Source organism: Polyodon spathula, chromosome 2, assembly GCF_017654505.1.
Source record: "Polyodon spathula isolate WHYD16114869_AA chromosome 2, ASM1765450v1, whole genome shotgun sequence".
Taxonomy (NCBI): Eukaryota; Metazoa; Chordata; class Actinopteri; order Acipenseriformes; family Polyodontidae; genus Polyodon; species Polyodon spathula.
In genome coordinates this window covers 16,551,549-16,612,496 of record NC_054535.1, presented here as the reverse complement: position 1 = coordinate 16,612,496, position 60,948 = coordinate 16,551,549, and the positions used below count along the sequence as shown (strand labels likewise).

Here is a 60,948-nt window from a genome sequence, read left to right as displayed (position 1 = left end):
TGTACAGTAGGCCTATACAGTATACAGTACAGTAGTAAAATCAAATGAATACCTAGCGCACTTTCCTTTTACTTTAGCCTTCTGGTAACACAAAATAGTTCATTCTGCTGCATTGTACACATTGGTGTACAATGTGAAAAAAAAAGATTATTGTAAATAGAAACTAAATGATTTTAGATAAATAACACACAATAGATCATGGTCCTATGCAGATGCTCAGAATGAGCTGGAGGGGTTAGTGGCACATGTGTGCAGTCTATTGCTCCCAACACGCTGCGTTAGAAAGCCCACCTCGTTGTAATAAGTTGTTGTAACTTGTTTGCTTCGTTAGTAATCTCACATAAGTGACGTCACCGGAGCTGCCGTGGTTCGAGCCGGTGACGCGAGGTTTAGTTTCAGTTTACGTCTGTCGTGGTTGATATTAAGACAGCGTTTTTTTCTCTACCCTTTTGTTTATTGCTGTGTGTAAATGCTCAAAGACCACAGCCTAAAATAAATCTTTGTAACTGGGGAAGTCTGTTTCCGTGTTCTTTAATCGGAATACACATCTGTACCTTGAGCCAACTCAGAGCACCAGATTCCCAGGAGACCCCATCTCCTTCATACGCTGGGAAAACCAGAAATGTAGTAGAAATTTCTTTTCAAGGCTTGTAAGTACACCCTGACTTTAGTGAAAATTAGGCACTTGGGTGTTTGCCTCAAAAATGCATTGAGCACAACTGGCAACACCCAAGAAAAAGCGGACTGGGAAATGCAAGCAACAATTGCAACAGTTTAAAACATGCTTTCAAAAGTTCTTAAACAGTTGATGCAATTGTAAGTGTCGCAATTGCCCTTCAGCTTCAGTACAGCTCGTTACTATATTTTTGATCTCTCACTTGCACTGAGTCTCCACCCTGTTTTTGCGAATTTCTGCAGAAATACCCAGATTTACATATTCATTTAAGGCTAAAGCGCAAATAAGAACTGCAGCTTCAAAGCATTCATTAAGATGATGCTAACAGCGTTTCATTTGTTTATTACATTTCACTCTACACTTCCGACTGATTTGTATGTGGTTTGCAACGATTGCGACAGATGCAACATTTTAGTACATCTACCCCATAGTCTCATTTTTTGTAATAAAACCAAAACTTTATCCTGTACATCCATCTCCCAGACCATGTCAAGACTCACTCATTTGGACAGAAACTCACTTGTTTTAGGAACTTTTTGGCATCAATGTTTGTAGTCTCACTCCTAAAAGAAAGGCAGTTACAATACATTTTAACAGAGTTACCTACATGACACTTCTAACTTTAATAAAGGCTAAACAAAGAAAAGCAAACATGCTGATGCCTGACAGATGTATTCTGGGTATCCTGAAGTAATATTCTGTTTAATTTAATATATATTTCACAAGAGTATTAAACCCCTTGATATCCAAACACTGAAACAAAGACACTATAAAACCCAATCAAATAATGACAATTAAAACATGCCACTTCATGCTTACAAACGGGCTTGTAACCAGATGGTCCCAGGTTCAAATCCCACTTCAGCCACTGACTCATTGTGTGACCCTGAGCAAGTAACTTAACCTACTTGTGCTCCGTCTTTCGGGTGAGACGTTGTTGTAAGTGACTCTGCAACTGATGCATAGTACACACACCCTAGTCTTGCATCTTGTAAAGCGCTTTGTGATGGTGGTCTGCTATATAAAAATAAAGATTATTATTATTAATCAAATAGCCACAGTTTTATGTAGAAAACTGAACAAGGAAGACAAAACAGACAACATAACAAAGTCATTTTTTTAGTCGCTTTAGGTTCTGAAAGGGTAAGTAGCTTGAATATCATTTAATACATTTTTTCACCTCAGAATCCACCTGGCATTACCCGTCACTGCAGAATCTATACTGCCAGCTCATTTTAGTACTTCCTGATTCCTAAGAAGTCACATGATGGTGACCATTCAACCTTTTGGCCCTATAATAATAGTATGAAGAAGACTGGGCCAACAGAGTTGAATGGGCACAGCTTGTGATTTCTTTGACAAAAGGAAGTATTCAAAAGAAACTAGAAAAACGTGGATTCCTGTAAACATAAAACTTAAAAGAAAAGGTAAAAAATACAATTGAGCTAAAATGATAATTTTAAGCTACATTAGCAACGGTAATTAAAGAAAACATAGTGACTGGGTGGCTTAGCAGATAGCAATAGACATTGACGGGGACAGTGGGTGGATTCTGCTTGTGCTGTACCTGCCCTATGCACAAATAATGTACCTCAGTTTCCAGTGTGCTAATCTGCCCTTGCTGGTGCAGATGATGGGGTGCTGATCGCGGAGGCGATGCTCGATGAAAACCAACGAGGCCTGGTCATGTCCTAGCTCTAAACATGCTGGTCCAGACCGAGGATGTAGGGATGGGACTGTGGATGCCTGGAGAGCTGCCTCAGAATCTATTAGATCTGTTCTGAACCTGACTCCAGCTATCACTGACTGAACTAGGCTTTGAAGTCCTTTGAGGGAAGGGGTGGGAGGGGGTTGTAGCCACTGGTGGGTGGTTGGGAGGGAGGGGAGAACTAAGACCAAAAAAACTGTTTTATATTGTATGTGTCATTTAAAAAAAAAAAAAAAAAAAGTAGATTTGCAAGTGTGTCGGACGGGGACATGTTATGACTGCATTCTTGGGATAAAATAAGCAGCACCACCAAAAATTAACACAGAACTGTTCAATATCTCTGTTAAATTCAAACTATTCACATATGTTTTTCCTTTACTGTATATGCATCCTTAGCTATTTCTGTGGCCTTTGTTAAAAAAAATTCAGTTTAATATTAAACCTGGTGTCTTACAGAGCATGTTATCAAAACCTTAGCATGATGTTTACATGTTTACAAGGTGCCCAGTATCCTTTATATGCGTATTATCCATGTATACAATGATACCGCACTGCCAAATATCCTGACACATTCAAACATTAACAACTCGGGCTACTCAATCACTTATATACCTGTTGTGTTTTAATTAAATGTATTGTTATTTGATGGATGCTTACACTGAAGTGTACACTGAAGTACATATCTGGAGCTCTGCATTGAAGCATATCCCTGAACACCTGACATTCTGTTAAAACGGTCTTTTGGTGCTGTGTGGTGGTGTACCTAATATCAATGAAAAGCTTTTACACTAGTTAAGAATTTGTACACAATTGGAAAAGGAATTCATTAATGTTTACATTATTTTGAGAGGTGTTTTAAAATAGAAACGTTTACCACAGCTAGTGTGATATTCATGTTTTAATACAACTAAAGTGTATCTTTTGTTTAAAATAACTTTTAGCTCTTTGTTCCAATTTCAAATAAATGGATTTAACCCTTTCCGGAAAGGTTGTGAACATCAATTCTGTGTGCAATTTATTCAACTTGAGTACTGTATACAGATCCCGATTAGCACTAATCTAACTAATGTTATTTTAGGTAAAGTATTCCCAGATTAGTGGTATGTGAAACCAGGAGACAGCCTTAATGGCTGAAACTCTTTCAACTGGCTACAAACTAGTCTGTAATTTCCAGTGACCTCCGCAAGACCACATCCCCACAAGAAAGACCCCAGCTACACCATGTAACCGGCAGAGCAAAAAAGAAAAATCACATATAATTGACATACAATGAAATAATTTTTGGAAGTTACCAAGGATTACCAGGAATGTCTGAAAGAAAGCTACATAAACCAAGGAGCAAGTAGGGCGTAGTGATTTCCAAGCAAGGACAATGGCCACTTCCAAAAGAAGTGGCCACACTCTGCAGTGTTTCACTTGTATTTTAAATAGATCAGTGCATCATGCGTTTTGATTTATTTATTTATTTTAAATCAAGATTTTGTTATGTTTTTATTTTCTCTTAATCACAGTCTTTGTGCGAATGATTAATAAATTAATTGATGAAGCATTTTTTTTATAAACGTGTGTAGCAGGGCGGTAGGAAAGCCCTGCTTACGTGTATTGTTTGTTTATTTTAGAACAGGGTTTCCCACTCCACCTGTCTTATTTCGTGGTTGGTTTACCCTGATTTATGTTTGTGTTTGTATATATGATGCTGTGGGCGTGGCGTTTGGTTTTGTTATTGTAGCGTGGATGGGAAGCCCCGTCCACATTAAAAACCTTGTGTTAATGTGTGGCTGTCGGCTAGTGCATTGTTAAACTAGCTGGCAGTCGCACAAATTAATGAACTTGTGCAGATTGTGGCCGATGGGTAATAGAATAATTACAAACTAGTTAAACCCCTCGGCCACGGTATTTAAGCCTGCAGCTCGCCCTGCTTTAGGGGGGTGTCCAGATGAGGAGAGGAGAGGAGAGGAGAAGAGAAGAGAAGAGAAGAGAAGAGAAGAGAAGAGAAGAGAAGAGAATAAGAATAGAATAAGAATAAGAAAGAAAGAAGAACAGTGAAGGCGATTGCCCAGCCTGACCTATACTTGTATTTTTGTGTTAGTGATTTATTTTTGTTGACCTGTTTTATTTTGCTCTGTGAGCAGTGTTTATTTTTGTTTAAATATTTTATTTATTTTTGTGTTCTTTAATAAACGGCATCTTTTTGAACTGCAGTACCTACCTCTGTGTTTTTGTTCCAACTTCTGGCCTGACGTCACCGCAATGCCATTTCCTGCCACAATGTGAAACAGAATTGTAATAGAAATTGCCTGGAGGTCTTCTAGGACATGGACCTGGAGTGGTAGGAGCCTGAACATCCTGTGCCTGAGTTGGAGGAGCCCAAGTGTCCACACCCCAAGAAGGGGGAGCCGGTGCATCCACAGCCCAGGTACCCACCAGCAGAGGGAGAATGCCTGATGGTTCCACCTCCACTGCCATTGGAGGACCTCTTGTCCCTCCCACCTCTCCCAGCAGAGGGAGAATACCTGCTGGTTCCAGTAGGAGACCAGTTCCCCCTGCTACAGTTCGGCTGAGAGAAAGAGTGAGCTACCAGCCAGGAAGACGTGAGAGGAGGGGGGGAGGCCCTCCCACCATGGCCACCCCCATGGATTATTCCAGATTGAGGGAGGTGGCCGCTGGGTCCATGTGTGCTTTGCACAAAGGGGGGGGGAGGAAAGCCCTGCTTACATGTATTGTTTGTTTTATTTTAGAAGGGGGTTTCCCCCTCCGCCCTTGTCTTACTTTGTGGTTTGTTTATTATGATTTATGTTTGTATTTGTATATATGATGGCATGGCCGTGCGGTTCGGTTTTCTTATTGTTTTGTAGTGTGGCTGGGAAGCCCCATCCACATTAAAAACCTTGTGTTAATGTGTGGCTGTCGGCTAGTGTGTTGTTGAACTAGCCGACAGTCACACAAATTAATGAACTCAGGCAGATTGTGGCCGAGGGGTAATGGAATAATTACAAACTAGTTAAACCCCTTGGCCACGGTATTTTTAAGCCTGCAGCTCTCCCTGCTCTGGGTGGGTGTTCAAAAGTGGTAGAGCTTGAGAGGAGAGATTAATTTAAAAGAAAGATATAGGAACAGTGAAGGTGATCGCCCAGCCTGACCTATACTTGTATTTTTGTGTTTGTGATTTATTTTTGTTAACCTGTTTTATTTTGCTCTGTGAGCAGTGTTTATTTTTGTTTAAATATTTATTTTTGTGTTCTTTAATAAAGGGCGCACGCAGCGTCTCTTTTTGAACTGCAGTACCTACCTCTGTGTTTTTGTTCCAACTTCTGGCCTGACGTCACCGCAACGCCATTTCCTGCCACAATGTGAAACAGAATTGTAATAGAAATTGTAATAATGCCGAAAGCATTCTGAAAAAATAACCTTTAAATTACAATTGGGCTCAAAGACAGGTGTTTCACTAAATGCAGTCATACATTTTAAACCCATATAAGGTCTTTTATAAAAGTGTATTGTATTGATTATATTAAATTCATTTTTATTTAATTTGGTTTTGTGCAAATAATCAATTAATGTGTAATCAATTACAACTGCCTTTCATAGTTTAAACACAAAAATGACTCTGGGTCCTGTGATAGACCGTCGCACATTTTCAGCAGCACAAGTGTCTCTAAAGTGGAATTGAATGGGTGTCAGGTTTATTATGAAGCTGTGGTTTCAGCACTTACTTAGACACACTTGAGTACTGACACAGACACAGCCTGTATTAGCCACAAGCTTCAGCTGTTTTACCGCATACAAATGTAATGGTCCGTATAGGATTGTCTTTCAATTCTTAGAACAAAAGTATCTAGTGGTGTAGTGTTACATATGGCAGATGTGTTTCAGCTTGGAGAAGCTGCAGTAGTTTTAGTTTTTTGAAATTTGGGTAAGAAATTTGGGCAAGAAGCAAGGATTGCACGAACAGTAGCAATGTGAGCCTCCTCACCCTATCCCACTGCGAGCAGGCCTCAACCTAGTGAGGAGGTGAGGGAACAGTTCAGTCTCGGTGACCAGAGACTTCTTGCAGGGAATTGTATCCATTTTTTTTAACAATTCATTGGTGTGGACTACTATCTAAATGGAGCCCCCTCCCCAAACATATTTCACATGTGACCTACACCACATTTGAACCCAGGCCCCCACATTTGGAAAACTACTACAGTGAAATACAACTGTTTCTTTATGCAATTTAACTGTACTGTTTATTTTTTAAACCATCAAAATGGCCCAAATAAAATGTGCACAGTTTCCGGCTGAGGAAAATTACTCATCGCAGCCACAGAATGCTTTAGTTTTTCAAGTACTGCCTTAGTCATCTCCTCGTAAGTGGAACTGTGGTTAGTGAAAAAAGCTAAATTGACTTCACAGCAGTTGTGGCTGAAGTCCTCTTATCTACCAAGGAAGTAAAAACACTTTCCATAGATTACAGGATAGATTGTTTGCTTTTTAACTGCTGCTTCTACAACTGAAATGAAAGCAATGCTACTTTCATATGTTAGGAAGTACACACACACACACACAATTGAGGTAATTAACCCCAATTTAAAACAGACTTGTAAGAATATCGATAGAGAGAGAGAGAGAGAGAGAGAGAGAGAGAGAGAGAGAGAGAGAGAGAGAGAGAGAAAATGCAGTTAACAAAATACCAGTAGTTGTAAGAAACAAAAGAGAGGACGATTTGGTAACCAGAGCAACTGGAAGAGTTTCACTTTTGGGCATTGCCTAAGCCAAAACATAGCTCTTCAGCTGTTTCTTTCATTCTTTAAGCTGTAGTCACACACCTGACACGTTTTTTTCTTAAATGTAGAGTGGAGGAGGTTTTTCAGTCTGAGTATATGGCACTCTAGTTCAAACGCCCTCCCCCTCCTCCTCACAAGTACTCTGAACGATGAAGTTGCTCTGATAATGACAGGAGATGGGCCTGTTGCTTGGCTACACTGAACTTGGCAGGGACCCAAAGGCGTCAAGCCAAGCAATGTGTTATCTCTCCAGCACCTGCGTGTTTCATTTTCAGGAATTTACGTGTTGTTGTTGGTTCCTGTTTCAGAATGCACCTCATCTTAATTGAAGGGATGATTTGTAGGAAGATGTGATCCTGGCACCAGAAGGGTGAATTCACAGCTTCCAAATATGACACTTGACTGTCCTTCTGGGCTGTCTCATGAAAAAAAAAAAAAAAAAAAAAAAATTATAATATTTGAAACATGAAAAATATTTATTGATGTCAGCATGGAAGGGTTTGTATTACAATTTCAAATGTGATAGCAACACTAAACTTATTTAACATTCTATACCAAGACTATGTAAAAAAACCAAATCAAAACAAAAAACATACAAACTACTAATATTGGGAATACAAAACAATAATAGAAGAATATCCACCACAATTTGTTTATTTGAACCCACATGTACAGTATCTTCTAGGGCCAGGAAATGTTAAATATTGCATATTTAAAGTCTCCACAAATGGCAGACCATATTCTTTTTCTTTTAAACCATACAACTGTGCACTTTTTAATGGTACAGTATAGTGCAATACCTTACAAGTGCTTTCTATAGCATCTTTTGAACATCAAACCCAGGGGTTTGTTAGACCATGGTACCTGAGAGTATAGTTTGGCTGAGGTGACATACTGTGTACCAGTCATACTCTGTCAGTCATACTCTGGCAATGGCTGGTAAATGTTTCTCCCTGTTGGCTAACATGCTTAGCCAGTACCATGCTTTGGTCTCCCAATACCTTGCTGATGTCCAATGAAATTGGATGTGAAACATTAACAGGCTTTCTGAAAGTAGGGCAAGCAAACCCAGAAATTTATTTAAACTGATATAGTACAATATATCATGTTTTAAAACTACGAAGCGGTGTGTGATTCAATATGTAAATGTAACATTGTTCAGCAGGTTTCATTCAGCCTTGTAAAATGAGTCAATTCTATAGGGACAGGCCTTACCTTTACTGTAAATAGACTGCCTAATAACTCATAACATAATTTGTTGCTAATAACTATGCTGTAATGGTGTTGGGTTGAGAAATAGTACAAAGTAAATTATTTCAAAGGTTCAGTTAAACATGGATTGGTGACTAAACCAAGCAAACCTCTGAGCAATAGACTTTAGCCTAGGAGCCATTAAACCAGTTAGGTGGTATTGCAATTAACATCATAAATTGTAGCAGAAGATGAAATCACATTCTTCCAAAATATTTTTGTACAGACTTAACCCTGTTCTGAATGAATCAACGTAACAACATTGAACGTACGGTACATTTGCTACAATATTAGGGAAAAAGTGCTCCCTCTTGTGGCGTAGTGACACGAAAATGAGTTTAATTCGCAGTCCTTCCTCCATAACAAGTGAGAACGTCAGTCAGGCAGTGTTTGTGTACGAAGGAGAGCTACAGTCTGCTGCTGATGAACTCATAAACGTAGCACCATTTCTTAGATAGAAACTCCACCGCCACGACCAACCATTCCTGTAGGTACTGTCACATTTCTCATTTATTTTATTGGATTTAGCAGAAACGTCGTTTATACACGGATCGCTGCCTTGTATTCCCTTTGGTAAGAGTTTTGGAGTCTGGAGCTTTTTTTTTTTAATGCCGAAGGTCGCTGCCTGGTTGAAATAATATGAGACGTCATTAATATGGCGCCAAAGATTCGGTTGTGAGATATACAGCAACCTCTTGATCCTAGAGTGTAAAATGTATTCGGTCAGAAAAGTTACATGTATTTTTAAACGACAGGGTAAAAATGAAGTTTTGTTGATAGTTATTCCACAATATGATTTTTTTTACGGTTATTTGACGGTACTTTGGATTATTGTATCACTAGTCTATTGTAGTTACAATTTTAAACTGGACAAACTGTAAAATTATATATTTATCCTGAATTTGACATGAAAAGATAAAGGTGCAGCTACTTCGTTATGATGCAAGGTCACGATTTAGGCAAAAAGTTGAGAGTTTTCTGTGTAACTTGTCAGAATTTTCTGCGTGAGCAGACAGTGCAGTTTTCCAGTCTGAGATGACGCTGTTGGCGTTGCCGAATGTGTGTCAGCACATGTCTGAATAAATATCCATGTCAGGGCTGAACAAAGTGCGTGTTTTTGAGCAGACATTGTGCAGCTCAGCGACAAAGTTGTACTCGGTCCTGTACACCTACGTATTAATTACATCATCACAGTACCCCCAAACCACACTTATTACCTAACATACTGCGATGGACACGTGCACGCCTGTGTAACTAGGTGTAATGGCAGTTTGTTTCACCAAATAGCAAGGGTTGGAAAATGATGGATGATGGATAAAGCAGATGCTGCAAGTTTGCACACCGAACAGGTATGATCAAAGTAAGGAATCTGTCATTTCTAAGATTTAAATAAGTTTAAATAATAATTATCTGATCTGAATAAAACACAACAAAACAAAAACGATGACGAGATTAAGGGTTTCGTTTTAAATCTGTGGGTGTAAATGTATGTGAGCTTTTTGGGAACAACGGAAAAATATGTTGCATTTTTTGGAATGGCTAGTTTGAAATGTGAGGAAGGAGTGGCTAAACTATGCAGTAACAGCAGGTGCAGTTGTATAACTACCGGTAGTTTGTACAATCTGCTTGAAACGCTCGGTTTAATTATTCACGTATTTGCACTAAATTACTAAGGACCCGAGGGAATGGTTTTTCTAAAAGAAGGAAAATAATAGAATCAATTAACTGACAGGGGAGTCGTTTTTATAAAACAATAGACATATATTTGTGATGTTCCTCTAGGTATTTTATTTATTTTATAATGTTTGAAATTACTGCGTCTATCACTTTTCTGCATTGTATGTTTGTGATAAATTGGTAAATTGATTTTGTTATTTGGATTTCTAAAGTGTTCCACAGTACGGGCATCATATGTTTTTAACCACCAGGTGGCGTTTCATCAACGTGGAAGTGTGTAAGCGATAGAATGCCTGCAGTAGTAATGTCAGGTTTTACTGTAAAAACCCTCAATTGATAATTGCTATGCATGTATTTTATTTGACATGTGGTGATTTTATATATATATATATATATATATATATATATATATATATATATATATATATATATATATATATATATATATATATATATATATATATATATGTGTGTGTGTGTGTGTGTGTGTGTGTGTGTGTGTGTGTGTGTAAAGTGTAATTGCAAAGGGCTTTCCTGGATCCAGGAATAACTTGGTCTATCTGTTCTTAGGCTCTTTAGATTTATTTAGTGGTATTTCAAAGGTTCTGCTTCTGCACATTTGAATGTATCTGATTTGGGTTGTGACTACCCTAATTGTTTGTCTGGAAACACCACATTGACCGAGATTGATTTAAGTATCTTATTATTGTTCGACAGAACAGCTGCATGGTGTGCTCATTTTCACATAAAATCTGTGCTCATCATTGCCGGTGAACCTGGGAAGTTTGCACTGGGAGTCTGCGGTGTATGGATAGATAAAACTGTGCAAACATAATCTGTAAAGAGATTGCTGTATTTTAAAAGAACAATATAAGTCACAGGTGAGTGTTAAAATAATAGGTGCAGTACAAGAAGCCTGTTTGCAGTTTCATTTTAGGATGGAGGAAGCGTGCCTCTATTACCTTTGGCAGTAAGTTCTGCTTTGTGATAAAATCTGGTGCACAGAAAGCTGTACCGTAGCAGACACCAATTGTTATTATGGGGGTTCTTTGACACTGTAGTACTGGGGCTTTAGCAATTCATTTTCAAGACTTCAGACCCAAAGGCAATATGTAGCCGACTGCACCTCAACACAGTACAGGCTATTCATGCACTTTCCTTCACTATGACTGATCGGGCTAGCGACATATCAGCTTGTTAGATAGGGTGCTGCTTATTTTCACTATTGGTCCACAAAGCAGCGAAACTTTGCCATGTTTTGAATATAAAACACTTATTTTGCTTGAGAATAACCTTATCAGTTGGAAAAGCATGGCTATACCCTAATAACATTTTCCCACAGTAAAGGCACAGCAAAGCGTAAGCATGGTAAAGCATAGATACAGTAAACATTGTAAAGCACAGAGAGGGATGGTAAGCATGTTAAAAAGCACGGCAAACCATGGTGAAACTAGGGTGCATAGTATAATGGTGCATGGGGGAAAAACTGCAAAATTACCAAGAAAAACATTTAAAGGGGTGTTGCCGGGGGGGGGGGTTTCCTCAGCTTACCGCACACCAATGACCCCTGTGGACTGGCCAGGCGCCTGCGGGCTTGCCTGTAAGCTTCCCTGTCCTCCGACACTGTAGCACTGGATTCACTGCATGGCAGGCCTGCAGAATGAAAAGAAACAGTCGGCTGACGGCACACGTTTCAGAGGACAGCGTGTGTTCATCTTCGCCGCTCCCAAGTCAGCACAGGGGGCTGGTAGCGGTGAGCTGAGCTTAAAATACAATTGGATATTTCAGACTGGGAGAAAAACGGGGTAAAATCAATTGGTGACTGCTAAATATAAAAAAAGGTGTTTCCCCTGATTACCCAATTTTGTTTTAAGAATTGTTTTAATTTGAGGATCTATAGAAGAAATATAGACATGAACATTTGATGGTCTTCTTTAGAAATGTGGTGAATGGTGGAGGCAGTCTTTCTGTGTGCTGATTTCATTGTTTTAAATGACAATTCAATTGAATACCTTTTGACAAAGCAGTTAAAGTGAAGCATCCACAGGTTCACATTAGTGTCCCTGTTATATTGGTCATATTTAATATTTATTCTACATTACTTACTGTAATGTCATAATTGCACATTAATTTTGGGTTAGTTACACCATGTGTGTTGCCTTTAATTCCACACTACATAAATCAATACCAGAGTTATTTCATTCTGCATTCCACATATAGACATTCCTGGAGTCTTGTTAACATCCCTCTAAGCTATAACATGTCTGGCTGTTCAGAGTGAGTGAGGAAAAGCTGTGAATGAGTCTTCTTTGTCTGCTGTTGTACAGTCTTCTTACCCTCAGGGCATACTTCTGTCAAACCCTCTGCTGAGTATCCTGTCGTACTACTATTGCATGATCTTGGGGAGATCTTGAGGTGGTATCTTCTGCCCACTGCTTTCTGGAGTTTCTTTATGTGTATTCAACAGCGATCAGGAGGCATCCATTGTCAGAAAAGTTTCATGGATATAGGCTATAGCCTAACAATTACAAGCAGACCTACTGGTGCTCCCTCAGTTTGGCACAGTTTGTATAATTCACAAATGTGGTTGATTCACAGCGAAGCTATGTACGGGTATATTTCATTGTGCAAGCAAACTAGTTCACCACCCTCAATGTTAATATTGAGGCTGCAAAATAATGAGGGAGCAGTACTGCAGACAGTGAACTTGGACTGGATTTGTCATCTTTTTACTGTTTTGGACTGACAGGGTTCTGACAGCAAGCAGCTGAGGGCTAATCTAATGATCCTGTTACTCTACATTTGGTGAAGCTTAAATGATATCATGTGGTGTTCTTTCATTATTCCCTGATGTTTCATGTATTGTAGACTTGCGCTGTTAACAAAACAAAACAAAACAAAACACGTAACCACTTCTGTGTGGAATTTGTGTACTGCACAGTCTAGACCAGCATATTCACTGAATGCTTGATGGTATTTTTCAAATTCACTGCATTCATTTGTTAAGTGCTGTGCTTTCTCATCGTCTCTTTCAGTACGCATGTGCTGAACTGAGTTCATGCACTGTAAATCTATAGTGGCAAATGTGTTCAAAGAGAGAATCCTGAAGGACTGATGTATTGGCTTTCATTTACACAGTGTCACTAGCAGCGTTTATGGAGAGAAGTTGAATGGTCCTGATTTGCTGCCTTTGTACAGCAGTAGAGAGTTGTTGTAATTTATAACTTAAAATGCTCACTTGCAGTGCCGGTGGTTGCCGGTGAGCATCCACAGTTAAATGTGCAATGATTCACATTATTTCTAAGATCTGGCATTGACATTTTGTTTGTGCATGAGTGTTGTGTGCTGTGGTTCATTCTCTCTCAATGATGGAAAGATTCTGTTTGTTTCTTTTTCAGTAATACTGTAATCAACAGCATTTCAAAATAGTCTTATTCATTCTGGGTCAGCAGTGTATCAGTATTATATTGTGGCCTGTTTTCTGTTCAGTACTAAAAATGCTAGTGTTACTTGGGCTTTGAAATACCAACATGAATTAATACATTTATAAAGGAAAAGATCCACTTTTTGATGAAGTATGCTTTCAAGAAATGAGTCTCCATCGAGACAAAATTGCGTGATCCTGGCTATATTATGAATGGCTTTCTGTTTAGGAGCAATCATTCTAAAGCATTTGTTTTAAAAAATATTCTCCAATTGATGCAATATCTGATGCATGAACCTTGTTTTTCTGTGAAGTTATCCTTGTCGCCCGACGCTAGGACAAGAAGATTTGTGTGAGGGACAACAAGTTTTGCCGTTATACTTTGCCTTTTGGACAAATACTTTTTATTTATTTATTTTTCTTATGTTTGTTCTGTTTAAACTCCAGGTACATTTCCAGAGAGCCGCGCAAGTTTCAGAAAACTGAATTGCGGAAGTCTAGCACCTCCACACAATCATACATACTCTTAATACTGTATGTCATTTAAATTTACTAGCAAATGTGTTCCAAACTGCACTGAAAGGAACATTTCTTTAAAGTATATTATACATTTGTTGAAGTGAGGTGGGGTTACAAGGAACCTTTTGGGTGTCTTGAAGAATTTAGTGAACCAGTCAAGCTACTAATTGATTGATTTGTGTTCACTGTTAAATTAAACCAAAATCCTACTTCTACTTTTTTGTGTGTGTTTTGTGCGAATGGGAGGGGGCAAGTAGATTTTTCTAGCATTTTGTCCCTTGAACAAGAAGTTTTTGTTAAAAAATTGGACACCTCTGAATATGTACATTTCTATAGTGATACCGCTGTCTTTATTTTAAAGCATGCTGGTGGAATGATTCTTGTTAACAGAAAAAATAAAAAGTATTTCTGTATCTCCAAACTGAGCCCACGGTATAAATGCATTCAAACTCCTGTAGCAGACTGTTTTTGCAAAACGTATTCTTTGGCAGCGGATTCAACATTTTGTAATTTTACTAATACTGCCAGCAGAGCGATCAAATGACCTTAACACTGCCCTATTGTTAGAGCTCTCACTCTACATCCCGTCTACAGGTAGGCAATCTGTTAGCTCAGATTTGTGAATTTCTGCGTTTATTGACAGTCTGGCAATACTCCCTTGCTACACTTTATTCTTGTTACAGCTGCTGCCTGGCACCTGCTTTTCACTATTAATAGAAAAAAAAAATGCCATTGCTCCCGCGGCCCACCCGACTACAGTTTGGGAACCCCTGCTGTAATCGATGCATTGAGAACACTTTCAAAAACAAGAAGCAAAAAAAAAAAAAAAAATTGCTGAACTTCGAATACAGAACTGAAAGCATGCTTGTGCTAGCAATGTAAGATACACTGTACATGAGGTGTGAGGTTCCAAGTTAGGCATCTGAGCGATTTGTCGATCAATTAATGTTGTATTAAGGCTTGCAGAATAAAAGGCATGGCAATCGATAATCAAATAATTGTTGCATCTCAAGCGTTTTGTGTCAGTTGCTGATTTGCATGTAGTAATGTTTAAGTATATGTGTTGTGCTGGTCTACGGCATTATGTATATTGACCTTGTAACAAAAGAGCTGCATACCACAGTGCTGCTGTGATCAAATACAAGCACTGATCTCGTTGAGCCGGAACCCACCATGAAAAGAGATTGTTTCTATTTCTCAAGTAGTACTTAGCAAGCTGAAACCTGTGGTTGGGTTGGAGGGATTACATTACAGTAGGTATACAGGAGGTGAACTTTTCTGTATGGATAGACAAGGGCAGCTAGCTACACAATGGTACAGGAGCCACTGGAAGTTACCCATGTATCACAGGGGTATGAAACATTATCTGTTACACATATACATGTTAGCATCAGTGTAATTACTTTTCTGGACTCCTGTGGATTCCCTGCATTGAGTGTGCCTTATGAACAATTCATACTGAGACGTGGAACAGAAGAAAGAAGTCTTATGGAGGTCAGACAAGGTTGTGAAGGGGGTGCAGCACTCCTCATCCCTGCTCAAGCAGTGGGCAGTGTTGCATGGTGCTGTTATGGCTTCTGCTTCCAGGAGGGATGAGATCAGGTGAAAAGCTCAGCAATCGCATGTACAAACAAGCCTGTCATCGTTATTACAATACTGTCTGAGCAGGAATGTTGCAGTGATGATTTGCTTGGTAACACCTGGAGTTCCTGTTCCACCTCCCACACAGGCCCCTGGTAACATGTTGTGAGCAATGCACTTCTGCGCTCTTGTCCTTAACAGGATGCCCTGTAGCACTGCTCTTTGCATTATTGACGGTTCACTTTAGTTCTGATCTCGTTCTTCTAATCCTTTAAGTGATGCATGACAGATGCTGCTAGACTTCTCAGTTGAGATTGGCAACAGATGGTATTTCTGGACGTTCTAAGCCCATGCTAAAAGAATGCCAGCTCTGTGGGTTTTCAGGGTTCCACATGGCAGAGTGCACTTAAGACCTGAACACAGAATTACGTTGCGTTATTTTGTTCATGACTTAAAGATACTGACACAATTATTGTACTGTAGGTACGGTACATGCTTACACCTGCAGGTAAGTGCAGTAGACAGTCACGTGTCTCTAATGTCCAAGGTGGTTAATTCTGTGTATTGCTTGTTTTTCCTATTTAAAGGTCCACGCCATTTCAACAAAGCTCTAGACCACTCTGAAGATTTCTAAAAATTGGGGCCTAAACAACATTCTAGTTGTGTTCCTTTAGCCTCATGCAGTAAGTGTTAGTTGTTTCTTGTGCTACAGGTTCTTGTGCTACCTCTGCATCATACAGTATTGAAGGAGCGAGATCCAGCGGTGTGTCACTGTTGCTGCTAATGTTCACCCCCCCACCTTTCTTTTCCTGTAGATTGCCTGTTAGTAACCCAAAGACCATGAAGCGAAGCCAGCTTTCCAGTAGCAGTGAGGACTCTGACAACGGCAGTAAGTGTTTTTGTATATTTTTCTATCTGAATTGTGCTTAGATTTGTTACATTTCTGTGCTGCCGATCAGTAAAATAAAAAAGACAGCCCACCTGTTTACAGTATTCATAGACATGAAGAAAAAATGTGGTACTATTATCGATTTTTAAAAAATTGTTGTTGTTTCACTTTTTTATCATTTTTTTAATTTGTTTTTATCGCATTGATAAAGAAAACCAATGGATGATTATTTATTGTTAATTACATGTAATGCAGTGTAAGAGTGGAACAGGTGCGTTGCAATAAGAACCCCAGGGAACTGATCTATCACTGCAATGAGAACTCGAGACTGGGAGTGCTCCACTTCATGTTTTCTATATACTATAATAAGCTCAGCAGAGTGAATGAGCACACCTTTAGTAGATTCTATCATTCACACCTGTTACCTCAAGAACAGCAAATGGATCACTCGGATATGTGTGTGGTTTTGAGGTTACTTCAGAAATGTTTTCCTATGTACAGTTCTGTCACGTGAAACCTTTATGCATCAAAAAAAACCTCAAAAAACCCCAAAAAACCTTATTGGCTAGAAGTCCTAGATGAGGTTTTTGTATTTTCTTTTTTAAGAGGTTTAAATGTAATGCATGCGGTTTTTTTTGTACAGTATATGTTATTAAATGCAATACTGCAAAGCCTGTAATTCACAAAATGGAAATGACTCGCAATGGAAAAGCAATTTAATAATTTCATTGGACTGTACTAAGATGGTGCATGTGATAAAAACCACGTCGGCCATTTAAAGGATTTTCACTGTTTTGGGTGATGCTGGCAGGAGCAGATATTAAAATGGAGCTGGGTTACTCATAGGCAATGGTATGAATCACCCAGCTTTAATTCCATTGCGAGCAGCTCTGACTATTATGTTTTATAGATGGATTGAGTGTACTGTACATTTTCTACTCTGAATGTGTAATTTTTTTTAGCTTTTGTACATACTGCATCAGAGTAAAGAACTGTGTTCTATTATCATGCAGGTCATTCTACCTCCTGGTCACAGCATTCCAAATCTCAACACAGGAGGAACTCCTGGTCCCGACATGAAGATAGAAAACCGTCTGAGGTTAGTTCTGAAACAGCCTGTTCTTTTTGTATAACTTTAAAACAGATTGTATTAAAGAGCCGGTAACAGTGTAACACTACCTGTAAAATACCTTTGCTGTGCTGTTTCATGTACTCCCAGATCACCTGAAATAACTTGCAGTGCTTTTCCTGCATTATGAAATGCACTGGGCAACTCCCAAAGCTTGGTGGTATGTTTTCATTTTTGGCAATTAGCGTCTTCATTTTTTCCCACTCAGTTAGTAGCTCAGTGCTGCCCGATAAAAGCCAGTTAATTCTCCTGTTATTGTCAATCGAGAGTTCCCCCAAACTTTTAGACACTTCTCTCGTTGCTAGGATATGGCCTGCCATCACATGCAGCAGGGTCATCTAGGATGAATGAACTAGAAGGTCTATTGGTTTTATTTTTTTATTTTTAGACACTGTTAAAACATTTTTTTTTTTAATTTTCATAAAAAGTACAACACTATAAAGTTTAAACTATGAGGCTCATTGGTGGGACAAGCATTCTGGTGTTACTGAACATGGGCCATAAAAGATGTGTTGGTTAAATAAATGACATGTTCCTCTGAAAGGAACAAGCAAACTTGCATTTAAATCAAACTTCCCAACGGGCCTGCAAAATAAGCATGGGCTTCTCTTTAAGTAATGTCTGTTAGTCTTTTTCATTGTAGATGTTGTCTAGTCCCCCACTCATTAACAATCTGAGCGCTTGTGGCAAAGTGGTTGGTAAGGGGAACAGGTGTAGCAGTTATGCGATGCAGGAGTGATGAACAGACAACAGTGATTCAGTGAACAAGTGTTTATTTGTGCTGTTTCCAGGTCTGGCGACCGTCAAATAATAAATCCCCGGCCGTACACAACAATGTGTAAAGCGCGGGGATGGCGAACACAGTACAGTCTCACACACAAACAAAGGCACGGTCACCAGTCCTGGGTGATATTCAAACGTGCAGGTGCTCTGTGCAGTGGTGCTCCGGATAGTGCTTTACATGGCGACAGCTCCGGAGGTGTGCGTTAACTGTCTAGTGGTGCGAAAAAGACAGACAATTATAAACAAACAAAGACAACACACAACACGCAATACACTCTGAGAGCTCCTCTCTCAGTCCTTCTCTCCTCACGTTACCCAAACGAAGGAAAAGATCAGCATTACCCTGGCCCCTATATGTAATCCCGCATGATATCTAGGTAAACGGTTGCAGCTGCCTTATTACATGCAGCTGCCTCTCGTTTACCTTTCAAATCAATACGGTCTTACAACAGAGTCGCGCTTCTTTCCAGGCTGACCCACTTCCCTGACCCGGAAACGAACTGTCAGGCCAGCCCTTCCAGATACTTCTCCTCTCGTTCTTTAGCGCCCTCACAGGTCGGGAGGAAGATTCATCACAGAACTCATGTTTCCGTCACAGCGCTCCATAGTCGAATTAAAGTTTCCTCATGTGAAATGTTATACTTGGAAGCAATAATGTTAACATCTAAATAACAAGGGCGGGCCAAAAGTCAAGCAACAGATGGATTATTACCCCTTTCTTTTTGGAGCAAATTTTCATCCTTATTCTTGAACATGTTTTGGAGCGCATCTGAGACATGAGCACGGACGTTTTCTCACGTCACAGGTGTTCCAAAGAAAACAAAGTGACCGACATCCACATGCATGTAAAAATGTGAGTTTGACGGATGGACAAGTGACCTTAGATAGAGCCAAATATGGATTTAAGGTTGCCTTCACTACATTATATCCCCATCACCAGGGAAGTGCATCCCAAGGATGAGATGATGAAGGGCAGGCGTCTTTGGGACATGATCTTGCAGTAAAAATGTGGCACTGTTTAGCCATTTTCAGAAACTCATACATTTACATTTCTCTCCACTAGATGTAGCAGTTGGTTGCATTGGACCATGTATGCAACACACATTTATCTGTAGAATTATTTAATTTGTTGTGATTTGATACAAATGTGTAATGACAGATTTTTTTTTTTTCAAAACCAGGAAGCAACAGACTGCGATGCTCAGTGAATATACAAATGTATAATGTGTAAATGAGGGGGAGTGGCGCATCCAGTAAAGGCGCTCCGCGTGGAAAACAGGGTGCACATTATAGCCTGAAGATCGCTGGTTCGAATCCAGGCTATGTCATTGCCGATCGTGTCTGGGGGTCCCTAGGAGGCGGCGCACAATTGGCCAGCAGGGCAATCCACGGTTCACCGCTCACCAGCAACCCCTGTAGCTGATAGGATGTCTGTGGGTCTGCAGTGGAGCCATTCAGATCTGTGTTGTCCTCCGGCACTGTAGGTCTGGTGGCTTTGCTGTGGATCCGCAGTGCAGAAGATGACGGATTGACAGGAACACATTTCGCTTGTTTCAGCCTCCATTTCCCGAGTGGTGAACTGGGTTAAAATACACTGAATAAAAATATAAACGTAACATGTAATATGTTGGTCCCATGTTTCATGAGCTGAAATAAAAAATCCCAGAAATTTTCCATATGCATAAAAAGCTTATTTCTCTAATTTCTGAGCATTTCTCCTTTGCCAAGATAATCCATCCACCTGACAGGTGTGGCATATCAAGAATCTGATTAAACAGCATGATCATTAATTAATTACACAGGTGCACCTTGTGCTGGGGACAATAAAAGGCCACTCTAAAATGTGCAGTTTTGTCACACAACACAATGTCACAGATGTCTCAAGTTTTGAGGGCGCATGCAATGGCATGCTGACTGCAGGAATGTCCACCAGAGCTGTTGCCAGAGAATTGAATGTTCATTTCTCTACCATAAGCCACCTCCAACGTCATTTTAGAGAATTTGGCAGTACGTCCAACAGGCCTCACAACCGCAGACCATGTGTAACCACGGCAGCCCGGGACCTCCACATCCGGCTTCTTCACCTGCGAGATCGTTTGAGACCAGCCACCCAGACAGCTGATGAAACTGTGGGTTTGCACAACCGAAGAATTTCTGCACAGACTGTCAGAAACCGTCTCAGGGAAGCTCATCTGCGTGCTCGTTGTCCTCACCAGGGTCGAGACCTGACTGTAGTTTGGCATCATAACAGGCTTCAGTGGGCAAATGCTCACCTTTGATGGCCACTGGCACGCTGGAGAAATGTGCGCTTCATGGATGAATCCTGGTTTCAACTGTACCGGGCAGATGGCAGACTGCATGTATGGCGTCTTGTGGGTGAGCGGTTTGCTGATGTCAACGTTGTGAATAGAGTGCCCCATGGTGGTGGTGGGGTTATGGTATGGGCAGGCATAAGCTACGGACACAAACACAATTGCATTTTATCTATAGCAGTTTGAATGCACAGAGATCACCGTGACGAGATCCTGAGGCCCATTGTCGTGCCATTCATCCGCCGCCATCACCTCATGTTTCAGCATGATAATGCACGGCCCCATGTCACAAGGATCTGTACACAATTCCTGGAAGCTGAAAATGTCCAGTTCTTCCATGGCCTGCATACTCACCAGACATGTCACCCATTGAGCATGTTTGGGATGCTCTGGATCGACGTGTATGACAGCATGTTCCAGTTCCCGCCAATATCCAGCAACTGCGCACAACCATTGAAGAGGAGTGTGACAACATTCCACAGGCCACAATCAACAGCCTGATCAACTCTATACAAAGGAGATGTGTCGCGCTGCATGAGGCAAATGGTGGTCACACCAGATACTGACTGGTTTTCTGATCCACGCCTTTTTTTTTTTTTTTTTTTTAAGGTATCTGTGACCAACAGATGCATATCTGTAGTCTCAGTCATGTGAAATCCATAGATTAGGGCCTAATGAATTTATTTCAATTGACTGATTTCCTTATATGAACTGTAACTTCTTTGAAATTGTTGCATGCTGCATTTATATTTTTGTTCAGTGTAATTATTGGGCATTTCAGATTAGGGAGAAGACCAGGATAAAAACCATTGACGACGAAAAAAAAGTCTAATTGAATAAATAAGTGAAGCCGCGTATTTACCTTCTGCTGCCATGGTTACCTCTGGTTGCATGCTGTTACACCATGGTTTCTTCCTGCTGTTGAACAGTGCATATGTCAACTGTCTGTCTCTTGTTACAGGTGTTCAGAACAGACTTGATCACTGCTATGAAGGTGCATGATTCCTGCCAGCTGAACCCGGTTGAATACTACATCCTGGCAGACCCATGGAGGCAGGAGTGGGAGAAGGGAGTTCAAGTGCCAGTCAGCCATGAGTCCATACCAGTGCCCGTCCTTCGGTACGTAGCAGACTACGACCGCCAGTACGCAGAGGGAGGGAGTCGTAGTTTTCCATGATTAAAATGGTCGCAAATGCAACAAAACATTTTTTTTTTGGCAACTGTCTTTTTACGGTTTGGCGTCGTTGGCATCTGTAACCTCAAAAATGCTGCCTCTCCCTTTAAAACGTCAATAATGCGCTGTGACATCAGTGTGTAAAGTAAAAATAAATAAATAAATGCCAGCATATCACTGATATCAAAGTGAAGTGCGAGAAGAACAGCAGTAATGCGATTGAATACAAATGTCTGGAAGTCTCCAGAGGTGCAGTATTAAAACCAGCAGAAAATGAAATACGGGAACCCCCAATAGAGAAGCTTGTACGAGTTGGTCAACCTGTCATCACACCTACTACTACTGCCCTCTCCATTTCAGTGATGCGATAACTCGGCAAGCATTATATAACAACACACTTCACTTGGACCCCTGACTTAAGATGGCTGCCATTTTGAAGTAGGGACGCACCGAATCCAAGTTTTTGGGATTCGGCCGAATACCGACTCCATCTCAAAAGATTCAGCCGAATACTGAACAGAATACCGAATCTACAAAAACTGTCAAGAAACTGAAGGAAACTGTTGAATGAAAAACAGACTGGCGGCTACTAACAAAGGACGCGCACATTCTATAGTTTTGAGCCTTTTAGTTAACAGTATCTTTATTACCGAATGGAACTACTGGGTGTGCAGTCATATTCCCGGTACCACTAGTTAAAAATCTCATAAAGTGCTTTATTTTTAAATTCTCCACACAGTTGTATCAAGTCTGTAAGATCTTGCGTGCGTGCTAAAGAGAGACAGTCCGCTGCCATGTTTGTTACCTACTTTAAATTACTTTATGATTTCAGCTGCCTTTAAGTAAGATGACACTGGCTGCAACTGCATTATTGTTTTTTTAAACACAAATAAGCATCTTACACTACTTGGTTTGATTAAACGAGTAGTACACAACCAAATATTAAAGCTGATTAATTTCAACAAACAACAACTTTAGTGAAAAAAATATTGTAGCCTACTTCAATCGGAACATTAGCCTGCTATATTATATTAAACACAAACAATAAAACAAATAATAACGATCTTGTTCTCTCTTGCCTTTTTCAATGAGTATAATTTAATTAATAGAAAATAAAAACATACTAAGATAACAACTACCTAGCCTAAGTTTAATTAATCGTTTTTGTAATCTACCAGCGGCTTCTGTTGCATACACATCACTGAAATAATAGCACAGACCATGGGTCAAACCAATGTTTGTTTTGGGGTGTGTATTTTTTTTCTCTTTTCTTAATCAATGTCGTCCTTCTGGAGTCCTCTGAATGCCTTATCATTTTTTTAAACCATTTAAATGCAAAACCATAACAAAACATATACACAGGCTTTTAAAAAATATATATATATTATTTCTCTTGCAGTTGCCTTTAGTTATTTTTTCTGCATGCACTACTACTTTGTATATGATGTAGAATACGTGAATGTAAACATCTAACACTAGTACGTACAAAACTTTTTCAAATAAACGTGTTATGATTTTGAATGTGCGTTTTTTTGGGACGGTATTATTGTCATTGCTTGAGCCCCAGCACCTCTTTCTTTACAAATTAAGCACTGCTGAGTGGAGCTATATCCCTGAATAAGATTTGCATTTGATACTTACACAGTGTACCGCTAGCCCTCTCCCCTCACAACAGAAATGTCAAAATACCAAACCGTTTACCTTTAAAGAGCTGCATCTTTGCCATAATAATCCGCTATTTTCTTTAATGACGTTTCAACCTGTGACACCTGATCTGAAAGCTATTAGGAAAAACTACCATAATGAGTGACCTGAATCTCCTGCAAAATAAAACCCACGTTGATTTAAATGCACTGTGAGTGTAGCACATATCAAATAGGCTACAAAAAATTTAAAACATTATTTTAATGAAACACAGAAGTTCCCAAATGGTTCAACTTGTATTGGCATATTACAATAACGTAAAATTTTATTTAGTAAAGCATATTGTTCAACAACGTCTTGCACATCTGACAGTTATAAAGTTACACAAAATATATATTTCTGTGCACCGTTTTTTTAAAAAAAAAATTATAACACGTTGACAGACAAAGCAACAAAGCACAAAAGTCTACAACAGTTTGCTGTTACTGTATATTACAAGTTTACTGCATAACTTTACTCCATGAAAAGTGTGATGTGAATGTGCTGTTGCATAGGGGTGTGTGTTTGCATTCAGCAGCTGCGTGGCTGTTTAGTGCGTGCGCCACCAGTAATTTAGGGAGTTGAGAGCTGCAACGGTTCATCAAACATGTTCTTGTTATTAAATACAAAAGTTTCGATTGATACCGGATTCGTGTCTTATTTAAAGAAGAACTGCACACATTGGAGGGATATATTGAAATGGATGTGCATCAGGGCACATGTAGGATTCAGTATTTGTCTGAATCCGAACGCTGCTCAAAAAGTAAGTGTACGGGCCGAATCCGAAACCGAATCCTGGATTTGGAGCATCCCTATTTTGAAGTCCTAATGCTTTGAGATATTGCCTTTGTACTCGTCACATAGGTGTAATCTTTGAGTCTCTAGGTGATGTTCGAGAGTGGGTATTAGAGGAAAAATTAACCCTTTACTCACAAAGACTGCAAAGATTCTGCTGCCACAGCTTCAAAGCCTTGAATCTCAGAAGTTACAGCTGCATGGAAAGTACAGTTTGAGTTATTGCTTTTATTATTATTAGTTTATTTGTCAGATACCTTTATCCAAGGCAACTTACCAGTGTTACAGGGCAATACAAGGTTGCAGTGCAAAAGCAATATTTAAATACAGTATAGTTTACAGTAATTGTCAATTTTTGGTAAACGGGTATATCCTTTGATTTTCTTACGTAAGTTCCATCACAGAAACCCAGAGAATAAAACATATTAATTTATTTGAGTCAGTATTGTTTTTACTACTGTAGTTTATTCATAATACTTACACAGGAAATGAAACAAGCCTATATTGAGACATGATTTGAGGGCTACAATATATTGACCCAAGTAGTTTCTAAAGCTATTTAATTCTGGTTCCTGTATGAAGGAGCAATATTCTACAACAAAGATCTATATCAACTTTGCCAGATTTAGTTTGCCATGTGTAGTGATGAGTCTCTTTGTACTTATCCCATTGGGATAAAACTCGGTTTGGAAATCTCTTATGTGTGTGGTGAATGTAGGACATTGAGGTCTGTCATATTGCTAGGACTTAATTTTGCTTGGGATCTATGGTACTAACTTGCTTGTTGATTCTGTTTTGTTGTTTTTTGTTTTTTTCTAGAAGTGTGGCTGAGAAGGACAAGGCAGTCATGTTTACTAGATCGAGGAAGTTAATACGCTCATCAGGTTCTGAGCCACCGGAACTGGGGTACGTAGACATCCGTACCCTGGCCGACAGCATGTGTCGCTACGACTTGAACGAAACGGACGTAGCCTGGCTGGAGGTCATCAATGAAGAATTCAGGGAAATGGGTATGGCGCTTTATTATTATTGTTATTATTATTATTATTTTTATTATTATTATTATTATTATTATTAATTATTATAGTAGTAGTAGTAGTATATGGGTTAGTTACTGATAGTTATAACAGTGTATAGATCAGTGGACTCAGTCAGATCAGTCATATTTTCTGTTTTGTTTTCTCTTTTTTTGAGATTTGTTTGTTTTTCATTTACACTGGCTTCCCTCTTTTAAAGGAAAAAGACACCCCCCCCCATTTATATACAATGCAGCCATAAGCGGCCTGCGTTCCAGTAAAAGCATTGTACAGGAATCCACACCTCTTACAGTGTTTATGCTGTGTTAACTTGGGCACTCAGCATGAAGGGGATTGCCCACGGCTCTGGTTACTTTGATCACAGCTGGGACCGAGACTTCAGTCAGACTCTTGCATAACTTCACGTAATTGCCTGCTGGTAAAAGCTGTGAGTGAGGACCAGTGCTGTATGGAGGGAGATAATGAGTGAGGCTGTACTGAAAACTGCAGAGCCAACCAACCACTGCATTGCATAACTTTTAGTGTTCATTTCTGGGAAGTATGTGTATTTAAACAATTGCAATTTTGGGTGCCTGTTCAGGACCTGTAGCAGACTGAAGTTTAAAAAGTAAAACATACTGGGTAAAAAAATCAATACAAAAATATTCCCTGCTGAAAACTTCTGCAACTCATGCTGACCTGCTGTCAATCAGCAAGAGATGGGAATTGGAAAGCAGGTGTGCTGGTTTAACAGGTGAAATAGAAAAAAACTCTGCTTTACAGAAATTAGATAAGCGATTAAATCCATTTTCTTTTTGTGTCTCTTACATTTTATGCGCATTAGCAAAACTGGTAAGAATTTTTCTTGTATTCAAAATGTTTTGGTTGTTTTTTTTGTTTTTTTTTTTCTTTCATTTTAGGATGAGCAGGTATTTCAGAGACAACATAGAATTAAAAACAGCTGTTTCTTGTGGGTGTTCACTTCCTGTGCTAACTCGGAATTTGGGTCCAGCGTTACATCCAGTGACCTCTTCAGCATACGAATTGAGAAGACAGTACCAAGAAGCTACCATATATACGAAGCATCAAAAGAAACTTATCACTACTATAACACATTTATTTTTGAAAGGTATATAAATGATGGACATTGCCAAAATGTTTTTAGTTTCTTTTTAATCACTCGGTCATTCATCCTTGACCATGACACGCTTGAGTGACTATGACTGAAGCATATGCACTTAATCACCTAATTAGTGAGACCGCTGATTGGACACTGGATATGGAGAGATTTCAGCTGTTGAACTGCAAGCTTGAATAAAAGCAATAAAGAAAATCGCAGGAAAACAAAACAAAACAATATGCCACATCTGTCAAGAGAGCAGCTCCTTCGTGCAATCAGCATGTTGGAGGCTGGACTAGAGCAGCGTACTGTGGCTCGCTGTCTTGGGTGCTCACAGCCAGAAATTTCAAACCTGGCAAGATGGTATAACCAGACATACTCTGTCAATGACAGGCCGCGAACTGGGAGACCAAGAGTCACAACACCTGCCCAAGATCGACAGATCATTTTGCAGCATCTTCATGATGTCAGTTGTTAATCAGCACAATAAAAAGTCACTACACCTGCTCTAAAACAGAGTTTGTCATTTTTCGATCACATCTAGTGAATTTTATCCAAATATAAGTGATAAGTTTCTTTTGATGCTCAGTATATTATCTTTTGCTCTGTAGTGTTGAACTTGAAAAATCTGTATAACTGGAATTAAAAAAACAAAAACAACAAACCATAACAACCAATGAACCATCAGATTCATTTAAAAGCCTTTGAGATATGAGAAAAGACAAAGGGGTAGATTTCTATCACATGGTTTTTTGTAGACCCCGTTTGCACCAATCTTAGATTTTAGATAGTCATAGATTAGGATTCATCATGTTCTATGAAACCTGATGTCTTGAGATTAATAAATAAAAACTACTACAGATATTACATTTTAATAATAAACTAGCACTCGACTCTTGTTTTTAGAGGTGAATTCATAAACAAGACTCGAAGATAAGCACTGGTTGAGAAACATTTGGAAACCCAATTTGTGTAGTACCCCTGGTTGCTGAGTACGTGGAGTGTTACAGGAGGGTAAATGAGATCTTATTTCTGAGTGCTGTGTTCTTGTAATAATGGTGAATTGATGTGGATAGCAAATGAAACATACCCAAGGAGATTGAATTCTGTAGGTTTGCCAGAAGTGGATGAACTCACCATGGAAAGGGTCATGGAAGAATTTGAGAGGCGTTGTTATGACAACATGAACCACGCCATGGAAACTGAGGAGGGACTGGGCATTGAGTACGATGAAGATGTTGTTTGTGATGTCTGCCAGTCACCTGATGGGGAAGACGGGAATGAAATGGTCTTCTGTGACAAATGCAACATTTGTGTACACCAGGTATGCCAGCAATACAGTTAAAGTTATTCAGTACAGTAACTGGATTCTTTGTATTTGTTGTTTACAACCCATCCAATCTCTTCATTGTCGTAAAATATTTCAGTTCTGTAGCGTGTGAAATGGAACAAGTTTAAGCTGACAAAAAAAAACTACGCCAATCAAGGAGACTATGTCAGATGAGATATAATAGGCCTAATTATGCTATTAGGATAATTAAGCAGCTTTTAGCAATGACATCACAATAGCAGCTTTGCCAAGCTTGAAATTCAGAGCTCCCCACAGCAATGACAATGCTTAATCCTTAAAACAAAAACAATTAATACTAGTAATCTATCAGAAAGAGTAAATGGTAAATTTATTCATGGTTTTTCATGAGTAACATAAATTATGAATTGATTATTTTTTCCACGTAGAACCACTGTGTATTCTCTGTATTCCAAAAACTGCCAGCAGGTTCCAATTAGCCCAGCCAAACACAAACTAAATTAAATAAAATAATTGCAAAAGTGATATATTTGCATGTAAAAGGTAAGTTAGAAAAAATGTTTCTGAGATTTTTTTTTCTGTATTTGTTTTTGAGAGCAGTGTTATTTAGTAGTGTCATTTTGGTCTTTGTATTTCAGAAGTTTAACCCTTTGCGGTCCAGTGTCGGACCAGGCCCAACATTACAGTTTTCCCTTTCCATTCCGATGTCGGTCCCTTTCTGACATCATCAAAAAGACACAGGTCTCTAGTTGTTATTTTCTACTGAAAAAGCAGAGAAAACCTTTCAATTTCGATAGGAGCCGAATGAAACCGAAAAAAAATCTTGTAGCCCCATGCACTACAGAGATAACATGGACATAACAAAGGAGAGCTGCTTCCACATCCAGTGCTCAAAGAATATCACAGACATTTGCAGAGCTTTTCGAGATGTTATAGTAATAAAATAATGACTTGGATCACATTATTGAGGAGTTTGGTGATAAAACAAATGATCAGGAAAGGATTTATCAGTTTGCACGTCTATAAAGAGGTATGTGTAAAATACAGCAAACAAGGGGTGGAGCTTGGCTGGAGATGCAGTACTGAGTGTCCTTTTGCGATTCAGTGCCTTTAAACCTTTTCACTTTTTACGTTTTATGTGAAAAAAAAATAATAATTGAAACAATGCGTGTAAAATAAACAGCCCGTCTGAAAATAAATTGGACCAGACGTTCCTGACAAGCACTGAATAAATGGACTGCAAAGGGTTAAAGTCTGTTTACACATGTCGGTGCATTTGTATTTACTTATTAACAGTACTTTCCAAACAGTTTGTACCTGTTTGTTACAGTAGATTATAGGTTTCAGACTGTGTTAGCAGTGACCACTCAACCCTGCAAAAAGCACCTCTCCTACTGAGATCACAGTTACTGCCGGCAAAACCAAAGAGAAGCCATCTTCATAGTACACACACAGTTCAGAAGGCATACGCATCCCAGAATGGCTGGAGGCATATTTTTTAAATAGTGCATAACTTCTTAAAATGGTAACTGCCTCTACACTCCACCACTGACACACACACACACACACACACACACACAAGTTTCTTATTAATTTGTGAAATGTAAAGTTTACGTTTCTGATGGAAACCAATGCACCTAGCAGTGCCTCGGGAATATTCTACCACAGATATAATTATGCCAATGTCTGCTTTATTTATGATCTTCCTTCTGTACAGTCACAGTGCATTCCATGTGTTTTTCTGTTTGTGTGTTTGTCATTGCAGGCCTGCTACGGTATCCTCAAAGTGCCTGAAGGCAGCTGGTTGTGTCGCACCTGTGCCCTGGGCGTCCAGCCCAAGTGTCTACTCTGCCCTAGAAAGGGTGGGGCGATGAAACCGACACCCAGTGGAACGAAGTGGGTTCACGTCAGCTGTGCGTTGTGGATACCAGAGGTAGGGGGGCTATTGTAACGATGTACAAACAACAGAGTCTCTAAATAGTGTCACCTTTTAAATCTGTAAACTAGCTCAGCCGTGCACTTCTTTCTACTGTGTTTTTATTGTATTTACAGATGGATTCATACTTAATATTGGACTACCAGCGGCTGGTTTGACAGACCCTGACTAGCACTAATCTTGGACTACTTTAGGTAAAATAATTAGAGTAGTGCTTGTCAGGGTCTGTGAACCCTTAGGTAAGCAACTGTAGTCCAAGGTTAGCTAATCAGTGTCTGTTAAACCAGATTTTAGTACTCTGCTGTAAGTAATCCCATTTAATGTAGTTAAAGTGGTAACAGCATTTAGATTTGCTGTTTTTTTTTTTTTTTACAGCTACCGCGCAGAACCCATTTATTGCAGATTCTAATGTACTGGTTACAACCCATTTTAAAACTGGTGTGGGAGCTGGTGGTGGTAGTTCAGAAGCTGCTGGTTCCATGGTTCAAAATATACTTTTGTTTTAAAAGTCATCCAGGAGTACAGGATTTAGCTTTGTTCCATAATAAGAAACCACAATTACAGCAAGCTTGCAAATAACCAGCCACATAGTATTTGACTCATCCTGCCCCGAGGCACACAACAATAACTCTTAGTGAAACAATAGAAAAAAAAAAAAAAAAAAAAGGTTTAATGTGGACCAGCTGTTGGTTAAAGTTCTTCACTGTTAATGTCAGGGTCTCGTGTACATTTAATAGCAGCCTCATAAGAAGCGCATTCCTTATACATGTACAGTTCACAGCCTACCTCTGTAAAGCGCTTTGTGATGGTGGTCCACTGTGAAAGGCGTTATATAAAAAGATAGATATAAATATATTATAAATTCATGTCTGCACCTTTAAATGGGTGGATGTCATGCTGTTAAGAAGCCACAGCCCTGGTGGAATAAATGCGTTAAAGCAAACACAGTGCATTAATGTGTCAGCTGTAGTACCGTTAAGGAGCTTTCTGCCATAACACTGAGACCCAGATTTATAAAAGGATTGCACATGTTTTACGACCGTAAAATGGGCACTGAGGGTTCTGAATTCTTGGATGGGATTTAAAAAACACGCAATGGCATAAACTCGCAATTAATAAGTGATTTGTGGGGGCAATGACTGTGCGCTTTAGCCGTTGATGCATATGTAATTCTGTATATGAATATGTAATTCTGTATATGCATATGTAATTCTGGGATGTTTCTGAACGAAACCGCTAAAATTGGGAGAGGATTTTGCAAATGAGGTCTATTAAATATTCTGTCTAATTTATTAAAGCTGCCGGTAATTGCGGGCCTCGTATTTTTGCTTGATTATTTTAAGAACTCTGAAAAACAGGCGTTAATTTGCCACAGTCAGAGAGTAGGCTATGTACAAGGCAAGGTGATGTGGGAGACTTGTCTGCAGCAAGGAGACGTTGTTTTCAAGGACAAAGAAACATTTAATAACATTTTGCAAATAACTAATTTTTTAACCCTTCTGATCAAGTCAGTTTGTAAATTGTGGTTTATAATACCGTATTGATTTGCAAACTCCACTCAATACATGTTTCATAGCTAACATGACAAAAAAGAAAGTCTGCAAATAGAGAGTATAGATTCCATGTAAAAGAAAAGGTTCTTAGAAACACTTAAAAAGGTCTCCCCACAGTGGCAAAGCAAGGTTCTAATAAGAGCCTTTACTTCTAGAGTGTAGGCATTATTAAAAGAACAGTGGAGGAGATTAAGAATAGATGGAACGATATTTGGAGGCTCACTGAAGAATAAGTCTCATATACATGTAATACAATGAGGGCTCATCTTCCACCGTTATTTTAGTAATGCCTGCAGAATTTATGTTTTGTGATATGGCATTCTGATATGTAACAATACTGGTTCAGGCAGTTGTGTTAAATTCGAGTTTTAAAAAAAAAAAGGGCAGAGGGACAGATGACGCAAATACAGTTGGTTGTAGGCACATCTGAATAATGTAGCTGTATTGTAGACCATACACATATGGTTTAAAATAGTACGTAGAGCCAGAAATACAGACATAGATAAAAAATAGGAGAGTTGTAACTGCATAATAATTTAAGAAGTTATAAGTCATAGTTAAACTGAAGACTGTTTGTATGAAGCTGTATGGAGTTATTGTTGTTGAACATATTGCTGTACAATAAGGATTGTCCCCCCGTTTGACTGCCATGGATGTAAGTAAATAAAACTTATTGTTTCTGATGTTTGAAAAGTCTATACGCCTGGAATTATTGTACACGAAATAAGAAGCACAGTAACTGGATGATGCGTCGTAATGTATAAGCAACTTAGACCTCAAACTCGGAAGTGATACATTTGTTTATTAAGAAGCCACCACACATTCCATATTTTATTCCTTTGTCCTGGTGATGTATTTCGAGCTTGCAATACATCTTCCATGTGTTACAAGTACTGCGTGCACCAAAATCTCCAATTCATATTACATATACATACTGGTAAATTTCAGTTTTCCCTTCAGAGCATCCTCATCACCATGGGTAGTACCAGGCTGAGGTCTTTGTGTGCCATTCATTTTCTTTTCGAGTGTGTAGCCTACACACGCAGGGTTGACCCAAACCCGCTATTTATTGTGAGAGGTGCATAATTCTCCACCTCTAATTGCGGTGAGGGGTATTTAAATGGTTTGATTGCGGAATCGACTGCTTCACCTAATTAGTCTTATAAAATAGGTTGTTATTTTGACGCTGAGTGCGGCCGTACTGAACACGCACATTACGTGGCTTTTTGCGGTCAGTTTTTCCCCTTTATAAATTTGGTCCTGAGAGTGTTAAGTTACGTTACGGAGTCTTCAATCATCCTTAACCCACTTACAACTAAATTGTTTCAAAAGCAGCCATAGTGAAAATAATGAACACAGTAAAGTATTATATTGTAATGCCAACAAACAAATGAAAGACAGTTCATAGAACTTCACATCTGGGATGTTTCTGGTGGACAAACATGGGGGGGTGGGGTGGGGCTGTTTTTGAATCATTGTTGACCACTTCTTAATAAAGGCAATGTAAATATTGTGTGTTGTTTTTTAATGCAGGTGAGCATCGGAAGCCCTGAGAAGATGGAGCCCATCACAAAGGTGTCGCACATCCCTAACAGTAGATGGGCACTGGTGTGTCACCTGTGCAAGGAGAAGTCAGGAGCCTGCATACAGGTCAGGAAACTACTTTAGTACACTGAACCTCTTAAAACCTGAATGTTTTTATTTGTTTGTTATATATGCATCCTAAATACACTAATGGCAAATTTAAACAAAAAAAAAACAACATTTCTAAAATCACCACAAAGTACACAGAATAATACTCTAATTAACTTGTACTTGGGCAGAAAAGATAAAACATACAGGCTGCTTTTAAAGTGCCTTGTTAAAAATGTTTTCATTTACACAAGTAAATGGGGAGAAACACAGTGTCATGCATTTCCTTTCGGCTAGCTTAATTATAATTGCTAAGTCAAGACTCGAGAAACCATGAGAAAAAGCTGGAAGAACTTAATTTCCTGTTTAGTCAGTTTGATTGAAATAGGGAAGTTCAACTGGAACTCTGACTGCTGTAACAAATATGTAGTCTCTTATTTAATTAGAGAATTCAAAGAAAATACTTATATATATATATATATATATATATATATATATATATATATATATATATATATATATATATATATAGACACGCACACACACACACACACAGCTCTGGAAAAAATTAAGAGACCACTGCAAATTTTTCTTAAATCAGCATCTCTACATGTATGGCAGCCATTCCATTCCAATGTCTGTTGAATTCCAACACAGGCACACCTCATTCTACTGAATGAGTTACTGATTAGGGGATCACCTGAACCAAATCTTATTTAACGAGGAAAAGTATAAAAACCACTCCTGTGGTCATCACTATCCTCTTGCAATAGGACCAGCTGGATGGCAAAACAGTGCTAGTAGTACCTCAAAAGTAATTGGAATCAAAAAATAACTATTGACCATGCCCAAAGAGTTGAAAAGGAAAGTGAGGAAAAGAAGGGTTCAATTCTGGCTTTACTGGCAGAGGGATACAGTGAGCGTTGGGTTGCTTCCATCCTTAAAATTTCAAAGACGGTGGTTCATAAGAACAAGGTCAAGCAGCACACATTGGGGACAACAAAGCTACAGACCGGCAGAGGGCGAAAACGACTCTCCACTGATCGGGATGAGCGCCAACTCATTCGAATGTCACTCAGCAACCGTAGGATGACATCAAGTGACCTACAAAAAGAATGGCAAACGGCAGCTGGGGTGAAGTGCACAGCGAGGACGGTTCGAAATAGGCTCTTAGGGGCAGGGCTGAAGTCGTGCAAAGCTAGAAAAAAGCCCTTCATCAATGAGAAGCAAAGAAGAGCCAGGCTGAGGTTTGCAAAAGACCATAAGGATTGGACCGTAGAGGACTGGAGTAAGGTCATCTTCTCTGATGAGTCCAGTTTTCAGCTTTGCCCAACACCTGGTCGTCTAATGGTTAGACGGAGACCTGGAGAGGCCTACAAGCCACAGTGTGTCGCACCCACTGTGAAATGTGGTGGAGGATCGGTGATGATCTGGGGGTGCTTCAGCAAGGCTGGAATCGGGCAGATTTGTCTTTGTGAAGGACGCATGAATCAAGCCAAGTACAAGGTTGTCCTGGAAGAAAACTTGCTTCCTTCTGCTCTGACAATGTTCCCCAACTCTGAGGATTGGTTTTTCCAGCAGGACAATGCTCCATGCCACACAGCCAGGTCAATCAAGGTGTGGATGGAGGACCACCAGATCAAGACCCTGTCATGTCCAGCCCAATCTCCAGACCTGAACCCCATTTAAAACCTCTGGAATGTGACCAAAAGGAAGATGGATGGTCACAAGCCATCAAACAAAGCTGAGCTGCTTGAATTTTTGCGCCAAGAGTGGCATGAAGTAACCCAACATCAATGTGAAAGACTGGTGGAGAGCATGCCAAGACGCATGAAAGCTGTAATTGAAAATCAGGGTTATTCCACCAAATATTGATTTCTGAACTCTTCCTAAGTTATAACATTAGTATTGTGCTGTTTAAAAATGAATATGAACTTATTTTCTTTGCATTATTCGAGGTCTGACAACACTGCATCTTTTTTGTTATTTTGACCAGTTGTCATTTTCTGCAAATAAATGCTCTAAATGACAATGTTTTTATTTGGAATTTGGGAGAAATGTTGTCAGTAGTTTATAGAATAAAACAAAAATGTTCATTTTACCCAAACACATACCTATAAATAGTAAAACCAGAGAAACTGATAATTATGCAGTGGTCTCTTAATTTTTTCCAGAGCTGTGTGTGTGTGTGTGTTTGTGTGTGTGTGTGTGTGTGTGTGTGTGTGTGTGTGTGTGTGTGTGTGTATGTGTATATATATATATATATATAAACATTGTAAAACTGACATGCTTTACATTTGCATTGGACCTGAAAAACTGGATGGTGAATGGTTCGCTTTAATAGACAGTCTTACTTGATACAAGTATTTCTAGGACACTGAAAACCGAATGGGAATGTTCTGTAATAATGTTTCAGCACACAGTGTTTCAGAATGAACTTAGACGGACCAGCTGTCATAGCAACAGGTGCTCATATTCACACAAGATTGTTTCCTGGATTGTGTAATGAGCTGATAACAACATGTGTTTACTCACATGCAGTACAATAGTAAAGGATTACCCAGTTAATTTTTAACACAGATACAAAAAAAAAAAGAAAAACGAACAAAAAAAATACAACAGCAGCTGTTTGGACTGTCACCTGTTTAAAATTAACCAGGCTCATTACATAAAACGGGTGTATGTATGCACACAGATGGGCGGTGTTTCTAGTGTTTTTGTTCTACCCCTATATGTTTCTGTTTGCACATTTACAGTAGAATTTAACACCCAGAACAGTTCTAAGAAAACAATGTTAGCATTGTGTTGAAAAAGTAAACTTGAGCCAGGAATGAGATGCAGTGCTTTCATGTTATTTAGTTAGTGCGTAGAGATACATTGTACAATGGACTCTATTATGACCAAACTACATAAGAGAAAAGGTGGTTGTCAGAGTACGTTTTAAACACACTAGGGTTCAGAATTTTTTTTTTTTTAATTTTTTGGGGAACTTTAAATATTTATTTATTTATTTATTTTTTATATAAAGTATAATTTCAACAACATGCTTGCTAGTTAGTGTTTCAGATGTCTGCACTAACAAAAAACTCAGAAATGATGTTTGAATTTATTCATCTCTTTGTTTTGTTCTTTATTAATTGATTATGAAGGTAAAAATGTTTTAAAAAATGTACATTTTTCAACCTCAAGCGGCTCTCTCTGCATAATCCAATTTATTTTTTTTGTTATTTGTATGTGCTTTTTTGCAGTGCTCTGCGAAGAACTGCCGAACTGCCTTCCACGTGACGTGTGCGTTCCAGTGGGGCTTGGAGATGAAGACCCTCCTTGAGGAGAATGACGAGGTGAAGTTCAAGTCCTTCTGCCTGAAGCACAGCGACAAGCCGGAGACGGAGGGGGGCTCGGAGGAAGAGGAAGCTGAGGTGGAGGAGAAGGCAGCGGTGCTGAACCGTAACCAGCAGAGCGTGAGCCAGCGAAAGCAGAAACTGCAGCAGCTGGAGGAGGAGTTCTTCAAGTTCGCGAACGCAGGCGAGGTGGCGCAGTCCCTCCGGCTGCCAGAGGAGCAGGTGGACTTCATGTACCAGTACTGGAAACTCAAGAGGAAGGCCAGCTTCAACAAGCCGCTTATCACTCCCAAGATGGATGAGGCGGACAACCTGGCCAAGCAGGAGCAGGACATGCTCTTCTGCAGGCTGCAGCTCTTCACACACCTCCGGCAGGACCTGGAAAGGGTATGTAAGGCTAGGCAGCAAGAACAGGGAAGAAACCCACTGGACAGCTGCAGCAGTTGGGCTTTTAGGCAGGATGATAACTTTTGTTTTTGGATGTAGCTTACGGGTAGATGACAGTTACAGCCTTCAAAAAAAAAAAAAAACAATCCAAAAAAATGAGCTAGTTTGCTTGTATAGATTTTAATCGATGTCTGAGAAGTAGTTTGGGAGAGAGTGTGGTGAGGTGTGTAGAACATTCTCCGTTGCTAGAATGTCTGGAAGTTAGGAGAGGTCTAATGGGCCTAATAAATGAGGTAAATTCGGATTACTGACAGAATCTTTATTTAACCTGGAGTTGTCTAGTCAACCTGCAGTATTTCTGTCATTACTGTTTTCTATTGCTAGACCAGTGCCAGATGGTTAAACTTCCACATGGCTATAATACATGCACATTTGCATTATTATAACCCAGGCTTACACTGCAGAGATGCACTTAAAAAAAAAAAAAAAAGAAGCTAGAGTTGCAGCAGATACAATCTCAGGCTCTTGGTAATTGGCTTTGACATGTTTAACCCAGGAAGTAGTCATGCTCCTAGGCGTCATCTCTACAGTGGTGAAGTCGGCGCTAGGAATAGCATGTCTTGTCTTGATCTGTCTGCCGCTATGACTTTGTAGCAGCAGCTAGAAACAGTGTGGGTGTCTGAATCAAGTGGCTTGCTCTGCAATGATTACTGACCTCAGAGAAGTGTATGTTTTCTTTATCGGCTGTTGAATTGTGATTCTTATTTAGTGGTGTGCAAAATAGGAGAAGGTGTTCAGTAAACCTGGGTTTGGCAGCTACTTGGAGTTGTGGTTTACATTACATATTATTTAATTGTCTTTTAATCAGATTTGTTTTGAGCAAGTAGCTATGTATAACATGGTTCAAGTAGCAGCTCCCTACGTTATGAAACGAGTAGGAGAGATAACATAATAGTGAACGAAACATGGTATTACATTTTTTTAATGTAATACCACCTCACAACCTTGCTTAGTTCTGCTTTTTAACTAGTAAAATGTGTGCTTTCATGAAGGGGTTAGAATGTGTATGCTTTAAAACAGGATACCTTTTTTTCCTGAATCAAGTGTCCAGCAATGCCCATAACAAAACTGTAAATCCTTTGCAACTGTAAATTTCAGGAACTGTGAAACTATATAGTCTCTCGAGTGAAAACATCTAACATGTACATCCAGCTGTTCATCGTTGTGATGCAGAGCTTTCTCCATTGCCTGATGAAGTTTGTATTTCGAGTTTTTTTCAAAGCTGCATCATTTTTACAGGTTACTGCGGTTAGCATACTAGTTGCGCAGACACACTGCAGACCGAACAACTCATTTGACCACTGTCGTTATTACACTCCAGTCATGCGTAAATTATCAGCCAGTTTGCCTGAAAATCTATCTTTAACCTTTTTTTTTTAATTGGATATTTTTATACCATTTTATTTTTACAATGGAAAAGTGACCTATATTTTATTTTTGAAACAATTAGTGTGTGAATCACTCAGAAAACATTGATTTTTTTTTTTTTTGGTTTGTATGAATTAACATTTCATCAACCTAATAGGCTCTCTGTATTTTTTGTTGTTTTATGAATGAGTATGAAATTGTGTTGGTGCCCTTGGACTGGATTTATATTTTGCTTTTCTGCCCCCTAAAACTGCCTTAATGCCCTTGAATCTTCACTCCCAATGAAGGCAACATTGTCTTGCCCTTGATGACCTTAACTTCATGCCCTGACATTTTAAAAACTATCTTTGTTAACTAGCGTCTTGTGGGTTTTATTAGGTTGATCCATCTTGTAAAATGACAAGTAGTAATAAATAATTTCTGAATTTATTTTTCTACAAAGTTCAAATTTGCTTCTGAAAGTGGTCTAAATGTCTCAGAATGCATCTGAGAGTGTGTACAACCGCAGAGCTTCAGAGGGCCTAAGCTCACAGCCAGACGATTGGTTTTGCTCCAGGAGTTTCATTTAAAAATGATCATTGGCCACTTTCACCCATGTGAACAGCAATCCACACAAATCCACTCAGCTGTTTTCAGTTGTCTCTCTTGGAATGCTAAATTATCCCAGTCAACACCAATGACCCACACCTGTGGAGAGCTTGATCCGAACTAATCAAATAACCACTATTAACGACTGTGAGAAGTTTCATGTGTACCAGCCAACCAGAGTTAAAGCTTTATGAATATGGTCCACATGTTAAGTCTTACTCCTTCACTGACAGAAGCGCTGATAATAATCAACAGATGGATTCATTCATCAGCCCTAACCTGAGGTGGCACATGCAGAATCTATTAACCTCCTCAGACTTGCATTTGTTGACTTTCCCAGCTAGAACACACAATGCACTCGCAGAGCTCTGGCTCCTGTCCTACTGCAACTGGGTCTTTTCCAGAAAACAGGGGAAAAAATAAATCTTAATGTACTTTCCTACTTTCAGTTTAATGAACGTGGTGTACCTCTTTACAGCCCATTTCCATGCACAACAAAAAGGCAGTGAGGTTTTTTTTTTTTTTATTGTTTTTATTCCATCTAATGAAACCTGAAACATAAGGATTGCTTTTGGCTGAATCTGTGTTTGAATGAAAGTGCAAGTGAAATATCAGTTAGTTTTTATACACCAACCAGCAAATATGATTAGTTATAGTCACTGTGAAAATGCAGTACTGTACATTGCCCTAACCCTGTATCTGACTGATGCTTCATCAGCATTCTGATACATATTTCAATCTGGGTTAACATCTACCCAAGACGATTAGGCTACAGTAGCCTTAAAGGGCTGAAGCAGAAATTGAAAGAGAGGAAGCTAGGGAGGAGAATCATTGAAATCAAACTGAATTACTGTAGTTTTATTGCAAGAGTCATATATGAAATAAAATAAAGGTTTTTCATATAGATTGCAGAAAATGTTAGAGGAATACAAACTGCACAACAACTGGAAAGAATACAGGAACAGGGTTAAGCAGGTTAAAAAAAGGGGTTAGAAATGTTACAAGAACCAAGAGAAGTTGCAAAACCATGCAAGAGATCTGTTAAAATAGACTCTTGAACCGTAGGGGTGTAGTTGATTGTTTGAAAAAAAATATCAGGGAGGATACAAACAATGTACAGAATGACAGTCTGTGGTTGCCAAGTCAGACAGGATTTAAAAACACAATTTTAATAAGGTAGAGGTGCTATGGGTTTGTTATTATCCATTTATTTAAAATACAGAATGATAAGGTGAGAGATTTGTTCTTCAATTTACCCCCTAAAAATGGGTTTCTGAAATGGAGACTGGTATGACATTGCATTGTCGGTCACTATCTCAGAAGTCAGTTTTTGGGTTATTAAAATGAAGAACAGTTGGTAGTAAGTCGATAACATTCAGATATCAGTTCTAGAATTCTTTTCATATTAAAAAAGGGATGATTAGCTGTTTGAGGAATCTAGATACTTTGGAAGAATGCAGGCAGGAGCAACAGGGAACAAATTCTAACCCCCATGTTATGTAAAAGTGGAAGAAATGGGAGTTCTTAAAATCGATTTTGTATAGGTAATCAAATTACTGTACAATTGAAAATAGCAGTACACAGTAAAATTCCAATTACTGTACAATTGAAAATAGCAGTACACAGTAAAATTCCCAATCCAAAAACCTTAAAGGTATACAGTACTACCTTTCAAGAATAAGCAGCATCGTTCTGAAAAATAAAGCATTATCCGTCCCCACATGTTGCTACAACTGTTTAAATAACATACCTGTAATTTTTCTTTTCATTGTTAACATCCTGACAAATTTTACACTTACAACTTTAAAGTCTGTTTCAAAGCTCTTTTCAAATATGACCGCTCCAGTGAACTGGGGTTTGAGATCTATCCTCTGAATCAGGGTTCCCAATCCTGGTCCTGGGGGACCCCTGTGTTTCCTGGTTTTCATTCCAACTGAGTTCTCAATTACTTAATTGAACCCTTAACTATTAATTAGCTTAATTATACATTTTTAATCGTTTTCAGCTTTTAAACACTTGGATATTTCAAGTTAACTATATCATTTTATAAGTAACTTAAAATCAGCAACTTTTTAGGAGCCGAGAACAATTAAAAAGGTCTAATTAAGCAATTTATAAGTTCAATTAAGGGTTTGGTTACTTAATTAGGAACTCAGTTGGAATTAACCAGCAGACACAGGGGTCCCCCAGGACCAGAATTGGGAAACCCTGCTCTAATCACAGTTAGAAGAGCGATAGAAAAAAAAAAAAAAAAAAAACATAACAAGTGCTTTGACTTTTCTGTTCTGTACCACATCATGGATTGCTATTACTGTTACCGGTTTGACAATGTGGGCAATAATCCTCACACTACCAGTGCACTAGAGCAGATATTTTCAAAAGAGCTTTGAAACAGACTTTAAAGTTATACGTGTAAAAGTTGTCAGGATGTTAACAATGAAAAGAAAAATTACAGGTACGTTATTTAAACAGTTGTAGCAGCACATGGGGACGTTTAATGCAATATTTTTCGGAATCCCGCTACTTACTCTTTAAATATACAGTACTGTTTTTTTGTAAATACCTGTGATAGAGGGCCGAAGGGGTGTAGTGCATTTTGTGTAACTGCGGAAAAACGTTGCGTGCAACCGTTGTGTCTACTGCAAGTGCTATAGAATACAGTGTAGTTTTATAACACTGTCATGGCAGTTATATTTCTCAATATTGGTGGTGCTTAGATAGTCCCTTTTTAATCATCAGGGACATGCAGCTGGGCACGTCGTAAACTTACTAATCGAGGGAGCTCAAAATAACCAGGAGAGTATTTCATCAAAAAGCCTTATCCATGGTGTGTAAGCTATTAAGAAGGCTATTTTACACCAAATATGTATGGAATGTGCTTATGTTGAAAAATATATCAAAGGGATGTGTATAGTGTAACCACAGTGCAGCTCTAAATACTATACTGAGCTTGGTACTAGTCAAGTCGACACACTTTTTTTAAATTTCTTTTTTTCTTAGTGTAGCAGAACTTTTTTTAGTGCTGTGCAATAGCTGTTTTCTGTACCTTTTATAATGGATTTTGAAACATGTTCCCAGTGGTACAAACTGCTAGTGATATCTTGCCACAAGTCAATGATGGACTGTAGTAGGAATGATATGTGGTCAGATGGATGGTATTGTTTTTTCAGTTGTGTGGTAGGACTGAAATCCAGTGCCAGTGCACATTCATATGCAGTATAGAGAGAATTAAAGCGCCAGTAAAACCTGTTCGGCAGTGTTTGTTCAAAACAAAGGACACTTTAAGAAAAAGAGCATCTTAAAAAAACACAGAAAATAATACTGTAATCTGAATACTGCTCGATTTATATTTGCTTCTGGTTCTTTTGTTAACTTGTGTATACATTTTGATTTTTTTTCTTTCTTTGAAAATAAAAATAAAAATGCTCACCTTACTTTAACCAGTAAGAGAAATAATTGTTTTGGCCAAGTGTTGTCAAGAGTGAAACTTTTGTGTTTTAGGTTCGAAATCTCACGTACATGGTGACGAGAAGAGAAAAGATGAAGAGATCGGTGTGCAGAGTACAGGAGCAGATCTTCCACCATCACGTCAAACTGCTGGAGGAGCAGCAGCTTGCAGGTGGGTGGCTATGGGGACTTCATGATGGGAACTGGGGATGGGACTGCAGGTGTTGGCTGAGAACACTTGCTTTTGAGTCAGTTCTGGACAAAGTTGGGGTCAATTCCTATTTTTCAATTCCAATTCCCTTTTAAAACGAATGCCCAATTCATTTCTCTTTTAATCAATTCCAGCACGTCATTGATCAAAATTTCAATCAGTAGCACTCTGTTAAACGAGCTTCTCACAGTGGCACCACATTACTTACAGTTAAATTGTTTTCAAATGAAAACAGTTGAAACAATCACAACAATGATGTCTCTAAAATGTAAATTCCTTCGAAGAAATTGATTGTAAAAAGGAATTGGAAATAGAAAACCAGTATTTAACCCCAACCCTAGTTCACTAAATGCAGGGTGATGAGCAGTCACTAAATGCAGGGTGATGTGCAGTCACCAGATGCAGGGCAATGAGCAGTCACTAAATGCAGGGTGATGTGCAGTCACTAAATGCAGGGTGATGTGCAGTCACTAAATGCAGGGCGATGAGCAGTCACTAAATGCAGGGTGATGAGCAGTCACTAAATGCAGGGTGATGTGCAGTCACTAAATGCAGGGTGATGTGCAGTCACTAAATGCAGGGCGATGAGCAGTCACTAAATGCAGGGCGATGAGCAGTCACTAAATGCAGGGTGATGAGCAGTCACTAAATGCAGGGTGATGTGCAGTCACTAAATGTAGGGTGATTTGCGGTCATTAAATGGCTGAGACGGCTGCTCTTCAGGTGTTTGTAAAGGACTTTGAGATTGTAACAGACCTGTTGCCTGCATTTACAATAGTTAAGCATCTCTGTGAAGGGAGTGTGTTTGTAGACCCGTCGTTGGTGAGCTAGTGACCAAATGTGGCTGCCATATGTAGACCGTATACTTTTGATTTATTGTTTTCAAAATTCACAGCTGTATTCTTTTTCAGTTAATTTCCATTAGTTGTGTTTACAAACCGTTTGATTTCCCATTCCCCATTAAATACCTGGGTATACCCCTGGGAGGTTTTTTGTTCACTAAAACTAATTTGGTAGTGGCCATATGGGGGTAGGGATGCATCTAAGGGTTGCTAATAAATACTTTATAATAATATTTTTTAGGTTTTACTATTACATTACAGTTCTGTTGGTTTGATGGTGCGGCTTTTAGTCAGGATTACCACTGTACATGTATGTTTACATTGTTATTTACATACAACATAAAATATTTGTAAAATCAAATTAAAACAGTAAAAAACAGTAAACCTTTTTTTTCATTTTAGGCGTACCTTCATCGGGCCATTTGGAAGATGCATTCCTCTTCAAATGGCTCACTCCTCTGGAAGATTCAAAGAAGCAAGCTTTTAAAAACTTTTATTTTGGCCAGCCTCCAGGAGATTTTGCAGGAAAGCCCTGGCCGGTCAAAGAATCTCACAAGGGTGAGAAAGGCAAAGCCTCAAGAGACGTCAAGAAAAGAACGTTGCGGAAGCAGCAGTCAAACACAGCCAATGACTACACTGGGAAACCAGACACCAGCAGTGACAGCAGTAGAAAGGAGCAGGAACCTCAGGGCAGGCTGTCCAAGGCTGGGGCGAAACCAGCTCACCATGGAGACCAAACAAATGTTGTGCTAACCCTGGAGCACAAAAAAGGAGAATGGGGCCTACGAAGCGAGGAGAACAAACATGGGCTGCGACAACGAGCCTCCTCCAAGCCCAACCAGAAGCCTCTGAAACCCACAGAGGAGACTGCACTGAGGCAGTCCGACATCAAAAGGGCACCGGCTCACCCTAGCAGCAGAACGCTGACCCGCCGGCTGTCTGGGGAAGCAGTGCCTAAATGCAATGGTTCTCTGAGGAAAGCCAACTGCAATCAAACCGCCGCTCCAGTGCCAACCTCACCGCCCAGCTCCATGAAAAACTGGGGAGGCTTCAAAATCCCAAAGAAAGGGGAGAGGCTCCAGCATGGGGAGGAGCAGCTAGTGGCCTGCCAGAGGAATTCCGGGGACCATGGCAAGGAGTCCCCTAAAGGCAGAGCCAAAGCTCGTCTAAAGAAAGAGACTGAAAACGATGGCTACGCCCCTGACGCGGAGCTCAGCGACTCCGAGACGGAGGCGAAAGAAAAAGTGTGTCGGCCTCAGCGTCTCAGTGCCTCCCTTAACAGGAGGTATGGGACAGACATCATCCGGAGAAGCATCATGGCTTCTTGAGGGGTGTACTGGGTCACTAACTGAGGCAGTACTGAATTGGTCACTTGAACTACTTGCCTAAATTTAAAAAGTTTTTTTTTTTTTTCCTCAGAAAACTAATCTGGAAGTATACACATAAAAGTATACCATACCATGCTGGTACTTTAACCGTTTACTCATCTCAAAGCACTTATTTTTAAAAGCCCATTAATTCTTAATTAAAGTTCAGGTTGCTTTTTTGAGCTTTGGTAAAATTGAAGGTATTGAGTCGGACCTGACTGAAATACACAAGTTTAATTGCACATGCAACCCCCCCCCCCCACCCCCCCCCCAGAGAAACACTACATTTCTTTTAAAAGTGAAGCTGAGAGCTTGATAGACTCGGTGAAACTACTGGGTCTGTGGGCCATAGCACTGTTTTTAAAGTGGGTTATTTTTGTTAAAGAAAAAAAAAAAACAACAAGCACAAGTTCTTAAAAAAAAAAAACAAAAAAAAAACCTCAGCTTTGGTAGTTGCTCCCATGGCATTGTTTGCCACGTTTCGTTTGCGGAAAGTGATCGTTATAATTAAAGCTCACTTCGTTTGGCAAGTTTTTGCCGTAGGTAAAGAAGTCTTTTTAAAGGGAGTTGGGGGTAATGCTCGTTATCCCCCTGTCTTTTCTCAGAGGTCTTTATTTTGCTCTGCAGTGATCCCTACAAGGAAGGGAACGACTGGAGCAGCAATCAGTACCGGCCTAGCTATCCCTTTTTGTATAGGAAGATCGCACTAATGTCGAGGGCCATCAGGGCAGATCTGTATGAAAGACATTGAAACAAAGGTATTGCCTGGAACGTATTTGTTTTTAAAGTGTTATCAAATATATTTAAAAGGAACAAAATCAGTGCTGATGCACTGCCGGATGCAAATAATTCAACACATGATTTGGATTTCCCTGGAAAGGCTAAGCACAGGCTTAAAGCCAGTGTGGTGTATTTTAATAAATAATGCAGCTAAATCTGCACTTAGAGACACAGCAGCTGAATCACTTGTGTCTGGCAGTTAATTGTGACCCTGAATTAATGACACAAGTACAATACAATGTGTTATTCATATAGTGTGAGCTTTTGCCAAATACAGCCCCTCTATCTTAAAAAATAGTTTGTGATTTATCTACAATAAGCAATAATAATCGATTGGGTTATCAGCAATAAAAAAGCTCTTTTTGGGAAGAATAATACAGTGTTATATTAAAAAGGTGTATTCCGAAAGAATTTTTATCGGGAAAGAAAATATGCACGAGACAAACGAGCAGTCTAGTCGGTGGCTTTCGCATTCTTATGCATACAAAATAAGTTGTAAAAGAAAATTACAATTTGCTCATCAGTTGCAAAACAAAAAAGTTTAACAAAATATAAAAAGTTCAAATCATTGCTTCTGCTCTACACATGCAAAAATGTATGTTTTACATTCAAGTGTTTAGTTATAGCCATATTTTTCCATAGCCTTGATGCTAAACTTAACTGGCAGAGATGTCTGCGAGATGCTTATGAATGCACAGAATTGTAACGATGTTTGAGATATGTCTATTGATGTCAGTATTTTCAGTGTCATGCCTTACTTGATCATGATACAATAGATCAATGTACAAGTGGAAATCCCCTTTTAATAATATTTCACAAAGTACTTTTTACCTTTAAAAACTTGATAGAAAAAAAATGCCTGATAGAAAAAAATGTAAAGGGATACAGTGCCTATAGAAAGTCTACACCCCCTTGAACATTGTTCACATTTTGTTGTGCCAGTGCCTCAGAGTTTCATGCATTTAAATGAGGATTTACACACCATACTCCACACTGTTAAGGGGAAAAAAAGTTTTTATTGAGAAAAAAATTATGTATTAAAAATACAAAACTGAAAGATCATAATTAGATAAGTCTCCACCCCCCTGAGTTAATACTTGGTGGAAGCAGCTTTGGCAGCAATTACAGCTGTGAGTCTGTTGGGATAGGTCTCTACCAACTTTGCACACCTAGATTTGGCAATATTTGACCATTCTTTACAAAACTGTTCAAGCTCTGTCAAGTTCCTTGGGGAGTGTTGATGAACAACAATCTTCAAGGAATGCCACAAATTTTCGATTGGATTTAGGTCGGGGCTCACTGGGCCACTCAAGAACATTTACCTTTTTGTTCCTTAACCACTACAGTGTAGCTTTGGTTGTGTGCTTTGGGTCGTTGTCATGCTGAAAGGTGAACTTCCGTTCCAGTTTCAGCTTTCTTGCAGAGGGCAGTAGGTTTTCCTCAAGGGCTTTTCTGTACAGTGCTCCATTAATTTTCCCTTCTATCCTGACAAGTGTCCCAGTTTTACCAAGTTTACAAACGAGAGGAGGCCATTCGGCCCATCTTGCTCGTTTGGTTGTTAGTAGCTTAATGATCCCAAAATCTCATCAAGCAGCTTCTTGAAGGATCCCAGGGTGTCAGCTTCAACAACATTACTGGGGAGTTGATTCCAGACCCTCACGATTCTCTGTGTAAAAAAATGCCTCCTATTTTCTGTTCTTAATGCCCCTCTGTCTAATCTCCATTTGTGACCCCTGGTCCTTGTTTCTTTTTTCAGGTCGAAAAAGGCCCTTGGGTCGACATTGTCAATACCTTTTAGTATTTTGAATGCTTGAATTAGGTTGCAGCATAGTCTTCTTTGTTCAAGACTGAACAGATTCAATTCTTTTAGCCTGTCTGCATATGACATGCCTTTTAAGCCCGGAATAATTCTGATCGCTCTTTTTTGCACTCTTTCTAGAGCAGCATTGTACAGTTTTAACATTACTTCCCTTGATTTAAATTCAACACTTTTCACAATGTATCCGAGCATCTTGTTAGCCTTTTTTATAGTTTCCCCATATTGTCTAGATGAAGACATTTCTTAGTCAACAAAAACTCCTAGGTCTTTTTCATAGATTCCTTCTCCAATTTCAGTATCTCCCATATGATATTTATAATGTACATTTTTATTTCCTGCATGCAGTATCTTACACTTTTCTCTATTAAATGTAATTTGCCATGTGTCTGCCCAGTTCTGAATCTTGTCTAGATCATTTTGAATGACCTTTGCTGCTGCAACAGTGTTTGCCACTCCTCCTATTTTTGTGTCGTCTACAAATTTAACAAGTCTGCTTACTATACCAGAATTAGGGATGGTGTTCTTTGGGTGATGCGCTGTGTTGGGTTTGTGTCAAACATAACACTTTGCATATAAGCCAAAAAGTTCAATTTTAGTTTTGTCAGACCACAAAACTTTTTGCCACATGGCTACAGAATCTCCTGAGTGTTTTGTTGCATACTTCAAATGGGACTCAAGGTGGGTTTTCTTGAGTAATGGCTTCCTTCTCGCCACCCTACCATACAGGCTAGATTTGCAAAGTGCTTGGGGTATTGTTGTCAAGTGCACATTTTGACCAGTCTTGGACGTAAAAGCCTGTAGCTCTTGCATAGTTGCCATTGGCCTATCAGTAGCCTCTCTGATCAGTCTCCCTCTTGCTCGGTTATCCAGTTTGGAGCGACGGCCGGATCTAGGCCGGGTCTTGGTGGTGCCGTACACCTTCCATTACTTCAACTTGACTGTGCTCCAAGGGATATTCAAGGCCTTTGATATTTTTTTATACCCATCCCCTGATCTGTGCCTTTCAACAACTTTGTTTCAGAGTTCTTTTGAAATTGCCTTTGTGCTCATTGTTGAGTCTTTGCTTTGAAATGCACTACCCAGCAGAGGGAACCTACAGGAACTGCTGAATTTATCCTGAAATCATGTGAATCACTACAATGTAACACAGGTGGAGGCCACTTACCTTGGTGTGTGATTTTGAAGGCGATTGGTTACACCTGAGCTAATTTAGGATTGCTATTACGGGGAGTGGACACTTATCCAACCAAGCTATTTCAGTTTTTATTTTTAATTAGGTTTCTACAAAGTTCTAAAATATTTTTTTCACTTGGAAGTTGTGGGGTAGGATGTGTAGATAAATGAAAGAACAAAATTTAATTTCAGGCTATAAGGCAACAGAAGGTGAAAATTTTGAAAGGAGGTGTAGACTTTCTATAGGCACTGCATTTGTTGTACATTTGACTGGCTATAGCTGTGTTAAACTGTGCATACTGTACTTTACAGCAAACACTTGTACAGACACATCTCTCACTTTGTGCCTAGCTTTGTGTCCATCCAAGTTCAATATGCAAATAGATCCAGAACACATACAAGCAGGGCAGAAAAAAAAAGGATTTATACATTGAAAGCTATTTTATATAACTTGGCCCTTTTGCTGTATTTATTTTTTTTCCTTTTGAAGGTATTTATAAAAGTAGTCAAGGACAGCTGATTTTTTTTGTTGTTGTTTATGAATGTAAATATAGAGAAATTGTGCCTTTTTGTCTGTGAATAAACTGCTGTACATTTTGCAATACATAAAGCTTGTCATGTTTGCGTAGGCTACTAGTTGGTAGATTTTTCACTGTACTAGGAGTTTGTGTGTGTTGAGGAGAAGGAGGATGAGGAGGGGGGAGGGGGGGGGATGTGTCTACAGTACAGATTTCTGTTCCTCCAAAATATTATTTTATTGGAGCACCACTGGTTATGCTTTCAATTATTTTTTATTTTGGGTTCAGCCAGTTAGCAAACTGATGCGTGTTACACCAATTGACTTTTTTTAGATTAGTTGTCAGTAATTCAGGCTGCAAGTTTACATGTTAGTACAATTTAAAAATAATGACCTTTGTGTGTAACTGTTAGCCATTATCAGCTGTACTCTATACAGTATGTTGCATTGTGTGCCTGGACCCGATTGGTAGCTGAAAATTAATGGTAAGGTTCAGTGTAAATGTACACCTAATTCAGTTCACCATTTGTATGTAATATTTGTATATATTTCAAGGGGCGGGAACCAGGGCTGCGAGAGGGAGTGTTTTGCAACTTAGGATTCGAGGCTTAGCCTCTAGAGCAGGGGGGAGAGAGAAAAGAACGGGCTGGACTCCAACCAAGAGAGCCTTCCCTATGGAGTCGAGTCTGGCACTATCGGCCTCCGGGCCCCTGAAACCACAGAGTCGTCCGACTTCTTGGAGAGTCGTCATAGGCTCGGCCTCGCGACTGGGTCCCAGTTACCCACTGGGTTCGACCCTCAGAGGACGGAACGACTCACACGAAGCCTTGATGTAAGGAAGAATCGAGAATCTAAAAGAACACAAATAATTGTCAGTTATGGGACTTGAGCACTAAGTATGAGGGCCATGCCCGAGGAGTATCAAGGAGGAAGTAAGACAGCCTTCTTTCATGAGGCAAGATACATAGCATATGAGCTGTGAGGAGGAGGAGGAAAAAAACTAATGCAAGAGAAAGAGCTGAGCTATGACTGGGTTTAAATATGGAGTCAATAATAGGTGAAATTAGGAAATAGCGAAGCCCCTGTTAATTTGTGCAATTATATTATTTATATATATTATATATATATATATATATATATATTAAATCTATATATATATATATGTAATATATATATATATATATGTATATATATATATGTATAGTTTGTGTGTGTGTATATATTTATATATAAATATATTAGCTCCCAAAGCTTACTGAAAATCAACAAGATAGTTCTCTTTAAAGGATTTCATGATAATTAGTGTTAATAAATATAGCATTGCTAAAAGTGTAACATACTGTAGTAGCACACATACCTACACACTATGCTAAGGAATACATCGGTTGGTCCTAAGAGTCTGCCAGCGACAGCAGCTAACAAAATTTGGAATAGTGCAATACTGACAGTAGCAAGGTACTAAAGCCATTACAATCTACTACTCTGTGCTCTCAATCTCTACTTCTGTGTGATTTGTTACATATGTATTTCAATATCGTTTCATTTGTAAAAATAGTTTTGTTGAATGTCAAGCAAGAAAAATGATCATGCCCTCTGCTTATAAAAAATACACACTTGGCCAATAACTTTTTTGGACAACAGCACTAGATGGAACAACTGCCTAGTTAAACCAGCATAACCCTAATAAATTCACGTCATGAGGATTACCGGTAACCACGTTCGAATAGCTTTAAAAAGCACCCACAAAGACTCGCTCTCACAGCTCTATGCAGTTGTGTACAGCAACTGTAAAAAGCAGGTACAGTAATTGGTACTAAACCTCAAAGTAAAATGTAATATTTAAAAAAGATGTCACAAGATGTTTCTAAGATATCATGAATGACCCTTGAGAGGGTAAACTTTACTTTTACTCTCTATTTTTTATATAGTGCCTTTCATAGTGGACCACCATCAAAAAGCACTTTACAAGATATGAGACTAGGGAGTCTGACTATGCATCAGCTGCAGAGTCACTTACAACAATGTCTCACCCATAAGACAGAGCACATGGAGGTTAAGTGACTTGCTCAGGGTCAATGGCTGAGCTGGGACCTCCTGGTTATAAGCCTGTTTCTTTAACCACTGGACCACACAATCTTTTTTGTGTTCTGCTTGGAGCGGAGCAACCAGTTTCTAAGTGTTGCTTTTGTCGACTCAATTCGCTCCTGAAAAGCATGGGAAAAAAGGCCTGTTCTTAGAAATGAACCCTTTTAACCAACAGTTTTGCACAAGTGAGGATACATGTATTTAATTGTTTTGTAATTTTCAATGTAAATATTATAAAATATGAATGTCACTGAGCTGCCTTAAATTAAAAAAACAAAAACAAACTCTGACCTGCAAACTTTTTGAACTGTAAAATACAGCTCTGAATAGCTTCAAACAGCAATTCTATGAATACAAAGCACTGCATTATTCCCTGCCAATAGCTATTTATACAATTGTATGCAACAGCCTGATTATTGACTATAAATGGCTGTAAGCAGAGTTAACATCGATAATTAGAGGCTGTACTGAGGGAAATTAAAGACTAGTTTTTACATTTTCTTTATATAATATATAAATACACATACACACTATGTTGTGGTTTTCTTCTTTGCACATTTCATTTGTAAAGGAGATCATGAACTAGCTGTCTGCAAAAGGCTTAATTATTTAATTTTTTTTAAAATTTCATTTAAACCAGCTGCACAAGTATGTGCTTGTTTAATTTCTTTAAAAACTAAATAATTCTCTGGCGGAATTTATTGTGTGTATCTGCACATCAGATTCCAGGCACTGACAGGCATGGTGCAAATGGACCGACAGCATGTTTGAGTTAAAAGGGCTATGAAAGAACCTTTTAGTTCAACAAATGCAGCTCAATACAAGCTTAACTGTCCATATCCGGCGTTCTGTTGATATCTGTAGATTTGTTAAACTAATTTTGTACCTTAGTTTAAGCTTTCATTAATCACTCTATAGTGCAGATTATTTTTAAGATTGTGTAGCAAATATTCAAAAGCAAACCATGTTGCCAGAGGTTACATTTTTTTATAACTTGACCTCTTGTAAATATTCCATGGCTGATTTTTTCATTATTGATAGTATACTGAAGCTGAATTCTTAAATCTACTTGTGCACTTCATTCTGGAAAAGAGGCAAAATACATTTTGTACAGCCCATTATATTTCAGATTAAAACATAGCATTTAGATTTTTGTAAGGAATTTCCTTAAGGTCTTAACACAATCGATGTGTAGATGACAAAGGAAGAACATTAATCCACAATGAAACATTTAAACTTCACTCAGAAAGCATGTGTAAATGAAGAAACAAACAGTACAGGGCTAGTAACTTAATTCTAAATTTAGAGACTGTAGACTAACAACACATGTTAAACAATTATTTCTGGCATTTGGAAACGGTTAGTTCAAGTCACTCCGGGGGCTATGTAAACTCACAGAATAAGTGCTTTTCTTTGGCTTCGGTGCACAGTGTGATTAATGCAACACGTGTTTTGCCCCACTGCTTTAAATGTCCTTTTAGTAAAACTACAAATCCATTCACAGCAGGGTTTGCATATCTGGGTAGCCCCCAAGTTCAAACATGAATCCAACGTGATTGTGTTGAAAAAGATAGTGAAAGAACATATACAACACAGCAAACAGCAAACAGCAACAGTTTAATCAAAAAATGAAAACATTTTACTGTAACATCAGTCTTTGCAGTGCTTCATTTTAATATATTAAAGCTATTTATTTACTGATTGTTTTAGGGTAGATTATGTTTCTGCACACCCATTCAATTGAGTAGGTATTATGAAAAAAATTATTTAGGCTGCTTTGTGGCTAATACAACAAAATCGTTTTACAGGTGATTGAAGTGCACAGATTATGATTGGAGTAGTTCTAAATCACTTCAAAACTTCTAAATGGAGACGTGATGAATTTTAATACACTTACATTTATCTAGCCTGAAAATGTTGAGATGGACAATATAGCTTAATCCAATTAAACATTAAAATTATAAATCAGTCCAGATAAAATTACCTTAAGCAGAGGCCATTCTTCTACTGCACACTAGCGTGAATTGCATTCAGAACCATGGATCTCTTCCAATGGCCCGCAAATCAAACGATTCACAGAACTGTAAGTCGCCCTGGGTAAGGGCTCCTACAAATAAATAAATAAATAAATAAATAAATAATAATAATAATAATAAAAGATAAAAACGAACAACTTTCTATGCACCTGTGTAGTGCCTCAGACATGCTGACTGACCGCTACCCTTTATGTAATACAGACAAAACATTTATCTTCAAGATTTGTGTTATTTCCGTTCCCACAAGCACGTACACTCCATTCGGAATGGTCTGTTTCTGATCCTGCAAGCAGGTCCCAATCAGTCCACTAAAAACTGGGTATAGTGCGTAGGTGCAGGAGACCAGATCGTCTGCTATGGGGCTATTTAACAAGCAGCACTTCAAAATCATTAACCAATCACCTTTCAGTGGTTTCCTACTTGGGGGGGGGAGACGAAGATCATTAGTGATGACACCAGAGAATACACGCTGGTGAATCTGCCACTCCATATGTTGTGATGACAAACAATTTCACCATTGATCCAAAGTTAGGAAGCAGGCAAGACAGTATAGGCTTGCCATTACAGTTTTACGTGTCCATGGGACAGATTAGAACAAACTTTACAATAGTCTGTGACAGGGCAGAGGTGTTTTGTGGCTGGTTTACACAGGCTTAATTGTTTAATTGGTTTATAGAGCCAGCATGGAATTCACCCGGCACTAATTTAATAAGGGACATCTGCCTGTTAATTAGACAGGCAGGTATATAAACCAGGTGAAATGTTGAAGGAAGGAAGGAAGGAAGGAAGGAAGGAAGGAAGGAAGGAAGGAAGGAAGGAAGGAAGGAAGGAAGGAAGGAAGGAAGGAAGGAAGGAAGGAAGGAAGGAAGGAAGGAAGGAAGGAAGGAAGGAAGGAAGGAAGGAAGGAAGGAAGGAAGGAAGGAAGGAAGGAAGGGAAGGAAGGAAGGAAGGAAGGAAGGAAGGAAGGAAGGAAGGAATTGCTTACCACCCATACTTGCAGATTACATGAAGGTTTTTTCATATCTGAACAGCAAATGGGTTTTATACATCAGTTCAAGGTGTGGTTGGTTAGTCAGGACCCATCACCAGTGATGTGAATACCCAGCTCTGGACACATATTAGAACTAAAGGCAACTATGTTTCCAATTGAGTACTTCTATTAGAAATTGGAGGAACAGTAATGCTTATTGCACCTAAACATTACTTCTAGAAGTATTATAGCTCATTTAAAAGCCCTGCCTGTTGTGTTACACCTGAAGATACTGAAGTGAACAGACAGGTTGTGTAGTAGTCTATTTTGTATGTAAATATACTCATGTCCTCTAGTTTTCTGATTTTGTTCTGCGTTGCCTATAGTGTTATTTGCAGATTGTCTTTGGCACGTTCAGCATTGAGACATCTCCGGTGGAGCTCTTCCATCTTTCTATAATCTGCCTCGGCTCTCACGCTAAATCTAGAACAAGAATTTTTTTTTACAGACTTGATTACAGAGAAGAACAGGAATGTTAACCACAAATGTATTTCCTGAAGACAGCCTGAAGAAAGATTGTTATACATAAAAGTTTTTGAGAGGTTTTCGTATTCATTAGAGGCTTACGTGATGCTTTTCAATGATGTGCAAGCTGTTCTATTCAGGTACATTTAAATACAGATACTGTAGTTCACTTTGGAGTATTTGTAGTTCACACAATTTCTGACTGATTAAGATGTTTTTAACCTATGCAATTTAGAAAAGTTTTAGGTGGGAAACAAAAAAGGAAAAAGTAAATAAAAAGTTGTTTTTACTCTGCTCAATTGCTGTGTACATTTATTATTGTTTAGAATAGTTATTAAACATGGTTTAGCTTCCAGGGGAGACTGTAGATCACACATTGCAAGCTTCACTGTTTCAAGTTCCTCCTCAGTTCCTTTCTCCTGAATTGCTCTTTCAATCTGACCCTTCTTGTCTCCACATTGCTGGGTGGGCAGATGAATATAGCTGAGAAATTATTTGGCATTGGGTAAAGCAAAACAACAAAATAAATCAAAGACAAAAAAAAAAAAAGACTCAATTTTTTTGTTTCACATGAAATTTCTTTTAATTAAATGCAATGCTTTGAAAAGCATAGTGTACTGTTTGCTGCCAAATTCATGGTAGATTCAGTAGATTTTTCATTTATAAAACAAATGAGTTTTAGTTTCTGTATTACACTGATGAATAAAATAATAAAAAATAACAGATCTACCGTTTATAAAAATAAAGAAGTATAACACATAAGAATTGATCCCAGATAGCCAAATCACAGCTATTTTTGAGATGCTAAAAACCAGGAGATGCACGGCGAGCCATTCCTGCCTTGAGCTGAAATGACACATTGATAAAGTAACAATCAGATAAAAGAATTGATGCGTGAGAACCTCTTTTCTTGTTTGAACTGCTGCGTCCTGAACTCTGAGCCACTGCTTCATTCATTTTCTCCAACTTTTTTTTTTTCTCTCAGAATGGACTGCCATTATTAAAAGAAATAAGTAAAAGGTCTATAACTGCTTGTACAAACAAGCCTGGTTCTTTCATACACAGGGGTGGGGTGGGCTTGTCACCATTCCACATCCAGCCTCCATCTGGTCACAGTATCAATACCAGATATCACTGGGATAATGAAGACAGGCATTAGAGCTACATATAAACATTGTGTGCTGTATAATCATTTTATTAAAAAAAAAAAAAAAAAAAAAACAGTTTTAATTACATTGTTGTTGGTTAAAGATGTAACAAGGCTTTGAAAGCATGTTATTAACTTTCACTAGCACATCATTCTAACAAGTAATTGTGTTGCTGTTTTTTTTTTGTTTTGTTATTACACCTTTGGGAGCAGTAGTTGTATTTATTTCAATAAACAGATAATAGCTTTGCATTCCACATGATTTCCCTCAAGACAACATTTAACTCCACAATTGTGCTGACCTTTATATTACATAAATCAACAGCTAAATACTTCAAGGGAGGGTTAGAGTAACATGATCAGGCATGCATTTTTCGGCCATTTAAAAATAAACAAAACCAAAATAAGAATGGTTTAGTTGCCAAGAAGTCAATATATCCTGCTGGTATAATTAGAGTAAACTTCCTCCCTTTGATAAGCTCAATATCAGACTTAAAATAACTGCAATTATGAACTGTGAAAATGATGGAATTTAATTCATGTATTTTTTAAAGTAGCCTGCACCATGCAATGTCCTTACATATTGCATTTACATAAAACATGTTCATTACAGCTTTTAGTTCAAATCTCCAGCATGTATTTCCCAGCAGAGGCCTCATTATTGAAATGAATATGATTGCTACCTAATCTTTCTGCAGAGTTAAGAGCATAAGAAAGTTTACAAACTGGAGGAGGCCATTCGACCCATTATGCTCGTTTGGTTGTTAGTAGCTTATTGATCCCAGAATCTCATCAAGCAGCTTCTTGAAGGACCCCAGGGTGTCAGCTTCAACAACATCACCGGGGAGTTGGTTCCAGACCTTCACAATTCTCTGTGTAAAAAAGTGCCTCCTATTTTCTGTTATGAATGCCCCTTTATCTATTCTCCATTTGTGACCTGTGGTCCTTGTTTCTTTTTTCAGGTTGAAAATGTCCCTTGGGTTGCATTGTCAATACCTTTAAGAATTTTGAATACTTGAATCAGATTGCCGCATAGTCTTCTTTGTTCAAGACTGAATAGATTCAATTTTTTTAGCCTGTCTGCATATGACGTGCCTTTTAAACCAAGAGTTATTCTGGTCGCTCTTCTTTGCACTCTTTCTAGAACAGCTAAATCGTTTTTGTAGCGAGGTGGCCAGAACTGAACACAATATTCTGTATGAGGTCTTACTAATGAATTGTACAGTTTTAACATTACTTCCCTTGATTCAAAACTTTTCACTATTTAGCGGAACATTTTTTGGGCCTTTTTTATAACTTCCCCACATTGTCTACATGAAGACATTTCTGAGTCAACATAAACTCCTCTTTTTCTTTTTCATTTCAGTATCTCCCATATGGTATTTATAATGCAAATTTTTATTACCTGCATGCAGTACCTTACACTTTTCTCTTTTAAATTTGTGTCTGCCCAGTTCTGAGTCTTGTCTAGATCATTTTGAATGACCTTTGCTGCTGCAACAGTATTTGCCACTCCTCCTACTTTTGTGTCATCTGCAAATTAACAAGTTTGCTTGCTATACCAGAATCTAAGTCATTAATGTAAATTAGGAATAGCAGAGAACCTAATACTCCACTGGTTACCTCATTCCATTTTGAGGTTTCTCCTAATCAGTACTTGTTCTACATAACCACTCCCTAATCCATGTGCATGCATTTCCTTGAATCCCTACTGTGTTCAGTTTGAGAATTAATCTTTTATGCAGGATTTTTGTCAAAAGCTTTCTAGAAATTTAAATAAACCATGTCATATGCTTTGCAATTATCCATTATCGATTTTGCATCCTCAAAAAAAAAATCAAGCAGGTTAGTTAGACATGATCTCCCTTTCCTAAACCATGCTGACTGTTGCCCAGGATACTGTTACCATATATATTTCATGGACTGCCCTCTGTTCACACGTTTTTTCTTCTCCAAATAAACACTTTAGACACAGAATGCCAGGAAACACCATAGCGTGTGTTTATTAGTTACAACAAAAAGAAAATAAACAAAACCTAACCCGTTCCTGGGCCCTATCTAAACAGTTGTCGTTCCTAACTGATAACAAGGCAGACTAAGCCTGTTACCTCGTCACCAAAACCAAATCGCAATCCAAATACCTTTCCAATAGTTTGTTTTCCTGTTTCACAATAATCCACTTACTCTCCAACTCTCCCAACCAAACTTATACTATCACCCACACGAAACACCCTTTTAAACATTTTTAATTAATCTGCTAATTAGTCTATTAAATAAACCATGGAGTTGGTCCCGACTCCTGTAATCACTACTGGGTCCTAATGCCCCCTGGTATGGTCTCTGCTAAACAAGCCGTGTTTATTTTAAACCAGACTTAATTACTTTTAGTCTTTCTTAGTTCACACCATTATCAATTAGCAGTTGATTAATTAAACCATCTTTAGTTTTGATCCCAAACACTTTATATTAATTACTTTACCAACCAGTTTGTTTACATTGTTTTTCCATTTTTTAATCGACCAATCCCTTACACTACCCTCCTTTTGGCATGATCCCATGGGATCGGGCATACCTTTGCACAGTCCCGTGGGGTCAGGCATACCAAAAACAAGAAGGTATGTAAAACAGAACAAAACACATTTCTCATTTCCTGACCTCTTCATATCTCCTGCTGCTTGTGTCCTACATAGACTGCCATTACAAGGCCAACTTGTCCCTCCTCTAAAACACAACCACCCACCCTCAAAGTCCACAAACTAATCTTCGCCGCTTTCTGCGGGCAGGCTTGGGGATGGGTCAGTCCCTTTAGTGTCCTCTGGAAGGGACCGCGAACCAACAAGGGGGAACCCAGATGGCTTGACCACGGTGACTGGAGCACAGGCTGGCGACTGGGAGCAAGCAGTGACAGGCAGAGGTGTGCGACTGCGGAACTGCACAGCGACGTCTGGAGCTTCAGGTGGAACAAAGTGAGGAACAGGGGGAGCGCATGTGATGTCTGATCCTCACGTCGTGATGTCTGCAAGTCCAGGTGAAGCGGAGTAGGGGAGCAGGCAAGCAACTGTCCCTGGCAATGCTGCGACCTGGGAGTTAGGACTAGAGGAGGGAGACCTGGGCATTCCGATAGGGGAGCCATGATATTGGGGCAAGGGAGCACACCACCTGACACTGGACTGGTTTCCAGGGGTGGTGGTCGGGGCTCTGGTGGGGGCACTTTCACCTCCTCTTTTTTACTTTTCTTTCTCTCTGACTCCTTATCTTTTCCGTCCTTTGAACTTTTCCTTTTCTCTCCTCTTTTTGTTGCTTCTCCCTCAAGCACTGGAGACAGCAGGGCTTCTCCCTCAGGCACTGGACCCAGAAGAGACTCCTCTTCCAACTTTGGAGGCGGCATTTCAAATGCAGGCCACTCCAGTTCCGGCACAGACAACTCCTATTTTTCTTGCTGTACGCTTAGGTACTCCAGCTGTGCAGCACTAGCCCGTAACAGTGCCTGTATTGATGCCTCCACCTCCGTGCTTTATTCCCAAGCTTTCACAGGGTAAGAGTCTGAATTGCTGTTCAGACAAACCGCCTCACTTCTGGTAGCCCAATGAGATGGAATGCTCTCTGTTCACACGTTTATTAGTCACAAAAAGAAAATAAACAAAACAAAACCTAACCCGTTCTCAGACCCTATCTAAACAGTTGTCATTCCTAACTGATAACAAGGCAGGCTAAGCCTGTTACCTCATCACCAAAACCAAATTGCAAACCAAATCATAATCTAAACACCTTTTACAATAGTTTGTTTTCCAGTTTCATAATAATCCACTTGCTCTCCAACTCTCCCAACCAAACTTCTACTATCACCCACACGAAACAAATGTCAGGGGTCAGCATGCAGAGGGTCAGTATAGCCACTGTAGGTTGTGCTTTGTATTGAAGTTATCCGAAGGGTACGCTGACTGCATACTGTACACCCTTGTGAAAGCCCACATTCCCCGCCAGTTTTGACTAAAATACAATTGGTCCGTGAGACTGACAAGAGTTTGTCCAGTATAGCTACAGAAATATGAGAATCATATTCATGGCTTTGAAGACCAAGAAGAGAAAGATTTTCACAGAAGGACATTTTTACTGTACAGGGTAAAGCCACAGTTACAACAGAATACCCCTGTATTTATACTACTATTTATATTACTGGAAAGTTCTAGAAGTTACTTCAAGTTTACTCAGCACTGAATCTATCTGGAATGTTCTGGAAGATAGGTAAATTTCAAAATATCACTGTCCTGGTCACAAAAGCAAAGTTTGTGGGGAATAATAGCCATTTTCTATACTTTTGAGGCATAAGCAATTAGGAAATAACACTTACTACCCAGGAACAAAAAAAAAAAAAAAAAATTTGTTACACGGTGTATTCAAGATTTAGAAAGCACAATTTTTTGAAGATGGGGCTTGTTTTTGCAAATCAAGTTAAGGAGAAAAGAACAGTGTTTATCACACAGATCTTGCAATTGGTATAAAAAGAGACCTGTAAAAAATGCATGCACACTGTTGCAGTAAAGAGATAACACTGTGTGTGATAACTCTCTGTATAGTGTAAACCACACTGCCTGCATCGTGGTCCCCTACCTGATTTCAAACTGGACGATAGAAGATTGCAGTTGCTGCATCCATCTGTCTGAAGCCACCCCTCTCCCCTGGGCTGACACCACATCTTCCTCCTACACACGCCAACAGAACCACAAACTCCACAGAAAAGGCAGTGCCAGGAAATATGCTTTCCATTCATATGTCTATAGTTTTACGTTATTTCTGCACATTGCTCTGCAAAGGAGCAATAACAAAAGAAAGTTTCATTTTGCAATTTTCTAAATGTTTGTATTAGTTGGATTCGTTTTCAGCATAGATTTGCAATGCAGGTCAATGCTTATTTTGATATCAAAAGCACCACCGATAACATGTACAGGGAAAATGACTGCCTGGGAAAGCCCTAAAAGTATATGTTGCAGCCCTAAAAGTGTATTAGATGTATTATAATGCCACATTTAAGCAACCAAAACATGATACTGTAATGGCATTAGATGAACAATACAAGTAGAATACAGTTCTGCATGTTTGCTAACATACCCTTCTTTCCTCATGTTCCTGAAGATTCTCTATTATCTACGTCATTTCTTCCACTTTTGCTGTAGTTATCTTCAAGTCTAATTTTGTCTGTCTGTAAACAATTCAAACATAGTTGAAAGTCAAGGGCAGAAGGATACTTTGCACTATTAAAAGCATGTAACTTTAGGAGGTTAATTGCAGTTATCTAAAAGGAAACGTGCATATTTTAAATTCTGAACAAAAATAACCATGGGGAAAGAAGTC

At 39.0% G+C, this 60,948-nt stretch overlaps 1 protein-coding gene across 5 annotated transcripts; it reads left to right on the top strand.

Moving 5' to 3' along the window:
* The first annotated feature begins 8,771 nt into the window (after positions 1–8,771).
* On the top strand, positions 8,772–46,250 carry LOC121330659 (protein Jade-1-like). Of its 5 annotated transcripts, none has more exons than XM_041277363.1 (11): positions 8,772–8,888; positions 16,418–16,491; positions 17,505–17,590; positions 21,677–21,834; positions 25,187–25,377; positions 27,616–27,827; positions 29,578–29,745; positions 32,835–32,951; positions 36,182–36,661; positions 42,179–42,296; positions 43,580–46,250. In XM_041277363.1, the coding sequence occupies exons 2-11, from the start codon at positions 16,443–16,445 to the stop codon at positions 44,503–44,505; spliced, it is 2,505 nt and encodes an 834-aa protein (XP_041133297.1). In that variant the 5' UTR covers positions 8,772–8,888; positions 16,418–16,442; the 3' UTR covers positions 44,506–46,250. The 5 variants fall into 5 exon arrangements, with proteins under 5 accessions (XP_041133297.1, XP_041133289.1, XP_041133315.1 ...); XM_041277355.1 differs by having other exon boundaries at positions 8,772–8,892; XM_041277381.1 differs by having other exon boundaries at positions 8,887–8,974.
* The last annotated feature ends 14,698 nt before the right edge of the window (positions 46,251–60,948 follow it).

Coding starts and splice junctions, on each gene's coding strand:
- LOC121330659 (XM_041277348.1), top strand. CDS start 9,725: ATGCTGCAAGTTTGCACACCGAACAG. Junction 16,492..17,504: donor TGAGGACTCTGACAACGGCA/GTAAGTGTTTTT, acceptor ATTATCATGCAG/GTCATTCTACCTCCTGGTCA. Junction 36,662..42,178: donor TCCGGCAGGACCTGGAAAGG/GTATGTAAGGCT, acceptor TTTGTGTTTTAG/GTTCGAAATCTCACGTACAT.